The sequence below is a fragment of the Leptodactylus fuscus genome, chromosome 5, assembly GCF_031893055.1.
Source record: "Leptodactylus fuscus isolate aLepFus1 chromosome 5, aLepFus1.hap2, whole genome shotgun sequence".
NCBI classification, from domain to species: domain Eukaryota; kingdom Metazoa; phylum Chordata; class Amphibia; order Anura; family Leptodactylidae; genus Leptodactylus; species Leptodactylus fuscus.
The window spans coordinates 146,865,228-146,930,021 of NC_134269.1; the positions used below are offsets into that span (position 1 = coordinate 146,865,228).

Sequence of the window (64,794 nt, forward strand, 5' to 3'; positions counted from 1 at the left end):
TAAATGAAACGTCTGGAAAGAAAATAAATATATGCACTGATGTAAGAACTATCCACACTATAAACTAAAATAACCACTAGGACAATTTTCCTGACTTCAATGGGAGGCTTTTTTTTCAGCGCTGAAATTCCACACCAAATTCCTCACCATTTTCCTCCGTGTGAATGGACCCTTAGGCTGAGGCCCCACATTGCGGAAAACACAGCTTTTTTGTTGCAGATTTAGCTGCAGTTTTTGAGCCAAAGCCAAGAATGGCTATTAAAGGAATGGGAATTCTATAAAAAGTTCCTTGTACTGAATCCACTCCTGACTTTAGCTCAAAAAACCGCAACAAAATCTTCAACAAAAAAAGCTGCATTTCCGCAATGTGGGGCCTCAGCCTTAAGGCTGGGGACCCAAGCTGCAAAAATGGCCATGGCAGAAACTCTACGGCAAAAAATGCACATTTTACAGTACCAGCAAAGTGGATGAGATTCCGGCTAATCCCATTCACACATTACAGAAAAAAATGCACAGCTGTGACTGTGACCGCAATGGTTTTGGAAATCACATTTGGAAAGCACATATTTTTCTGCAATGTGTGGATGGAATTCGCTAGAATCACATCCACCTTTCAGTCGCTGTAAGACGCTGTGGATTTTTCCACACCATTTTCGCAACAGCCAAACCACAGGATTTACACCACATGGGGCCACAGCCTTGAGATAATGCCCATATTGTCAAAAAGCTGCTTTTTATGTTGCAGATTTTGAAGCCAAACCCAGAAGTGGCTGCAAAAAGAATATTTAGGAAGCTCTTCTACTTCTCCTTTCTGCTCAATCAACTCCTGACCTTGGCTCACAAAAACAGCAAAATCAGCAACCAGATACAGTACCTGCAAACTAGGTGGAATTCTGGCTAATTCCATCCACACATTGTAGAAAAATATCTGTAGCGGAAATGATGCGATTTCAAAAACCGTCACATTTTTGTAAGTTGCAGCATGTCAATTATACATATGGAAACATAAGAATTTTCCATATAGGTAAGAGAGTGACAACATTGCGGACTTTCTGTGAAAAGTGCTGCAGAAAAAACTGCAATATGTTTCCACTGTGGAATTTTCCACAGCACTTTTTGGCTGCAGCTTACTAAGTGGGTCCTTACCCCTCGTTCACATCTGCGTTCGATATTCCATTTGGGGAGTCCACATGGGGACCCCTTGACTGGAATACCGAACACAACTGCAAGCGCTGTGCAGTGAAAGCACACGGACCCCATAGACTATAATGGGGTCCATGTGCTTGCCGCGCACTGCCTGCACGAATCATGCGAGAAGTTAAGTAGATTGTGAACTACATGTCCGCATGATCCCTGCAGAGATCTGGCGTTCAGCACACGTACCCCATTACATAGTCTATGGGGTCCGTGTACTTCCACTGGCACACCGCTTGCAGTTGCGTTCTGTATTCCGTTCGGGGGGGAAAAACCTCATGCGGACTCCCCCGGATGGAATCCAAACGCAGATGTGAACGAGGGCTTAGGGTAAATAATAGTAAATAATTTGTTATAGTAATTTTTATCTAGCATAGTTTTACTGGGGGCAGGGCTACAACCTATGGTGAGAGTATGATGTTGGTGTTTTTCTTTTATATTTTGCTTTAACTTTTATTGTTTAGGTTTTTTTTAACATTGTACTACCCAGAAGGTCATAATAAATCTTTGGGAGGTATTTTAACAGTAATATATATATATATATATATATATATATATATATATATATATATATATATATATATTTCTTTTTTTTTCTTTTTTTTACAGATTTTACCTGTAAATAGGGCTGACACATTACATGAGGAATGTAACCTCCTAACCTCAACTGCACAGTTGAGTCCTCTAGGAGCCACATCATGGCGGCTCCCTTAGGCTATGTCCACATGTGCGATAGAGACTCCATTAGAGACTCCACTGCTGAAACTGCCAGAAACCGTTGGAGAGAAATGTCCTACTGAGAGGACTTTTCTCTCCACCAGTTTCACTATAAAAATATAAAGCAAATGCTGAATTCTAGCCTATCATAGCTTTTAGGGAAATCTAGAATTCTGTGTATACTGTCTTGAAGCAGTATATGATAAAACAATATTTGTGCTAACATGGTGATAGGTGCAGTCGGTTCAGATGTTCAGCTTTGTTACCTGCAAAATAACATCTTGGTGCTTTAAGCAATAAAAAATTCAGTATCTTTATATGTAATAAAATCAGAGTGAAAATGTGGCAAGCAAAATCTGGATAGATCATGGAGTTGTTACTTAGCAGACAGTCACGGCAGACTCTACCTGCTCAGGAGGCTGAGGGCCTTCGGTCTCCAGGGGCCACTTCTTAGGGCCTTTACTCTGTGGTTGCTTCAGCCATCTTTTTTGGTGTGGCCTGCTGGGGGAGCAGTATATCAACCAGGGACAGAAATAGACTTGACAGGCTGATCAGAAGGGCCAGCTCTGTCCTGAGGAGCCCCCTGGACCCAGTACAGATGGTGGGTGACAGAAGGATACTATCCGTTGTGAGCTCCATGCTAGAGAATAAATCCCACCCCATGTATGGGACCTTGATGGGACTTGGCAGCACTGTAATGGCTAGTTCACACGTGGACATGGAAGAGGATTTTGACAGCGGAATCCACGTCATAATCCTCCTCCATACAATGTTAGTCTATGTAGACTGCTAGCTTTTTTTTTCTGCTAGCACAGAAAAAGAAGCGACATGACCTTTCTTCAGACGTTTTCCGAATGGGAAGCGTTTTTACCGCACGGTTTTTGCAAAAAAAACGCGCAGTAAAAACCGTGACACGTTATTTGCGGCCCGTTCTCTTAAAGGATGGAAAAACCACCTGGAAGTGGATTTTACAAAAAAAACGCTCCACAAAAAGCGTGCCATGGTAATAAAAACGCTTCCTATTTTTTTCCGGTGCCAAAACCAGCCACACGTTATTTACGTGTAAACTAAGCCTAAGTGACCGTTTGCTTCACCCCAAGTGTGAGAAGGAGCGCTATTGCAAGTCCTTCCTTCCAACCGCGACCAGGCTGTATAATCTACATCAGACCAAGTGAAGATCACTCCGCACAGAAAACTAAATGAGTATGATCATGAAGTCTTCCTTCCTTCCTTCCTTCCTTCCTTCCTTCCTTCCTTCCTTCCTTCCTTCCTTTCTTCTTCTGTTCTCAGCAAATCTGTGTCTACTTCCGTAATATATTACTGTGTATTATCCTGTATCTGTATTACTCTGCTGCTGTAACATACTGAAATTTACCCACTGTGGGACTACTAAAGGATTATCTTATCTTATATGGGCTGGGTTTCTATCTTTTTATCCTTAATATCTTATTTCTGTAAACAAGTCTAGTTTGTCAGTGCATTTTTCATGAAATCACAACCTCCACTAAATGTTACAGACACATGCTACATATCTTAATACAGCTATGGAAGAAAACGAGGCTGGATGTCCACCTCCAATTTCATGAAGAAAAAAATAGCAAATCAGTCAGAGTAGCAACTAAATAAAACATTCCTTTTTTCTTACATAAACGTTTCAAGGATCAGAGAAATAGTGTTTTTTCTTTCTTTTTTTTTTTTGTTGTATTAATTGTATTTTATTTAGTAAAACTGCATCTATATAGTTGTATTAATAAATCTCTCCATATGCTTTTCTTATACAATGTAGCATTCCTATGATGGAGGCATTATTGACAGATATTTATATTGGATTTTAGACTTACCTAAACCTTTCCATCCTATATCTCCATCAGTGGAGTCCATGAGTTCACAGAAATGTTCCATAATTATAGGTGGAACCTCAAAAAGAGAACTATTTAGGCTGAGAGAAAGCTCTGCCATTGTCAGTATCCTATCCAGAAATCCTGAACTAGGCTGACATCGTATGTGTTTGTGTTCTGCATGATGATGAAATTTAGAAGGGGCAGGAATTTCCCAGTCCACACCCCATAACCAAGTAGTTAGTTAACTAAGGAAATCCTGCAGTTGCTTAAGTTCTATGTGCAGTGCTCATGTTCCAGCTGTGGAAGGATTACTTATGCGTCATGGCTATTCTCACTATTGTGCCATTATTGTATAGAACTGATGGGGACATGCTAACAGGAAATGAAGAAAGCAGTAAAAATAAAATCACAATAGCCGCCTACCTTTAACAGCTATGTGCATTAGAGAAACTTGATCGATTCTACTCTATTCTAGCATGTACTTGGATTTTTTACATCTATACTTTTCATGGGGTTTGCTCACCAAAGCAACTTACTCCTGTTAAGAGCTTGAAACAAATTCACTGAGGGGGAAATTACTCTGCCATAAATTAGTATCACTGAAGGAGTAATAAAATGTAACTTTTAATGATTTATTTTCAAATAACACTTGTGAGATAACTAATCCATTGATACATTAGGGGGTGGTATTACTGGTTGATATATAGTCGGGATATGAGATTCCCCAACCTGCCAAATAACCACATACCCCAACAAAACCACTAGGATATCTTTCCTTAGTTAGAAGATAGGGAAAAAAACACATGAGTGTATCAGCTATGTCTAACATCTAGCATTTCTTCGGTTAAATAGCCACGATTACTTTGGAAGCTCAATTTAATAGAAGCTGTTCCCATAGGTAAGCATATAGAAACTGTATCAAATACAGCTCAGGGCTCGTTCACATCTGCGCTCGGTCTCCGTTCATACAGGTTTCCGTTTCCTGCACAAAACAGAACAGGAGACGGAAAGCTGCAGGACTCTTTCATACCCATTCATTTGAATGGGTGTGAAAGATGTCCGGCCGTGAGCGCCGGTGAGCGCTTTATGCTCTCCACCACGAAAACGTTTTTTTTTAAACCGGACACAGAGTCGGACATGCAGTACTCTGTGTCCAGTTTAAAAAAACAGTTTTGCGGCGGAGAGCATAAAACGCTCACCGACGCTAACGGCCGGACCCGGTCTGACAGGTTTCCGTCTTCTGCATGCAGAAGATGGAAACCTGAAAACAGAGTCCAGTCGCTAGTGTGAACCCAGCATAACTGTCATAGGTAAATATATGTAACCGATTTCCATGGCGGCTAGATGCTCTATAAAGCTTGTCTGCACTCAATAGAACTTCTCAACGTGTTTCACTGTAATTACACAGATCATCAGGAGGTGTTTGATAGAGGAAAGAAGATAAGTGCAGTGATAACTGTATTTCCCATACCCTGGATGGTAAGGCACGGTACTCGATGGTAATGCAGGCGAGCGCGGCATCCTTGCGGACTTTATGTGTAAAGCTCTGCCCCCAAATACGCCCCCTATGACGCAGCGTTTTCCAAAAGGTTACGCCTATTTCTATCGTCAGAGGGCATCATGGAGGGGTGTGTGAGCTATGTATATCCTATCCTAACATGAGTATATCCTATCCTAACATCTCACATGGGTTCATGGCATCCTACAGAAATCACTGAACTGAGACAGCCAGCCATAAAGACACTCTGTGAACTGATAAGAACATTACAAGCTGATGAATTGTTTAGTTGTTTAGTTTGTATAACCAATAACCTTCTTCTACCCTCCCTCCTAGAATTCTATTCCTATGTGTCCCTCTTGTACATAAATATGCATCCTTCAGAAATTGTTTTTAGATATACCTGAAGAAGAAGCCGAGAGCTTCGAAACGTTGTAATCTGTCATCATTATTTGTTTTTTTGTTTTTTTTATATTTCCTATCCTATCCTAACAACACACAAAATAGCTAAGCGCTTATGTAGTTGATGGCAAGTACAATCAGTCACTTTGTATGCATCTCATTTTTACTATTGGGCCCTTTAACTAAAAAGCCCCAATAAATCATCAATGAAGTATTTTGTGTCACTGACTCTGCAAATTATTCAGCCACAAAATCTGGGGCAACATCGAACAGAAGACTTATTTGTTCAGTGTCCTTCTTTAATGTCTGCTTCATATGTAAAACAATGGCAGAAACAATCAAAGTGCTGATTTTAAGGAGGGATTTGCCCCAAAATTAGCATCAAATTGTGCCTCGTGAACATCACATAAGAGTAATGGGAAAACTGGATTTTCCATCTTAAAGGTGTTATTCAAAGATGTAAAGGTATCACCTATCCACACAATAGATGAGAAGTGTCTGATTGTGGAGGGTCCGACTGCTGGGACCCCTACAAATAACAGAAAAAGGGGTCATATGTTCCCCAGAATGAATGAATGAAGGAAGGATCATGCATATGCACTACCTGTCCTTTCATCTCTATGGAGCTGGTGAAGTGGAGTGGATAACAACAGAAGGTTAATATATATTTTACCTTACAGCATGATGCTTGAAATATGGCAGTATTATTTACACTGCTCAAAAAAATAAAGGGAACATGCAAATAACATATTCTATATCTGAATGAATGAAATATTCTCATCGAATACTTTGTTCTGTACAAAGTTGAACGTGATGACAAAAAAATCACACAAAAATCATCAATGGAAATCAAATTGATTAACCAATGGAGGCCTGGATTTGGAGTCACCCTCAAAATTAAAGTGGAAAAACACACTACAGGCTGATCCAACTTTGATGTAATGTCCTTAAAACATGTCAAAATGAGGCCTAGTAGTGTGTGTGGCCTCCACGTGCCTGTATGACCTCCCTACAATGCCTGGGCATGCTCCTGATGAGGTTGAGGATGGTCTCCTGAGGAATATCCTTCCAAAACTGGACTAAAGCATCTGCCAACTCCTGGACAGTCTGTAGTGCAACTTGACGTTGGTGGATGGAGCGAGACTTGATGTCCCAGGAACGGGCGGGCCAGTCCATAGATTCAATGCCTTCATCTTGCAGGAACTACTGACACACTCCAACCACATGAGGTCTGGCATTGTCCTGCATTAGGAGGAACCCAGGGCCAACCACACCAGCATAAAGTCTCACAAGGAGTCTGAGGATTTCATCTTGGTACCTAATGGCAGTCAGGCTACCTCTGGCGAGCACATGGAGGGCTGTGTGGCCCTTTAGTTTAGAAATTCTAAGAAGAAATATAGGCAATTTCAAAGTATTATAAACAAAATTAATCAAGGAGTTTTTCTTTGCCTCATAGACTTCACTGGTGCAAAGCTGCAGTACCGACACATACCACTAGGTATGTGTGGTGACTACTATATAACCAAACTAGCTTCTGCCCGCGACTTCGTCTGCGGGTTGTTGTTGGCGATGAGCCGCTAATAATTAGCCAAATGTGGTTGGTGGTGATCTGCTTGCGTCCACGTGTCAGCTTTGCTACATCGATGCATATGCGCAGCAGTACCAGCTGTATCCACATCCGTATGGAGAGCAGCGCAAGCTGTGGTACTGCGCTGCCTCAGCTCAGCTACATCGGGCAAATCTGTGTTAGACACGGCTGAATGGCTGCTGGTGAAATTTGACACAGTTTGACCTCCACCCCCCCCCCAGCACAGTCCGAAGACCACATGCCCCTGTGTTACGCACACAAACTGCTAGCGCGCCGCCTTGGCCTGCTACATCTGCTGATTTAGAAAACAGACTTGTGTTGTGTAAGAGTGTCTGAGCAGCTTCTGTGTTAGACACGACTGAAGGGATGTTGCTGAAATGTACAACAGTTCTCCCCCCTCCCCCAGCCGAGGCAGAACAACAGATTCTCTGTCCTACTTACTGAAACTCTACAGCCGATATACTCCTCTTGGCCACACATAGCCTGCATGTTCTGTAGTCTCCTGATCTTCTATGAGACTCCATTGTGTTCAGCTTGCACACTATCCAGCTCCCTCCTGTTTAGCTCCGCCCCCAAATTAGTGTGTAGCTCCGCCTACCATATAGTGTGAGCCTATGGGATGGCTGAAAGGCCTGTGATGTCATCAAAGGTCCTCAAACATAGTGTGTGTGTAAATTCGTGCTTAACAATCATGTAGTGGCGTCATTTACCAGGATAAAAAGTTCAGCCGTTTTTGCGTGATTGAGGAATAAACATACAAACTCTCACATTTATAATATTAGTAGGAAGGATAGGATAGGATTCTCTAAAGGATTTAAAATATACAAATATTGTATAAATCATCGAATTCACGGCTGATTCTGAGTAGGATTTTGCCTCTAATTTAACCCCTTAGCGACCCTTGACGTAACTGTACGTCATGGGTCGCATGGGGATGTATGGAGCGAGCTCACACGCTGAGCTCGCTCCATACACGGCAGATGCCGGCTGTATAATACAGCCAGGACCTGCCAATAACAGCAGCGGTCGGTGCCCGAGCCGATCGCTGCTGTTAACCCTTTACACACTGCGGTCAAACGTGACCGCAGTGTGTAAACGGCGCCGGCGGCATGGGCGCCGCCATGTTTCGCCGATCGCCGCCCTCCTGAACGTCACATGAGGGCGGTGATCGGTTGCTATGACAGCCGGAAGCCTATTGAAGACTTCCAGGCTTGTCTCTGCATGAGAGCTATTAGACGATGCCAGAGGCATCGTCTAATAGAAGTGCTGCGATTTTCCTATTCACTGCAATACTGTAGTATTGCAGTGAATAGTATGAGCGATCAGACCCCCTAGGTTTCAAGGTACCTAAGGGGTCTGATCATAAATGTAACAGAAGAAAAAAAAAAGTTTTTAAAAGTATTAAAAAAATAAAAAAAATATAAAAGTTCAAATCACCCCCCTTTCCCTAGATTAGCTATAAAAGTAATTAAAGAACATTAAACATAAACATATTAGGTATCCCCGCGCTCCAAAATGCCCGAACTATTAGAATATTAAAACATTTATCCCGTACTGCGAACGGCGTAGCGGCAAAAAAAATAAAAACAGCCAAAAAGCGTTTTTTTCAACACTTTGCCTCCTATAAAAAATTGAATAAAAAGTGATCAAACCATCAGATCTTTCCCCAAATGGTATCAATAGAAACGTCATCTTGTCCCGCATAAAAAGACACCACAACCAGCTCCATACATGGAAATATGAAAAAGTTACAGGTGTTAGAACATGATGACACAAAATATTTTTTTCTATTTTGCAAAGTTTATCATTTTTTTAAAAGTATCAAAACATTTCAAATACTATACAAATTTGGTATCACCGCGTTCGTACTGACACGTAGAACACAGGTAACATGTCATTTGTACCAAACAGTGAACGCTGTAAAAATTAAACCCATAAGAAAATGGCGCAAATGCATTTTTTCTCTAATTGCACCTCATTCTGAATTTTTTTCCAGCTTCCCAGTACATTGCACAGCATATTGAATGATGCCATTACAAAGTACAATTTGTCCCGCAAACAATAAGCCATCATGTGACTCTGTGAACTGAAAAATGAAAAAGTTATGGCTCTTGAAATGTGAGGAGGGAAAAACGAAAATGCGAAACCAAAAAATGGCCTGGTCCTTAAGGGGTTAATCAAATGCAGATTTTTTTTTACTCTTAGTTTTTCAGCTAGTGGGAAAAATAAGCATCACACTCGATCTTCAGGCAGATTCCACCAGATAACTGCTCTTGAACTAAATAGAAGGTAGAAATATACTGTCTAGCCAATGTGAATTTTGCGCATGACAAGTTGGAATTAGATCAAGCAGAAAAATTCTCAGTTAAATTCCTGAACCTGAATTTTTTAGCTGGTACAAATTCCATAGTGTGAATATACCCTTAATGCTGCATGACGGATATATCCATCATGAACCAGGGTCAGTTAATGCTCTATGATGTCACTGCCATTGTACCTGCATGTTCTTAGATAAGTATGTCACACTGTGTAAAATTGATTCCGCTTGTGAACATACCGCGAGGGTAGTCACAACGGAATGCCGATGCAGTGCACCAGCATCCAGTAGTGGCATTCCACTCCAGATTAAGCCCGAATTAATGGGCCTAATCGGGAGAAAGTCTCGCGCCGCGGCTGAGTCAGCTGCGGAATTCACAGGAAGAAGGGGCATGTTGCTTCTTTTTTCCGCTACTAGTAATCAGAAAAAAAGAAGTGAGCGTCTCTCATTGAAGTCAACGGGAGCCATTTTTGGCAGCGGATTGTGAGGCGGATTCCGCGTCAAAATTCACTGCCAAAAAACTCTGTGTGAACTAGTCTTTAGGAGCCCAGCAGACATATGAAACTAGGTTCCTGACGCAGCTGCTGGGGGCAGATTACTCAGCAGTTTATTCCCTTAGATGTCACTACATATAAGCCATACTAAATCATATCACTGTACAATGATTGTGGTGTTATTTGAAAACATATGTGGTGCACAAAGAGCTCAGATACAAGAAGTTACAATATAAACTGAGTTTTATTGAGGAATACATCATTTCTTATTTACATTGTAAGTCAATAACAATCAAGGTCCAACCCTTGTTGACTCACATACAACCAAAAATTTATTTTATCAAAGTTATTTTATCAAAGTATTATACAGCACTGTACAAATATTCATTACTCAAATAAGTATCTCTCCCTATTAGGGCTCACAATCTAAACTTCTAAATACAGTTTGCCCTTGAGTCCACACCGGGTTGTAGGGCCTGGGAAAATAAAATGTTAAAGAATCCTAATACTTTTTAGCAAGGTTTTCTTAAGTTGAAACTCAATAAGGTAAATACAATTTGCTGATGAGTTTCAACACACATAGTTCATTCTGCAGCACTGTACATTATCATGAGTCACATCAGAACCTGTCCCCATTAAGGCTCACAATCTAAACAAAATACAGTTTGCCCATTAGATGCTAATGCACAGAGTCAACACCGGGTTCTAGGGTTTTGGAAAACACCATTCCTCTAAACCTTCATGTCGTGGCCAAACTGCCATGAGCTAATGTCGAGTCCAAACTGCATCAGCACCTTGGGGGAGCCCATTCTAATGAAGACAATGTCCTCCACCCATTTCCAAAACATTGAGGGGCCACTCAAAGAAAGGGGCAGTCGGACCGAAGCCTCAGACGGTTGTCTTCATCCTGTATTTTTATAATCCATTTTATGTAAGTCTGAAAATAAATAAAATGTTAAAGAATCCTAATACTTTTTAGCAAGGTTTTCTTAAGTTGAAACTCATTAAGGTAAATACAATTTGCTGATGAGTTTCAACATACATAGTTCATTCTGCAGCACTGTACATTATCATGAGTCACATCAGATCCTGTCCCCATTAAGTCTCACAATCTAAACAAAATACAGTTTGCCCATTAGATGCTGATGCACAGAGTCGACACCGGGTTCTAGGGTTTTGGAAAACACCATTCCTCTAAACCTTCATGTCGCGGCCAAACTGCCACGAGCTAATGTTGAGTCCAAACTGCATCAGCAACTTGGGGGAGCCCATTCTAATGAAGACAATGTCCTCCACCCATTTCCAAAACATTGAGGGGCCACTCCAAGAAAGAGGCAGTCGGACCGAAGCCTCAGACGGTTGTCTTCATCCTGTATTTTTATAATGTATTTTATGTAAATCTAAAAATAAATACAATGTTAAAGAATCCTAATACTTTTTAGCAAGGTTTTCTTATGTTGAAACTCATTAAGGTAAATACAATTTGCTGATGAGTTTCAACACACATAGTTCATTCTGCAGCACTGTACATTATCATGAGTCACATCAGATCCTGTCCCCATTAAGGCTCACAATCTAAACAAAATACAGTTTGCCCATTAGATGCTAAAGCACAGAGTCGACACCGGGTTCTAGGGTTTTGGAAAACACCAATCCTCTAAACCTTCATGTCGTGGCCAAACTGCCATGAGCTAATGTCGAGTCCAAACTGCATCAGCACCTCGGGGGGAGCCCATTCTAATGAAGACAATGTCCTCCACCCATTTCCAAAACATTGAGGGGCCACTCAAAGAAAGGGGCAGTCGGACCGAAGCCTCAGACGGTTGTCTTCATCCTGTATTTTTATAATCCATTTTATGTAAGTCTGAAAATAAATAAAATGTTAAAAAATCCTAATACTTTTTAGCAAGGTTTTCTTAAGTTGAAACTCATTAAGGTAAATACAATTTGCTGATGAGTTTCAACACACATAGTTCATTCTGCAGCACTGTACATTATCATGAGTCACATCAGATCCTGTCCCCATTAAGTCTCACAATCTAAACAAAATACAGTTTGCCCATTAGATGCTGATGCACAGAGTCGACACCGGGTTCTAGGGTTTTGGAAAACACCATTCCTCTAAACCTTCATGTCGCGGCCAAACTGCCACGAGCTAATGTTGAGTCCAAACTGCATCAGCAACTTGGGGGAGCCCATTCTAATGAAGACAATGTCCTCCACCCATTTCCAAAACATTGAGGGGCCACTCCAAGAAAGAGGCAGTCGGACCGAAGCCTCAGACGGTTGTCTTCATCCTGTATTTTTATAATGTATTTTATGTAAATCTAAAAATAAATACAATGTTAAAGAATCCTAATACTTTTTAGCAAGGTTTTCTTATGTTGAAACTCATTAAGGTAAATACAATTTGCTGATGAGTTTCAACACACATAGTTCATTCTGCAGCACTGTACATTATCATGAGTCACATCAGATCCTGTCCCCATTAAGGCTCACAATCTAAACAAAATACAGTTTGCCCATTAGATGCTAAAGCACAGAGTCGACACCGGGTTCTAGGGTTTTGGAAAACACCAATCCTCTAAACCTTCATGTCGTGGCCAAACTGCCATGAGCTAATGTCGAGTCCAAACTGCATCAGCACCTCGGGGGAGCCCATTCTAATGAAGACAATGTCCTCCACCCATTTCCAAAACATTGAGGGGCCACTCAAAGAAAGGGGCAGTCGGACCGAAGCCTCAGACGGTTGTCTTCATCCTGTATTTTTATAATCCATTTTATGTAAGTCTGAAAATAAATAAAATGTTAAAAAATCCTAATACTTTTTAGCAAGGTTTTCTTAAGTTGAAACTCATTAAGGTAAATACAATTTGCTGATGAGTTTCAACACACATAGTTCATTCTGCAGCACTGTACATTATCATGAGTCACATCAGATCCTGTCCCCATTAAGTCTCACAATCTAAACAAAATACAGTTTGCCCATTAGATGCTGATGCACAGAGTCGACACCGGGTTCTAGGGTTTTGGAAAACACCATTCCTCTAAACCTTCATGTCGCGGCCAAACTGCCACGAGCTAATATTGAGTCCAAACTGCATCAGCAACTTGGGGGAGCCCATTCTAATGAAGACAATGTCCTCCACCCATTTCCAAAACATTGAGGGGCCACTCCAAGAAAGGGGCAGTCGGACCGAAGCCTCAGACGGTTGTCTTCATCCTGTATTTTTATAATGTATTTTATGTAAATCTAAAAATAAATACAATGTTAAAGAATCCTAATACTTTTTAGCAAGGTTTTCTTATGTTGAAACTCATTAAGGTAAATACAATTTGCTGATGAGTTTCAACACACATAGTTCATTCTGCAGCACTGTACATTATCATGAGTCACATCAGATCCTGTCCCCATTAAGGCTCACAATCTAAACAAAATACAGTTTGCCCATTAGATGCTAAAGCACAGAGTCGACACCGGGTTCTAGGGTTTTGGAAAACACCAATCCTCTAAACCTTCATGTCGTGGCCAAACTGCCATGAGCTAATGTCGAGTCCAAACTGCATCAGCACCTCGGGGGAGCCCATTCTAATGAAGACAATGTCCTCCACCCATTTCCAAAACATTGAGGGGCCACTCAAAGAAAGGGGCAGTCGGACCGAAGCCTCAGACGGTTGTCTTCATACTGTATTTTTATAATATATTTTATGTAAATCTGAAAATAAATAAAATGTTAAAGAATCCTAATACTTTTTAGCAAGGTTTTCTTAAGTTGAAACTCATTAAGGTAAATACAATTTGCTGTTGAGTTTCAACACACATAGTTCATTCTGCAGCACTGTACATTATCATGAGTCACATCAGATCCTGTCCCCATTAAGGCTCACAATCTAAACAAAATACAGTTTGCCCATTAGATGCTAATGCACAGAGTCCACACCGGGTTCTAGGGTCTGGGAAAACACCATTCCTCTAACATTCATGTCGTGGTCAAACTGTTGGCTTTCTAGCGGTATATAAAACCATATGTGTCTGAGGACATGAAAGGTACTCTTTAAGATGTTGTGAAATTCCTTGTCCATCATACCACAATGGACATAGAGTTCTGACACCATGACTGTTTGAGCAGCAGACCCGCCCTATTGACTAGATGGGGAACTTGTATATTGAATAAAAGTGTTTTGTTTCTACAGTAAAATTAATTTTGACATTAACATGAGTAGGAAGCTGTTTTATACTGTATATTAATTTTAGGATATTTGGTATATTTATTTTTTCACATTTCAGGAAATATATATAATAGCTTTTAATCTTTCCCATTGTTGGCCACCCAAGGGAAGCATCGTATGTACTGTGTCAATGCACAACACAGTACTCAGTTGCTATCTCTAGTTGCTATAGGACCTCTGGTGACGCCATGATTAGAGTATAGGATAAGTCCTGCTGTGTGTGCTCATGTCAGGGCTGCATTATAAACACAGCTCAACGACATGTACAACACATACATACCTCAGCTACAGAATCGGTCATCTTCTATGCAAGTGAATGGGGGCAGAGCTGCAGTTCCACTGCAACACTGCCAGTGTACCGACGCTGTAGTGGTGGAGCAGTGGAACTGCAGCTCTGCTCCCATTCACTTGAATAGAAGTAGAGCTGCTCCCACCTGTATACCATATATTCTGCTGATCATTGCGGGGTCTCTGTGTCGGACCTCCACCAATCAGATACTGATGGCCTATCCTGTGGACAGTTCAATACTAGGGTTGAGCCGATCCTGACTTTTCAGGATCGATTTTAAAATCTGATTTCCGATCGTTTTTCATTCGAACCCGATCTCGATCCCAATTCCGATCCCAATGCAAGTCAATGGGATTTTTTTTATTAATCAGAGATCGGATTTTAAAAGCAATCCTATTCGCTATACAGCATGGAATCTAAGAATTGTTAGAATCCACACTGTGTAGTGAATCACTAAGTAACCAGAGGATTTTTTTTTAATCCTCTGGCTACTTAGTCCCCCCTGGTGTCCACTTACCTCCAGAGATGGCTGCTCCGCTCCCCACCCTGTACCCGCACACACGCTCCTAACCCGCCCACACTCTCCTAAACTGGCAGGGAGGAGGCAGCAAAGAGAGAGGAAGACTGCAGCTGGACCGGCAGCAAGGCAAACAGCAGCAGAGCAGCCATCTCTGGAGGTAAGTAGCTACTAGAGATGCTACTTTAGTCTCCCATTAGAATGAATGGAGACAGCCGGCGCACAGGGGGTTAAGGCTGTGTACCGGCTGCTTCCATTCATTCTTATGGAACCGCAGCGGAGCCTTCACACTGAGTATACACTATATACTCAGTGTGAAGGCGTTATGGGAAATACTACCGATCTCGATCCCACCTAAAAAGATCGTGTTCGGAATTCTGATCGCGATCGTGAAATTTTCTCGATCACCGATCGGAATCCGATTTTTTCTGAACACGATCGCTCAACCCTATTCAACACTATTCAATATACATAGCGCCTGAGACAACCCCATTAGCACAGTACATAGATGATGCTCCCTCAAGTGGCAAACCCTGGGAAATATTATAAGATAATGTTATTATTTTTACTATTTCCTGAAAATTGAAAAAAAAAAAACAAAGAAACTAAAATATTCATAAATACATACAAATTAATTTACATTAAGAACTGAAAGGTTTCTTTTGGTGACACATTCCCTTTTAAGAGCACTGTGGGGTGTTGTTGAGCGTATCCAACACATAATGTAGGTGACAGTTTCCCTTTAAATCCATGACAACTATTTCAACCAACAATTAAGTTGCTTAAAAGTGTTGTCAAGTAAGTCATGTGCACATGTACCAATAATCTACAACATAAATTGTCATCTGAAAGTGGAGACTTAACACCAGGAGATGAAAGAGTCCTTTCTGTGGTCTGAGCCCAAGTGTCTTGAGGTTGTGGTCCACTGCTGAGGATCAGGACTTCGGCTGTAGTGAGGTAGAGTTCTTCTCAGTGTAGGATGAGGTCCATGTTTGCAGGTCTGTAGTGTCTGTGGACAGGAGATGAGCAGTTTCCATAGTACGAGCAGCTTTCTTCAACTGGATTCTGATCTTGCTCCTCTCACACTTCACAATCTAGAAATGAAGCAGAAAGACAAACCATCACCAAAACAAAGTCCCAGTCCTCAGTACTAGCACAGGCGGACTACAATACCCAGCGAATACTTCATTGGTACAACGCAAAAGAAACGCCCTCACATAACAGTAACAGGCCTATCCTGAATGCGGACTTCTCATCTGTCCCACACATAAGTCTGTGTAATGTGTTATTTGGAGTAATAAGGGGGTCAAAACATTTATCTCTTTGGAGCAAAAACAAGACTGGAAGAAATGGTGGGAAATGATGAATCATGGGAAGAGTCCGCTATATTAAGCTGTATGGACGGAGCTGTATTGGTTAATATTATTGGCCATTATGGCCAACACTGATACTTTGCATTTACCTAAGCTGACTACAGGGGGCGCATTTTTCAGTTATTTTACTATTTACAGGAGCCATCATGGTCATTGATGTGATATTGAGCTCCTTGTATAACTCTAGAATAAATTCTACATTTTTCCATATTCTGGCCCTTACTTACTCCCTCTAAGTAACTCTCCCACAACGGCTGCTGTTACTATGGCAATCAGCGCAACACTGTCCCCCACGTTTCATATAATACCTAAACTGTCCCTATGACTGTCCTGTTGGCTTCAGTAGTAGCATTAAGTATATTTTATGCTTAGATAGGGGCATAGTATTTGGGATTTGCTGGATATGTACCCCAGGTCCCGGGTAGCTGCAAGTCTTGTCTGTGATTTTGAGAAGCTACCATGCTATTATCATTAACCCCTGGTCTCCCCCTCTTAGCTCCACCCACTGATGCACCACATCATCTTTTAGCCACTCCCCTAACACATATATGTTTATTTAGCCACCCTGAAGGAGCCCCTGACCTTACCTTCATATTGTCAGGCTTTGGGCCCTATTTCTTGCTGGTTCAGGGCAGGATCTGTTGCTCTCCTATTTCCCTTTCTCCAAACAGGTGTTGGCTAGAAGAAATGGCAGTTGGAACAGAACAACAGACAAGACGTGCCATAGATGACCATAGCAACCAATCAGAGCACTGCTTTTAAAACTGTATTGCAATAATGAAAGCTGCAATCTGATTGGCTAAAGGGACAACACCAGTCTGCAAATCTCCGATAGGTTTATACAGACTGGGTAATACTGAGAAAGATAAACAAGAACAACTGCTCTTCCTTTGGATCTTTGAAACAGCAGGGATTCCTCGCCTTGCAAGAGTATATATAACTCTTTTCAGATGTACCGAGTATAGTTGGCAGCGTTAAACTTGAACGACCACAGGTCGGTGAGGATACAGCAGATAAGTATTGGAACTACCAATAGAGGGAGTAAAACGCGCTCACTCGGACAGGATAAAGAAACGATAGGTATTTATAAATAAATACCTATCGTTTCTATATCCTGTCCGAGTGAGCGCGTTTTACTCCCTCTATTGGTAGTTCCAATACTTACCTACAGACTGGGTAATGTGCAGGTTACCGAGTTGGCATTTCTGGGGTCACAAGCAAAGTTATATGTGGGGATGTCCTTACTCATTATGTTTAGGCCACACCTCATGTTTACAGGAACTGCACCCTATTACCAGGTCAATAAATCTGGCCAAAATAGTGTCCCTTTGTTACATACCTCTAAATTTTACTCAAAATTGCCACAAGTTGCCCCCCATGTCTGTATCCCCTGCCCCAGAGCACAGGAATATGTTATTTATGCTGGAGATCCCTGCAACGCTGCCATAAGCAGTCAGGGATTCATGACCAGCATCAAAACCCAGAAAATCTGCCCTGCTATCGACACTGAAAGCATGGTGGCAGCGTGCAGGCGGTGATGGAGAGACAATGCGGATGAAGCCTCCCCCTGGAACAGAGTATATGGTATAGGGTCTTTGGGTTAATGGGCACAATCGGGGCACATTTGGGGATATTACTTGGAACTAGGGACATATGTGGGGGTATTATATTAGTCTTGTAGCACATAAGGGAGCATTAATAGACATTGGGGCACAGGGAGGGCACCTCGGGTGTCCAGTGCTCAGGTATTGGCCCAAAAGAGGTAACGGAAGGTGAGTATAAATGTTTTTTATTTTTGTCCCCTCCTCTGGGCCTCCGGCTGTGATACTCTGGGGTCTGAAGAGACCTGAAACAGGCCCTGAAATTTTTTGTAATAGTGGCCCCATTTTATAGGCAGGCTCACTGCAAGTAGGCAGAGTCAATACAAGTAGGTAGAGGCAGCACAAGTAGCTCTTCCATGTAAAGCAGTCCTGTGTAAGGCCCCACATTGTAAAAACGCGTGTTTTGGCAGCGGCGGAAAAGCTGTGGCAAAAAAACCACTGCGTTTTACAGCACCTGCAATGTGGATGGGACTCTGGCTTATCCAATCCACACATTGCAGAAAAAAAAATCTGCAGTGGAAATGCTGTGATTTCAAAAACCGTTTCTTTAAATTGAAGCATGTTATTTATACCTATGAAATCGCTGGTGTCTTTCTGTGAAATACACTGCAGGAAAAAACACAATATGTTTTTTGCCAGAGATTCGCTGCATGAGACCTTAGTCTAATGTAATTTTTCAAAGGAATGCTTTACATGGAGGGAGAGGTAGCAGTCCTATGTAAGTTACCATGTCAGACTTACAGAGGACTGCTGTCTCTCACTCCATGTAAGAAGATATTTCTGTTCCACAGGGATACATGCTTTATATGTTAAGGCAGAAGTCCTATGTAAGTAACGTTATAGGTAGTGGGGTCAGGGTGGGCATTAAACTTTAGGTGCAGCAGCCGCCGCCACCACGCTCACAATCTAGACACCCTCAGGACCTGGACAAATTCCATAGGTGCCCGGGACAGGTGTAAAATAAAAAAAGAAAAATATATTCCCTGGTGGTCTGGTGTGCCCTTCCGCAGCCCATTTGGTCACACTCTGTGCTTCAGTCCTCAGAACGTATGTACTCCACGTCACCGCTGAGGCTGGATATGTCATGTGTTTTATGTATTTTATTTTCTTACAGCTTCCCCTATCAGACACAGTGCCAGGAGGAGAGAAGGAGTCCTGTCTGCCCACCTCATAAGGTTACTGTGCCCAGAAAGGATTTCCTTATTAACAGCTCTCAGAACCATCTACTTCCTAAGGCTAAGATTCTGAGAGCATTGTTGAAGTGAAGAACATCAGGTCGGGGCATCCTTCATTGCCAAGTCTGGGCATACCAAATGCTTGGGAGACTACTACCCCCATCAGGAGGCTGCACAGGTTTCCAGTTGCCACAGTATAAATTATCCTGTTTCTGCACTGCTGCCTCCTGAGTCATTCCTGCTGTTACCATCATGGCCCATCCAAACAGCATCAAACCAGCTCAGGGTAAGAGAGGACCCCTCTGCAACTGGAAGCGCCCCTGGGGAACTCCTACTAACACTATCCGGTAGCACACAGGCCCCCTCGTCATTGTGTGATTCTCTAGACATCTACTCTACCATATTCTACCTGGTGTACCATGATACTACTGTACCATACATGATGCTGTATCACTGAAATTTCCCCATTGTGGGGAATTATCTTATCTTACTCACTCATGGACAATCATCAAGAAAGTCCATAGGAAGATCCAATGAAAATTGCGAGTGTTGATACCCAATTGGACTATATAAGTGATACATTTTTGCAGAGAGGTTATCATTGCAGTTTGGTGAACTTCAATAGACCTGAGACAGGTGAAAGTAGAAAGGAAGTCAGATAAGAGGCCATTTGTATTAACATTCTGTGGCAGCGGTGAGCACATTGCGTGGATCATTTGCAAACATTTGTGGGTTCCTTCAAAGGATCCTGCTAATATATATCTGAGCTTAGGAATCCTCTTTTTTTCCCTTATAGACGGGCAAAGAGTATAAAGGACAGAACTGTCAGGTCAGATGGAGGTAAATTCAAAGTGAACCTTTCACCACTTCCACCAACTCCAACTCTTTGCATCTTTCAATGGAGGCCGTTGGAATTTTTCTTTAACCCTTTATTTCCAAGCAATAATTTCTGTTAGTCTCCTGTTATGTGAGCGGTCCATGTGTGTCTTCTCCAGCCCAGGACCACCCAGGACCAGTAGAAAGCAGAATTATGCAAAACATAGCAGAAACAATTACTTGGGAATGGTGAAGGCAAGAGAAAATATCTTCTGCTCCAAAACACGTCAGCTAGAATCAGCCGAGCGGCATCTATTGGAGGATACAGGAAAAAAAAATACTGCAGGGGCAACTATGGGGCATAACACTGTGTGCAGGGGCCACAATGGGGCGTAATACTGGGTGCAGGGACCACGAAGGGGCATAATACTGTGTACAGGGGCCACTATGGGTCATAATACTATGTGCAGGGGCCACTATGGGGCATAATACTGTGTGCAGCAATGCGGTTTGCGCACGTGTGTGCGGGGGTGGGGGGTTGTCGGTCAGTCAAGGTCTTTGGGGGGAACCATGTCAAATGTTCGCCTTGGGTCCCCGCCATTCCTAGTTACATCACTGACGTCACACACAATAGTAAAGGAGTAGCAGTGGCCGTGGTACTACTAGTAGTGCATCCTTTGCTAATGTAAAAAAAATAGAATCTCCGTTATATTGGTGTTTGTTAATTTTTGTTTTTTTTTGTGTGTGTATATTTACCCATTGCAAGAGCCCTGTGTGCGCATATGTCATTCTAGATCTACATCATAAACAATAGTAAAGTAGTAGAATTGGCCATGGTAATATGATGTGGTCTATCATATTGGTCCCTGTCGCACTGCCACACATGTTGCCACAGCCCCCTCCATCACCATAACGTTCCATTATAACACACTGTTGGTGCTATTTTTACGATATTGACGCTCCCATAATGATAATTTTTGATGCCATTTTACGCATACGAAGTGACTGATTGTATTTGCCATCAACTACATAAGTGCTTAGCTATATTGTGTGTTGTTAGGATAGGATATACATACAGCTCACACAGCCCTCCATCATGCCCTCTGACAATAGACATGGGCGCGACCTATTGGAAGACGCTGCGTCATAGGGGGCGTATTTGAGGGCGGAGCTTTACACATAAAGTCCACAAAGGCGCCGCGCTTGCTGGCATTACCATTGAGTACCGTGCCTTACCATCCAGGGCATGGGAAATGCAGTTATCACTGAACTTATCTTCTTTCCTCTATCAAACACCTCCTGATGATCTGTGTAATTACAGTGAAACGCGTTGAGAAGTTCTATTGAGTGCAGACAAGCTTTATAGGGCATCTAGCCGGCATGGAAATCGGTTACATATATTTACTTATGACATTTAGCTATATTTGATACCGGTTCTATATACTTACCTATGGGAACAGCTTCTATTAAACTGATCTGCCATAGTAATCGTGGCTATTTAACCGAAGCAATGCTAGATGTTATCCTTAGCTGATGCACTCATATGTTTTTTCCTATCTTCTAACTAAGGAAAGAAATTCTAGTGGTTTTGTTGGGGTATGTGGTTATTTGGCAGGTTAGGGAATATCATATCCCGACTATATATCAACCAGTAATAGCACTCCCTAATGTATCAATGGACTAATTATCTCACAAGTGTTATTTTAAAATAAATCATTAAAAGTTACATTTTATTACTCCTTCAGTGAGGTTAAGGTCCGGTTCACAACAGCAAACGCAAACCTTTACGCATTAAAAAGTGATTACCTTCAGGAAACCCACGGACCCCATAGACTACAATAGGATCTGTGTGGTTTTAACATGAAACAAGTGGAGAGAAAAGTTCTGCTTGCAAGACTTTTCTCTCCACCTGTTTCGTGCGGAAACCATATGGACCCCATTATAGTCTATGGGGTCCACAGGTTTCCCATGTAGCTGCTTTTTAATGCGTATAGGTTTGCGTTCGCAGATGTGAACCGGACCTCAACCTCTTAACAGGTAGCTTCCTTTTAATGTGTATAACGGACTCCCCGAATGGAAACCCGAACACAGATGTGAATAGAGCTTTAGTTAGGTTATGATGATCACACCTGTGTCCAAGGTTTTCCCTAAGAAGGGGATTTCCAGTCTCAAAAATAATTTTCATGTCGATGGCCAAACAGCAGTATAGGTCATCAGTATGTGAACCATGGGAGTCCGACAGCTAGACCCATCACTGTTCAATTGCTTCAGAAGCCTCCAAGTGCTGGAAGCTGCACCAGTAGATGGGGAGGGAGTGCAGGCCCTCAGCTCTCCTATTCAAGTAATAGAAGCAGTGGTGCAGTTCCCTAGAACCACCGCTATGCAGTACAGAGGGCTGCAGCACCACTGCATGAGCTTCCCATTCACTTTAGCTTCCATTGCTTGGAAGCTACTAGAAGAGCTGATTTGTGTGGTGTCCCGGAGTCAGACCCCCTCAAATCACATTCTGATGATCTATCATATGGTAGATTTATGGCAGATATCTCTAAACAACAGACACTTTGGTGGAACACAATAGACTAGCAGAAAAAGGAACCCATTGAAGTCAATGGGAGTTATTTTTTAAGCGCTGAATCTGACACGGATTCCACACCAAGTTCAGCGCCGTTTTCCTCCGTGTGATTGCACCCTAAGTCTAAGGCCCCATGTGGTTAAAAGCAGTTAAAACCCCCCGTGTAAAATAAACGCAGCGAAAACACATAGCTTTTTTCGCAGTGTTTCAGCAGCTAAAACTGACTTGCTATTTTTTTCACAAACTAATATGTTTTGAAATTGCAGTTTTTCTGCAACTGTTTTTTTGTTTTTCGCAATGTATGGATATTATAAGCCAGAATCTCATTCACTATGATGGTCCACTGTGTTTCCTTAGTCTTAATTAAGTCAGTGGGGTCCATTGAGTGTTGTTTGTGATATGACATGTCCAGCGGTGGATTGTGGCCTTCATTATAAATAGAAGTCACAATGCAGATATAAACAAAGACATATACAATGTTTGGAAGAAATTTCGTGTAAACACTTTTACATTTTTATGTCACATTGTGCAGAAATAAAAACCATCCAAATATTATGAATGTGAAATTGCAGTAAAACCATATACAACTGTGAAATGTAACTACCATTTCCCTTTTTTTGTAATATACAATACTTTGACAACTTATTGTACTAGGTTTTTCTTTTTTTTTTTTTTTTTACCAGAAACAAGTTCTAAAATTCTCCCTAGCATTGCTAGGAATGTCCAGCCTCAGTGTATGCCAGTGTATGTTAAAGGTTAAAGGTGGTCCGGGATAAAATGATCTTTCTTCTCTAAGTCCCCCCTCCCCACCTTCTAAATTACTTAGGCTACCAAAAATATGGATTTATCTACACCGACCACTGATTTTCTGTGACGATCCAATTCTCTGTTTACGAAAATGGAACGTCACCAATACTAACCCCCCCACCTCCATACTTATGCTTTGCATTGCACTGCAGCTCTATTGTGCAGGCGTTGCCGACCAGCAGACATCAAGAAGCAGAGGTGCCAGGTGCCCAGAACAAGTGAAGTCCTGTGCTGAGAAGATCCGAACAGGAAGTCAGTTAAGTATGATGGAGTGAAGGGAGTTGAGATAGTTAGTAGGAGTTGATAGGTAGTTGTAGGAAAACAGAACAGGAAGCCAGCCATGCAAACAAATGCAGAAGATGCCAGGAGCTCTCAGACAAACCCAGAAATCACTCAAATCACTACTAAAGGCATTTGGGTGCACTTATTAACCTATTAAAAGAACAAACCTTTTTGAAAGATTATTTTTTGCCTGGAAAACCCCTTTAATGTACATTTACTGATCATGTGACCTGGCCTATGGCACATACATGGCCAGGGTATTTAAATGTCAGGTGGCAGTTGATAGTGGAAATTTAAGGAGACTGTCGATAGAGAAGGGTATGTTTATTATACAGATGTTTGTATATGTGTGCATAAGTGTATATTTAGATGTTTTGTGTGTATGACATACATATATGTGTGTGTGTGTGTGTGTGTGCTTTATGTGAGTAATGTGTGTGTAATGTGTATATTGTATGTATGCATGTGAAATTTTTTCATTCTAATCACACAGCACAGCTTCCTTATCCCTTTCCAAAGTGTCTATGTGAGCTAAATTGAGAGCTGGTAAAAGATGTGCCATTAAGGGAGAGGGTAGTAAAGTTAGCAGTTAGCACCAAAACACAGGCAGGCACAAATTAATTAACATTAAATAGAAGTAATAATCACACTACATACACTTACACTCTGAATATAGAGTATCCTTACCAAAGTTAAACAGAATCTTTAGAAAGATGCTTTTTATTTTAATAAAATGAGCCAACACTTATTCATAAAATTGCAAACAAAAAAGTTTATATTGCATTTCCTTATTTATTTACCAAAGAAAATTAAAATGACAGTTACAAACTAAAGGCAAGAGAGTATGGAGACAAGTCCAGAGTAATAATAGTCACATACTAATAGTTAGTTTAGACCAGGGGTGCCCAATACGTCGATCGCGATCTACCGGTCGATCGCAATGGACGTATGGGTCGATCGCGGGATGCAGCCAGGGATCCCCAGTTTCTGCTTGTTTACAGTGCAGGCTGAGAGTCGACGCTCAGCCTGCGCTGTGAACAAGCACTCCGGACACTTGCAGGCCGGGCAGCAGCAGCTCCGGGGGATGATGCGCTCCCTGCTCTTAGGGATGGAGGGGGCCGGGGTGCTGCTTGTTCACAGCACAGCCTGAGAGTCATCTATGGACACTGGCAGGTGGCGCTGCTGCAGCCCCAGCCTGCCAGTGTCCAGAGATAACTCTCAGCCTGCGCTGTGAACAAGCAGACAGCGGGGATCCCTGGGCGGCCACAGAACGCCGCTGTCTCCTGCTCTCACACTCTGCCCGGCCCCGCCCACAGACACAACCCGCCCCCAGGCCTGCCCTGGCCACGCCCACAGGCCCCGCCCCGCCCACAAGAAGTGGGTAGTAGATCTTTGGACTTGGTCATGTTATAAAGTAACTCACATGATGAAAAAGTGTGAGCACCCCTGGTTTAGACAGATAATACACTGAATCTGTCAGTACTATTTTGTCCTTAAGGCTCAGTTCACACAGAGTTTTTTGGTCTGGAATTTGGTCAGGAATCCGCCTCAAAATCAGGCTCCATAAAAGCCTCCCAATAGAGTTCTATTGGGAGGCTTTTTTTGGAGGCTGATTTTGAGGCGGATTCCTGACCAAAAAACTTTGTGTGAACTTAGCCTTACGTATGACTAAACATGTTGCTTCAATGTTTTTAGATTTTTTTTTCTCATGTTTCTATGGTATATTGACGTTATTATTTTCTAAAGAGAACCTCTTACCGTCTCCATCAACTACAACTCTGCATATTTCAATATATACATCCCAGGACCGCCCACCTTGCTTAGAGAGCATGATTTTGATGAAGTAGCAGAGACAATAATTTGTTTTGTTTTTTGGTGTAAAGCCCCGATTCCTTTCAGAACACATAAGTGGCAATTTTAGCATAAACAAGGGGAAAATTGTAATTCTATGTCTGTGGACCAAAAATTGCTACTTTTACCATGCCTTGTGTGTATCAGCCCCCATATTCTTCAATATATTCTTCAATATATTTACACTAGACAAATGGTATTTATAAAAAAAAAACAAAAAAAAACCCAAAACATTTTTTTTTTTCCCCTATACAGCTCTAGTTTACTGTCAGGGAGAGAAGAAGAGAGCATTATAGCGTGTAGGCCACAATGAGGGGTTATTAGACTGTGTGTGTGAGGGGTCACAAGTAGGGCCACTGGGAGGATGGTATACTGTGTGGGTCCACATTAGGGCTTGATACTGTATGGGGGTGAAACTAGGGAGGCATAATACCCTGTTGGGGTCACTAAAGGGCTATTATACTGTGTGTGTGTAAGGGGGGGGCAACAAGGGACTGGAAGGACCAAAGGGAGCGCGGGCCAGTTTAAGGGGGCATATTATACATAAATTTGCCATAGAGCAACCCAGGTTTTGATCGCCTGAAAATTGGGAGTTATGATGAACAATAGGAAACTGTAGTCCTAGTGTTATGTATAGTAAATATCAGCTGCTCCAAGCATTAAACCAGTAATATTAATGTTGATTCTATCTCTCTATCTATCTGTCTCCTATCTATCTATCTATCTATCTATCTATCTATCTATCTATCTATCTATCTATCTATCTATCTATCTATCTATCTATCTATCTATCTATCTATCTATCTATCTATCATTCTGGCAACGAGCTAGTGAAGTACTTGTGCTCTAAGTGACTAGGACTGTAATGTCTCTATCCTGCCATGAACATCGTAGTTTCCAGACACTATGAACACCACAGCCGGAGAACGAGGTGAAGCAGCCGCTCTGTGGAGTTACCTCTACATTACAATGACTTTGGCTGCCCCATTCCCACAACAAAGATGTCTGCCGTGAATCGTCTGCGCAGGCTGCTAGTCCTGGTCGCATAGTCTGAGAACACGTGACTGCATGACACGGAAGCTCTGCAGCCTCCGGACTGGATACAGCTAGTGAGTGAGGGGCGCAGGTAAGAAGCTGTGGCGGGGGTGGCGCAGTCACCACAGGGGTGTCTGGTGAATGTAAGGCTGCCCCTGTGCTGCCAGGCGGCGGTGATGTGTGGCGGGCTCGCCTTCACCTGTCTGTGGCCTGTACGTCAATTACTTTTCGTACAACTCTGACTGTGTTTAGTCCTATGGAGGATTATTACAGAATGAGTCACAGCCATGTACAGAGTATCGCTAGTTGTCTCATGTTATTGGCCCTCAGAAAGCTATGGGGCTGGAGCCCATTCCCTAATACCGAGTATTGTCCCACCATGTTTGTGGCTGTACATAATGGCTTGTATCATTTGTAGTCCACCTCTATTATTGTCTACGGAAAAGTGAGGAAACACTTTTAATATTCAGGATCACCTCCCCTGGGTCAGGTTTAATATATTCTACCATTGGTTTATAATAGGCTACTGTCCAGTGATTGCCTGAGATAAACTACAAATCTGTCTGGAAACTAACCCCTCTCCCCCTGCCTAACTTCTAAATTTACTCGTATTGGGGTACAATTTATTGGTACGGTTGGCAAGGGGGAAGTTCAAACGACCATTACTAAAGTCTGTTTGCCGTCTTTCTCCATAGGATTACAGAAACGGACTTTAGTAATGGTCATGTGAATTCCCCCTAATGGGATATGTTAAAACCTGATCTCTCTTAAAGGGATTCTACCATTAAAACCTCTTTTTTTTTTTTTTTTTTTTTTGTGTATGGATAAGACGTCGGAATAGCCTTTAGAAAGGTTATTCGTCTCTTACCTTTAGACGTGGTCTCCACTGCGCCGTTCCTTAGAAATACCGTTTTTTACCGGTATGTAAATGAGTACTCCCGCAGCGATGGGGGCGGGCCCCAGCGCTCAAACAGTGATGGGGGCGTTTCCACCGCTGGCAGAGAAGTGTCTCCAAGTGCCGCCTACAACTTTTTATTTTATTTTAAGTTCAAATACAGAAGGATAACAATCAGATTTTTTTTTTTTTTGTGGTATAATTTGAGTCACATGATACAGATCAACAGCAAACTGAAGTGCACATCAAAGTAAGACTGGGTTCACAACCCCACCACACCATAGTGCCTATGTCTTCTCCACATGTCCATCACTTGCCAGAGACTTTGTCTAAAGCCATTTAAGGTGACACACAGCATGTACTCCAGTATATTGGTACATTTTGTTTAGTACATCTGTGCTTTAACAGAGCAGCTACCAGCATCATAACAAATCCATATATGCTTGGTGTCTGCAGAGGGTTTTTCTGAGATGTACTGGTATGGTGACAATAGGGCCCCATAGACATAACATTGCTGATGAATTCTGTTGCAATATTATGAATATGGCCAATCTTATATTCGAGATATAATAGGAATCAGTTTGGCATAGTAAATGCAGGGTTAGCGTGTTCATTTTATATCATTGTGAAGGAAATTAAATTTGCACTTGTAATGTGAAAGTGAAAGCTTGTTCATCACGCTTTCTCTGTAAGCATACAACCCGCGATACCACTGTACTGCAAGAATAATCATATCAATAAGACAAGAAAACATAAAGGCCCACATTTACTAATATGTGGAGAGATCACAGTGAAACCCACTGCACAGATACACTGGGGGACGCGCTCCTCAAAGCCACAAGTCCGATGATATGGTAAAACATAATTGCTTTATTTATAACGCGTTTCAGAGTTATTCGTGTTTTGCAAAAAATGCAAATCCTTCCTCTGATCCTTTTTCTTTTGATAGTAGGCTTAAAATCTAATTCTAATTCACTGTGATTCCTCTACATATCTTCTATACGACTCAGTCATTACTGAAGGTTGTAGAACCAAGGGACTGGCGACCCAGGTCCTAAAGACCAGTAATATCTCACTATTTGTGGAAAAAGACCACGAGTGGAACCTGAACAGTTTGAGGATCTAATGGGGATCCACCACAGAGACTAATCTCACAAGTGGTTTCATTGTTGGGAAGTGCATCTCCTGTGGTTACATCCTCAAAACACAGCCCACATTTACTAATAGTTAGACAGTGTAATCTTAATGGGGTTGTCTGAGATAAATGGAAATCCCTACACTAATCTAGAAACTTTGTAAATAACATATTTAATAAAAAAAAAAAATGTATAGCTACCCATATCCCTGAAGCGGTCACGTGACCGCCCCAGGGACTGTTTCTGATTATCCGGTGACGATCCATTTCCCCTTCCCAATCCACCCAATCATACTTGCCTTCCAGGCTTCTTCCTGCGGACAGCCCCTCCTTCTTTATTGATTCTGCAGCTGCATTCTCTTCTCCAAGCACTGCTCTTGGCACTGCTGCTGATAATCCAACTATACTGCGAGGCAGAAGTGGATCATTGCTGCAGAGAAAGAATGGGTAGTATTACCGAAAAGTGGATGCATTTAGGAGCCACAGCAACTCGACCATGAAGTGACAAACCATGTAAAGATACAGAGCGAGGTCACCATGTGCTGCGACACATAATGCATAGCTGCATTGAAAGTTTTCTATATTCAAGCACAATTCTAAGAGTGTAATGAAGTGGTGTAAAGCATGTTGTCATTGGACTCTGGAACAGTGGACAATCACTTTTCTGTATGAGGAAGCCTGATGAGTCTGGATATGATGACTGCCAGGAGAATGTTAAAGGGGTTTTCCCATATTTGTGTTTCAGCAGCTTTATCTGCTGTCTCCCCTTCTCACTTCCTGTATTCCTTATCAAATAGTCAAATCCGCCCCCCAGCTTGCTGAACAGGACACTGAAGTATCACAATACTTATGATTATTAATTGTGAACGCCTCCTAAGTTTTACTTTGTGCTTGTCTTTTCCAGGATTAAGAAGGAACCTTCTGACCAGGCAAGATGCAGAGCACTGCAAATTATCTGTGGCTGCTCTCTGATATACTTGGGCAAGGAGCCACTGCCAATGTGTTTCGTGGTCGCAATAAGGTAGATTTTGTTAATGATGTGTGTAAATAATTGTTCTTTTAAACACACACACACTGCTGTACTGGCAATACATAAGCAGAGTCCAGTATATGTAAGATTTGCATCTGTATGGCCGTACATGCTATTACTCCGCTACTTGCTATTTGGCTGTTATGCAGTTAGTTTTTAAAACTACATGTAACAATTTCTTTGAGACAATATAGAAAGAAATTTACTTTATTTTACTTTAATCACCTTAAGCTGTTAGTAAGTAATCCTGAATCCCCAGTTGGTCTCTGCTTCCTATCAAAACACAAGAAATGACCATTCAGCCTGTTTATGGCTTCTTTTACATTTTTAACCTTTGAGAAATTTGTAAAGGCTTTTTATCTGCATGAAACCTCTTGTTATTATTACTAATAATATTTTTATTTTATAATTGTCAACCTCTGTATAATACGTTTAGCGTACACCAAATAAAGAGCAAGTTATTTCTGCTTTCTGAGAAGTAATTTTGGTATGGAAAGCCTTTGTATTGTGAAAGCCTTCATGATGAAATTAAATCTGCTTTGTTGCTGTGTTTGTTTCACAGAAAACGGGTGACTTGTATGCTGTGAAAGTGTTCAACAATTTAAGCTTCCTTCGTCCTGCTGATGTTCAGACAAGGGAGTTTGAGGTGCTGAAAAAGCTCAACCACAAGAATATTGTCAAACTCTTTGCAATTGAGGAAGAGGTAATCTATTGTTTGCTTTGGTGTGACGCCTGACCCGCTAGAGTTGCCAATGTTATTAATAATTTATGCTGTGTACATTCTATTTGTTATTACGTTATTACTAGAGATGAGCGAGTAGTGAAATATTCGAGATTCAATATTCGTTTTGAGTAGAGCCTCAATATTCGACTACTCAATCGAGTATCGAATCCCATTATAGTCTATGGGGAAAAAAAATGCTCGTTTCAGGGGAAACCACTATTCAACTAAAGGAGAGTCACCAAGTCCACGAGTAGCAGGAGAAGAGTGTTTAGGAGAAGCGCTGTGCAGTTAAAGCGCACGGACCCCATTATAGTCTATGGGGTCCGTGCGCTTTAACTGCACAGCGCTTGCAGTTGCGCAGATATTCCGTTCGGGGGGAGTCCTCCTGCGGACTCCTTCCAGACGAGAGGCAAGCGCTAATGTGAACCGGCCCTTACTCGTCCTGCAGAACCAGCATTGATTGGCCAATTGCTATACACTGGTTCTGCAGCAGGCTCATCCTTGCTAGTCGGGAGAGCTGGCAGCTTGCGTTTATGCGGAGGCTGACTTTTTCTCATAGGAATGCATTTACCAGCGTTGATTGGCCGAATGCTATACAGTGTACAGCATTCGGCCAATCAATGCTGGTTCTGAATCGAATTTTTACTGAGAATAGTGATAGTATTCGAACGAGTACAAGTATTTCGAATACCTACTCGACCGAATACTAATCACTCATCTCTAGTTATTACATTTCATTATCTGTAGTGCTATACTATAATAGTGAGTACTGAACTCTCATTTTCTAGCTTTCTCTGTGCATACAAATTGTGCTGAGATTATCAACATGGTGCATGTGACATGATGAACCGGGCACAATTTATGTTACCTTCCATATGCAACATCAAGGCTAGGGTAATTTACCTCCATATTTTGTGAAAAATTATTGTATCATGATGTTCAAAAGTTTGGTGCAGTTTTCACGTGTCAGTATAGTTCCCTTAAAACCGAGACATATACATTAACTATAGCTAAATTACATGATAATAACAACTTTATTTATATAGCGTTAAACTTTTTCTGCAGCACTTTACACATCAGAGGACACATGAACAGACCATATTAGATATTATAATGTGACAAAATAATTAACATATCAAACAGTAAGAGCCAGGGCCCTGCTCGTGAGAGCTTACAATCTATGATGAAATAGGGAGACACAAGAGGTAAGAACTACTTCAGTACTATTGATGTAGATGAAAAACTTATCTAGAACACATAAATTTGGTCTACACCATTTCCTTGTGTCAGAATGTATGCCAGAATTCTGATGGTTTTTTTGCATTCTAGATGTCAAGTCGACATAAAGTGCTGGTTATGGAGTTTTGCCCATGTGCAAGCTTGTATTCTGTGCTTGAGGAACCTTCAAATGCATATGGATTACCAGAGTCAGAGTTTCTTATTGTTTCCCGGGATGTTGGTATGTCACTTGTTTTTATTCTCTTTTAGAATACGCAAGAACCAGCATGGAATGAGTGTTACGTCTCATTAGGGCTAATCATTAATTTGCTGTTACCCACATTGATTAAGGTTGAAAGAGAGTTGAAAAAAAGCTGATGTATTAGATGAATATTCGAATATGCAACTGGCATTAGTATATTGTTCAAAAGAATTTGTCCCAAATTTATATATTACTCTGGTCCTTGTCTGTTTAACTCCTTAGGTGCCTTGGTCAATAGCAGCTGTGGCATTTAAGAAGTTTGAAAGGGTGGTTGACACCCTATCAGATCAGCTAATGCCTAACCCAGCATGATCTAGTGTTGCCACTGCTATGGCAGTTAAGGTGCTGACAGTGTTCTGTATGGCTATGAGGTCCTGCCAGAACCATGGCCTAATAAAATACATGTCAGAGTTATGCAATACATATGTAATTACATCCATAAATGATCCAAATGGTAAAATTATCATATAACCAGCATGGTCTATTGTTTAAAAAAAACAAAAACTGTCAGCAATGAAAAAGTAATCTTCCAAAAACACATTTTCTGACATAAATCTGACAACAAAAAAGTAGTCATGGCTGTCAGAATATGGTCAGACAAAAACAAGTGTTTTTATGCAAAACAATAAATAAGACTATGCATATTTGGTATCATCATTATTACAAAATTACAGAATTTTTAACACAAAAACAATGGCTGAATTGCTAATAAACGTTATTTATAAGTTTATAGGATTTAATGCCCCTTAATTGTGCCATTAAAATTTCACATCATCCATCAAAAAACAAACTCACATACAGCAGCTACCATGACATGAAAGTAAAATCTTTATCATTTATGGAATGCGATGATCAAAAAGGTCTGGCCACTGAGGGCTAAAATAATTTTTAATGAGAAATGTCCTCTACATGATATTTTTTTTAATTACCAAATAAAACTTTGTGAATATAATTTAACAAACTGATTTATGCACAGCTTGCACATTCATTATTTACATCCATTTTAATAGACTTGCTGTTATTGAAATATAATTGTTTTACTCTCCAATAAAAACTGGAAAAAGAAATATAATTGTTAAAGTATGAAGCCAAGGTCGAAAATTTATTTTTTATTATATTTTTCTTCCACACATTTTTCTTCTTGTCTTTTTATTTCTTTAGTGGCAGGAATGAATCACCTTAGAGAAAATGGAATAATACACAGAGATATCAAGCCTGGAAATATTATGCGAGTCATCGGTGAAGACGGGCAGTCCGTCTATAAATTGACTGACTTTGGTGCAGCCAGGGAATTGGAGGACGATGAGCAGTTTGTCTCTCTCTATGGCACTGAGGAATATTTGGTAATTCTGACACTTTGTTTTAATTATCAGTCTATTGATCTAACAAATTTTATTGACTTTTTTTTCTTTTTCTTCCCCCTCAAAAAAAAAAATCTGTATTGAATATATAATATGTAAATAACGTCCAAGATCTCTGCTTGGAATTTAATATGAATTTGTAATCTGGTTATGTGAAGATTAAACAAAATTCTTAACTTGGTAACAATAAAGTTACCTCTGTCAAGTGGAATCCTCACATAACCAGGAAAGATTTTCATCCTCTGTAAGCCAAAGTATTCTATTAACTGGCAGCGAACAGAGCTTGTAAACTGTGAAGCATTGACCTCTCAAGGGGAAGCAGTTGGCTCAAGTGTCAGTGGTGAATTTCATGACTAATGAGTGTCTTTCAGTAGAGATGAGGGGGCGGTGATCACAGGATAAAGAGGGACAGTTTGTGTTCATTGATGGATATGCTGGCAGTACCACTGCTCCTGCTTGAGCTGCGCCTGGAGCCCAGCTGACCCACACAGTTGGGTTCCTGGTGCAACTTGACAGTTTAACCCCTTAGATGTTGTGGGCAATAACAACCACAGCATCTAAGTGGTTAGAGCAGGGGTAGGCAACCTTTTTTTTTCGGCGTGCTGATTTTAATTAAAAAAAATCAAAGATGAGGTCCTCTGAGTGCTGGTCAATAATAACTCTGACGACCCTAAACTAAAGTCATATACCACAAACAATAACACAGAAGTGCTGCCACCAGATGCTTTAGGACACGTGTGAGGTTTGCCGAATGCTTGACCCTGCGGTGCCTGAAGACAGCTGATAAGGTGAATACGCAGCAACTCCTCTAACCCCCTCCCCCACAGGGCCCCCTGAGCTTCTGAGTGCCTCTCCCATAGCATCCTTTTTTTTTTTTTTTTTTTTCTGCATTTCTCACTGGGGCCCCTGGAGCTGGGCCCATCATTTTAGATAAGCCCTTTTTTCTTGTGCGTTTTTAGCCCTTCCTTATTGCCCTTACTGAGCGCCCCTTTTGGGGAGCGCGTGGTTTCCATCCCCCTTGGTGTGGAGGTACCCTTTCCTGGCTCCCAGTACCTTTTTCAGCCCTCTGTCGGGCCTTCCACAGCACCCGGCTGTGCCTCCCTACTGAGGATGCCTCACTGCAGTCTGCAATTCAATTTTAGGCCGCAACTAGCCGGCGCTCCCCCCAGACTTCCAGCTTCCCTTAGCCAAGGGGAGGTGCCATCCTTTTCTTCCAATCCCCTGGTTACATGTCCTGGTGGGAATTCCTATGAGACTTACTTCCTTTTTTCCTCAGAAGTGTTTTTCTTTCTGAGGTTGTTTTTCTGGGTTAGCTGGCTTTCTGCAGCCCTGCTGTGGCTACTGCGGCACCTCAGGATCATTTTCTTTAGCTTCTTGCTGGACATAGCACATGGGAATCCTTTTTGTGCAGCCTTCTGCAGCAGTTGGTGATCGCACTTCCTCCGGTGATCTGGTAGGCTATCTTACCTCATTTACCCCTTAGGGTCACCCCATCGCTGCTGCATTTTACATGTGAGCCCGCTGTAATAAAAAGCTGTGATGCAGTCACCTGAGCCCATCTGCTCTCTCAGCCCTCCAACTAAGCCAGCTCAAGACCCTCCCAGTCTCCCTAAGGCAGACCCTACCCCCGATTTTTCATCTGCCCTTACCTGGGCTATATGTGACTTTTCCAGACTTAATCAGTCTGTGGTTGAAACTCTGTAGCAGTCGCTTTTGGTCCTTCCTTATTGCTCCTACCGAGTGCGCCTGCTATGCAGGCGCTCATATGTACGGTGAAAGATACTCTACGCATTTCATAGAACCTCACTTCTAAAGAGGACATCTCCTTTTGCCACAGCCGCCGCCCTCTTCTGTTCTTCACCAACCACGGGGCTTTTGATCATGTCTTGAAGGAACAATGGCTTCACCGAGTCCATCCCCTGCCTTCCTCTAGGAAGTTGAATGTCCTTTTCAGTCTGATCTGGATCAAGGACTTGGTCTTCTTTTTTTTTTTTTTTTTTTGCAATTTTTATTAAGAAAGTTTTAAATAATAAAATGGATGGACAAAACCCCTGGTCTGGTGGCAGGGGTGTTGGCGGATCACTGGGTCGATCCCCCTGTGGGCGCCGTGTTGTGATTGTGGCGGTCGCTGTGCACTGCCACATCCATAGAGTAGGGACCTACTATAAAGAGGTCGCCGTGAAGTGGCTAGTGGACTTATACATCTTGATCAATATGTATACTAAGAACCTCATGTTCAGTATTGTAGAATTTGCTGAGACGCACTAGATCAATGTATAAGATTGGGATGTGCGGGTCGTCTTTTTCTTTTTTTGGATACACATGGTAAGTTTCTTCCTTCACCATTTTTTTTTTTTCCTTGGTACCATCACTCCACCATTTTGCACAGATATTTTTAATTAACAGGAGGCTGCAAAAAGCGACCCACCTACTAGCTCTCAGTCCTCTGACTGGGGCAATATGGTAATGTGAATTTTTGAGATCTGTTCACATGATGCGGTGCTGCATGTTGTCTGCTGTGCCTGTGGGGCGGTGCGACCCAGAACCTAGGAGTTTGGTCTGGTGGCAGGGGTGTTGCCGGACCACTGCGTCGCTCCCCCTGCGGGCCCCGTGTTGCGGCGGTCACTGTGCAGCACCACACCCAGTAGAGTAGGGACCTACTATAAAGAGGTCACGTGGGAAGTGGCTAGTGGACTTATACACCTTGATCAATGTTTATGCTAAGAACCTCATGTTCAGTATTGTAGAATTTGCTGAGACGCACTAGATCAATGTATAAGATTGGGATGTGCGGGCCATGTCTTTTTCTCTTTTTGGATACCCATCATAAGAAATAATCAGTAAGATGAACAAAGATATTTTTGGCATACAACTTTTTCTTTCTTTTATTGTAAATGTGCTTTTGGCATGACCAGGATGCATCCTTCTTGTTACTTAATGGTGCGTGCTTGAACATTATTTATTTTCCTACAGGGAGTGGCACACTCTACCATCTTCCCTTAAAAATTTGGGATCTTAAGCTCATTCTTGAGGTGTTTCAGGCTCCCCCTTTCGAGCCCTTGTGTGAAATCTCTCTTTGGTTTCTGTAATGGAAGGTTGCCTTCTTGGTGACTATTACTTCCATCCACATGGTCTATGAACAGGTTGTCGTGTCCGGGAAGCCTCCTTTTCTTGTTCTCAACAAGGCCAAGGTTGTCTTTTGTCCACCACCTTCATTTTTGCTTAAGGTGGTTTCTTCCTTCCACATCAATGAGGACATAGTTTACCATTTTTCTCTCCAGATGCCACGCACCCACATGAGCACTTTCTTCTCTGTCTGGATGTGGTCTGGGCTGCCTGCTTCAGTCGTCTGGACAACTTGTTTGTTCTCACTGAGAGCTCTTCCAAGAACCTTCCTGCTTCAAAATCTTCCATCTCTAGCCTCCAGCCTCTCTGTGTGACTGCTCATTCCACAAGACCAGTCAGCATTAGGCTTCCACCGCCCAGGTCTGCAAAGCTGCCACCTGGGCCTCTGTCCTCACTTTCACGAAGTTCTACTAGATCCACTTTGTTGCCTCTACTAATGTCAGCTTGGGTCGTAAGGTTCTGCAAGTGGCTGGGTGCTAGGTTACTCACATGGCTGTGTAATTCCCAACCTCTGGGGCTGCTTTAGGACATTCCATGGTGCTGTGTCTTCCAATGAAATAAGTGAGAATACTATTTTTGTACTCATCGTAGAATCCTTTTCATGTACTCATTGGGGGACACAGATCCCATCCTTGTTTCTTGTTGTTCCTTCCCAGGACTGTTTTGGTTTGTTTTCGGGTTCAGGACATTGAGCTGATGTTGGTTCTGTGTTCTTTTTTTGTTTTTGTGTCTTTCTCCAACTGCTGTGGTACAAACTTTCTAGCATAGTGTCTCTGGAGAGAGTATAGCCTAGATACAGAATAGCTTTTGCTATTCCTAGTCTCAGCCTTCTAGTGGCCAGGTCTATATCCTTGGTGCCATGTCCACCAATGAATACAATGTGATAAGTAATTAAACAGTCAATACCAAAATAAAAGTTTTGCTTGCTAATAGAAGTTTATTTTGTAGCATCCAGACATGTACGAGCGTGCTGTGCTAAGAAAAGAACACCAGAAGAAGTATGGTGCCACTGTGGATTTATGGAGTATTGGAGTGACATTCTACCATGCAGCAACTGGCAGCCTTCCCTTCCGACCCTTTGAGGGTCCTCGACGTAACAAAGAAGTCATGTATGTCTTAAACGTTGGCACAGTTAGTGGTTTTGTGGTACTGACTGTTTTAGATTTGTTAGAGTTTACTGCACCATAATATATAGTCTGTACTTTTCCTGTACTAGCACTTTTCAACTTTTCAGTTTGAGTTACATAGAACAGGTTGCCGGTAAACAGCATAGGATTTTGTGTAGAAAATAGATACAACAGTCTTTCCAGATCGGTCAATCCTCATCCATCTACAGCAAATCCAAAAAAAAGAGATGAATGGTTTTTTTTCCCCCTTCCTACAGGTATAAAATTATTACTGGAAAGCCATCTGGTGCAATATCTGGTGTCCAGAGATCTGAAAATGGTCCAATAGAGTGGAGTCGGGATTTGCCGCTTAGCTGTAATTTGTCCTTGTAAGTATAGAATGCATATAACACATATTTGCTAAACTGCATTACATACTTTTGTAGCATTTTCCTTAAGCTGAGTATAATAAATTATTTGTATTATAATTAGTTCAATCTCTGGCTTATTTCCTGAATCAGAGGAGCTTAGCAACATCTGTATGACCATGGCTTTCAGTTATTTATTAAGGAGTTTGGCTGTGGAAGAATTGAAGTCGGAGTTAAAGATAAGATAAGATAATCCTTTAATAGTCCCACCTTGGGGAAATTTCAGCGTGTTACAGCAGCATAGTAATACAGATACAGGATAATACAGAGTAATATGTTACAGACGTAGACACAGATAAGCTGAGAAGAGAAGATATACTAGGAGTCCATGGCAGCTAAGGAAAAACAGAAGAGAAAGAGGAAGACCTCATGATCATCCTCATAATCATTAGTTCTCTGTGCGGAGAGCTCTTCGTTTGGTCTGATGTAGATTATACAGCCTGGTCGCGGTTGGAAGGAAGGACCTGCGATAGCGCTCCTTCTCACACTTGGGGTGAAGCAGACGGTCGCTTACAGTGCTGCCAAGTCCCATCAGGGTCCCATACATGGGGTGGGATTTGTTCCCCCGCATGGAGGTCACCACAGACAGTATCCTTCTGTCACCCACCACCTGTACTGGGTCCAAGGGGCTCCCCAGGACAGAGCTGGCCCTCCTGATCAGCCTGTCAAGTCTATTTCTGTCCCTGGTTGATATACTGCTTCCCCAGCAGGCCACACCGAAAAAGATGGCTGAGGCAACCACAGAGTTGAAGAAGGCCCTAAGAAGTGTCCCCTGGACTCCGAAGGCCCTCAGCCTCCTGAGCAGGTAGAGTCTGCTGTGGCCCTTTCTGTGCAGTGCCTCCAGGTGATCAGCCCAGTCTAGTTTATTATTGAGGAGCACGCCCAGGTACTTATAGGTCCTGACTATCTCAATACATGTTCCTTGGATCTCCATCGGGGTCGGAGCACCTCTCCGTTTACTAAAGTCCACCACCATCTCCTTGGTCTTCCCAGCATTAATCCTGAGCTGGTTCTGCTGGCACCATTCAACAAAATCCCGGTTTAAGTCTCTGTATTCCCTATCATCGCCATCAGTGATAAGGCCGACTATAGCAGAGTCATCGGAGTACTTCTGTAAGTAACAGCTGGATGAGTTGTGCCTGAAGTCAGCAGTGTACAGTGTGAAGAGGAATGGGGCAAGAACTGTACCTTGAGGTGCCCCCGTACTACAGATCACAGTGTCAGACACACAGTCCTGGGCTCTCACATACTGAGGGCGGTTTGTCAGGTAGTCTAGGATCCAGTTGGACAGGTGATGGTCCGCACCACCAAGGTTCAGCTTCTCCCTCAGTAGCCCTGGCTGAATGGTGTTGAACGCACTGGAGAAATCAAAGAACATTATTCTCACAGTGTTCCCGGGTTTCTCCAGGTGAGAGAGAGCTCTGTGAAGAAGGTGGATGATGGCGTCATCTACCCCAATGCCTGGCCGGTAGGCAAACTGGAGGGGGTCCAGAGCGGAGCTCACTAGGGGGCGTAGGTGTGTCAGGACCAGTCTCTCTAGGACCTTCATTAGGTGTGATGTCAGTGCTACAGGTCGGTAGTCATTGTAGCCCATCGGGTTGGGTTTCTTTGGGACTGGTACCACGCAAGATGTTTTCCACAGTTGAGGTACCACCCCCAGCTTCAGGCTCATATTGTACATGTGCGTTATAATACCACACAGCTGGTCACTGCACATTTTAAGAACTCTTGCGCTTATACCATCAGGTCCCCCCGCTTTGTTCGCTCTAATATTCTTCATTTCCTTACACACCTGAGACTCCTGCAGGATCAGATAGTCAGATTGCAGTTGACCGCAGGTCGGTGGGGGTTGGGTCTTGATGTGTGAGGGGAGGGCGGTTAGCTGACATGCTGGTGGGGGGAGCATTTGCTTGGAGTCCAATCTATTGAAGAATAGATTAAGCTCGTTAAGCCACTTCCTGTCCCCTACTGTTCGGTGCCTTGTCTTTTCCTTGTGTCCTGAAATTGCCTTAAGGCTGTCCCACACCTCAGAGATTCTACCCTCCCCCATCTGTAGCTCCATCTTCCGTCTGTAGTTGGCTTTCCCTTCCCTGATCAATTGTCTCAGCTGTTTCTGAACCGCCCCCAGGCCATCTTTGTCCCCAGACCTAAAAATTCTCTTTTTTTTGCTTGAGGAGAGTTTTAATCTCAGAGTTAATCCATGGTTTGTTATTGGAGAAACACCTCACCTTCCTAGTTGGTACCGTGCTGTCCACACAGAAATTAATGTAGTCCGTTATGCAATGTGTGAGTCCCTCAATGTCCTCTGGAAATGAGTCTTGAAACACTTCCCATAAAGTTATATCAAAGCAGTCCCTTAGAGACTCGACACTTCCCTCTGACCAAATCTTCACGGTACGGGTAACCGCCGGTTCTCTGCGCACCAGTGGAATGTATGTGGGTCGCAGATGTACCAGGTTGTGATCTGATCTGCCTAGGGGTGGTAGGGCAGATGAGTTATATGCATCCCTTACATTGGCAAAGAGCAAGTCCAGCGTCTTGTTGTCTCTTGTATGGCAGGTTACATACTGTGTGAAGCCTGGTAGAGTGGATGCTGAGACATGGTTGAAGTCTCCAGACACTAGGAGCAGGGCATGGGGGTGAGATGATTGCAGCTCACTCACAACAGCATGGAGGACTTCACAGGCAGCGTCAGCTTTAGCAGAGGGGGGGACATAGGCAGCTAGTACAATAACATGTGATAGTTCCCTTGGCAGGTAAAAAGGTCTCATGCCCACGGCTAGCAGTTCAATATCCTTTCCACACAATTGTTTCTTAACCACAATATGTCCTGGATTACACCATCTCTCATTGACAAATATTGCAATTCCTCCGCCTATTCGCTTACCGCTCTCCAGTGTTCTGTCCGCCCGAAGAAGTTTGAAGCCCTCCAGGGAGGCAAGTATGTCCGGAGTGATTTCAGTAAGCCAAGTCTCTGTAAACAGCATCATACTGCACTCACGAAACTCCTGTTGATGTCTGGTCAGTGCTGTCAGTTCATCCATCTTATTCACAATTGATCTCACATTCCCCATAATGATGGACGGGATCACATGCTTTTTGCGTTTTCTTCCTTCGCGTCTCAGTATGCCGGCTCGTTTTCCGCGTTTTCTGCGTTTTCTAAGTCTCCTTATTAGTTCGTGGGGGATGGTAAGAGCATGCTTGTCCAGCTTGCCCTGCAGCATGCTTCTAAGGTGTAATAGTGTCTCCTTAGTGTAAACCAGTCTTCCTTGTCTGTGTGGAGGCATGCTTCAGACAAAAAGGCTTAGGTGCTTAGGCCTGCCAATACCACAGCCCTGATAATATAGAGGCCTTGCTAATTATTGATTTGCATATGACAAAGTTGTTACATTTAGTTTAATAAAATAATACAATGGCCACACTCGGTTCTGGGAATATAGAAGCTTGTGTTCCTGCCTCCTTATCCTCATTACCAAAGGATATACTTTATTCATGTCATCAGGGTATCATGGAGAATGGTAGAGTAGTATTTCAGATAGAGTTCCTCTTCTAGCTGGTTGCAGCAGAACAGTGTGATATTAAGAAGCTCAGCTCACATTGAATTTATTAATGATACTGTGTAATTATGCACAAGTATAATGTTTTGTCTTCATTCCACATTTTTAGAACTCACACACAAGTAAGTACTTTATGAAGACTATTTATTTTTTGTTTTGAATTTGTGAATCGCATAGTCAGTCAGATTAATAAAATGTTATGGGTTTTACTGGTAAAAAGGTATTCCCATCACGGGACCTGCAACTGTGAACCATTTAAGGCATGCCCTAACTTTGGGGCCTTTGTTGTCTGTTCTCCAAGTAGAGCCCTTTTCTTATTACAGTGGTCTCTTCTTCTTGCCTATCTCTATGACAGGCTCATGATAGCTGAAGTCTCATGACTCCAGGCCCATTACATCAGGCCTCTCTCCCATATTTAGCCTGCTGCCTCCTCTCGGCCCATTTAGTTACTTTCCCTTGACCCTGGACTTAGCAATAGAATGACCATCTCCTCAATGGTGCCTAGAACTGAGGAGCAGTCCCCTGGAAAAAGCACCTCACTGTAATCCAGAGGCTGTGAGCCCTTCACCGCCCTGGCGTCTGAATCCTCACCAGGCCCTTCCGGGTCCGGAACAGGATTCCTCTTCGGCTGAGCTTTAGTTCTCTGGAAATGGTTTAGGACATCAATTGTACTGTGTCCCCAATGATATTAGAAAATTGGATTTTTGTACTTACCGTAAAATCCCTTTCTCGTTGTACTCATTGGGGGACACAGATCCTGCCCTCTGCTTTTTCTGTTCTTGATTGTTGTCCTTGGGTTCTCTTATTGGGGTCAGGACATTTTGGTGCTTGCTCCACGCTTTGTCTTCTCCTACTGCTGTTGGTACAAAGCCGATTCATTTACTGTCTGTGAAGAGGTATAGCCCACTTGGGCGGAGCCAACACTTTCCTATAAGTATCAGCCTCCTAGTGGCCGGACCTATACCCACAGTACTGTGTCCCCCAATGAATACAACGAGAAAACATTTGTTTTTGTACCGTGCTAGCCAGTGGATTTACCTGAGGAAGAAGCCGAGAGCTTTGAAAGCTTGTAATCTGTCATCATTATTAGTTAGCCATTAAAAAGGTATCAACTACTGAAGACTATCAAGTTTTTTGTTTTTTATATTACAACGAGAAAGGGATTTTACGGTAAGTACAAAAATCTAATTTTTATGTTATGCATATGGGTAGCTCTAAGATTTTTTTGATATTTTTTTTTCTGTCTTTTGATTTGTATATATCTTTTATTAATATATCTTTCCTGTTTTCCTTATAGTGGTCTACAGTCGCTTTTTACTCCAGTGCTGGCGAATATTTTAGAAGCTGATCAGGAGAAATGTTGGGGTTTTGACCAGTTCTTTGCTGTAACGAATGATGTTTTCCACCGAATCGTTATCCATGTCTTTTCTCTTCAGCAAATGACACTCCACAAGATATACGTTCATATTTATAATATGTAAGTTTACAGTAATATTAAAGATAACAATGTTACTGGGATTTTAAGTGACTTCTAATTTTTGGTACTAAATATAAATTACTTATATTAGTCATAGCTGTTTATCTCAAATGCTCTGAGCGGCCTTTTACGTTTAATTTTTAATTTTTATTTTTTTGCATCCACAAAAAAAGCAAATTACACAGGAATCAAAAATGGAAATGCACTAGGCAGTACAAAAGTGTGAATATGTGGGGATTTTATATCTAAACATATTTTGTTGGGCAAGTGTCTGGACACCACCATACATGTTAGATGGCTGGCTCAACCATTGTTTATGTAAGGTGTATGGGCAACTTGAGACGGAAACCTTCAGGACTCTTTCTCACCCATTCATTTGAATCGGTGAGAAAGCTGTCCGGCCGTGAGCGGCGGTGAGCGTTTTATGCTCTCTGCCGCGAAACCGTTTTTTTAAATCCGGACACAGAGTCGGACATGCAGTACTCTGTGTCCGGATTAAAAAAAAACGGTTTTGCGGCGGAGAGCATAAAACGCTCACCGTCGTTCACGGGCGGACCTGGTCTGTGGTTTCCATCTTCTTGCATGCAGAAGACGGAAACCACAGAACGGAGTGCCGAACGCTAGTGTGAACCTAGCGTAACTGTGACACATCAAAATTTTGACTGGATTTTCCCTGTAAGCAGATCCTGCTAGGATATAGCCAGAAATGGAGCAATGTATTCTGATTCATGCTACTCCACCTTTTTAGTTCATTATATGTAATGTCCACTGGGTTAGTTCCCACATTCACACTGATTATTTTAGATCTACGTTGCTCAGTGTTTAAGCGTGATTTTTTTCATGAGCTTTGGGTATATATAATAGTAATATTTATTTTGAGTGACCATTTACTCCACGGCACTGTACATACAAAAATGTATATAAAATGCTTAGAAACACCAGGTAGAGTTTTTGTGTTGTTCTTTTCAGACCTTCTGAATTTCATGACTGGGTGTATAAGCAGACAAAAATCCCATCTCAGAACCAAGAGCTTCTCTACGAAGGCAGAAGACTAGTTTTAGAGCCTAACAGACAAGCACAGCATTTCCCTGTAACTACAGAAGAAAATCCTATATATGTGGTAACGAGAGAGATGATGACAATTATTGGTCTACGGTATGAGGAAAGTAAGTACACTAATCCTGGGTAAAACATTGACTTCAGTACCTTACAGCAGTACAAACCATATCACCTATTTGTCTAAGCCATAGGATGTAGGCAGTGAAGAGGTTTTATGAGTAGAAAGGCTTTTTATCCATTTACTTGTTCTAAAGTTTAGTTACTTTTTCAGCTTTCAGAATGACTTACAGTTCATCCCCTACTTGCATCAAATGTTAAAGGAACTCTAATCTTATAAATGAATGATAAAACTAAAAAATATATGTTATTACCCTCACTGTTTGTCAGTTCATGGCATTTTCTGTTTGATTCTTGTACAAAATTGCTTGGAGAGCGCAGGGGTCAATCTACTGATAGCATGCTAGAAGGGGGTGGGGTTTTACAAAGGGGAAGGGCTTAAAACATGTTCTGCAAACAGGAAAGATGGCGGGGGCTGCTGATCCAGCCAGTTGTCTTTCTGTAGGACAATGTGAAGGAGCAGGTTTTACATACCTGAGCAGCTAGGTCACAGAATGAGAATATATTTTTCAGTTTTATTTCTGGTATGACAAAAAAAGAAGAAGAAAGTAAATAAAAGAATGTTTTTGGACATATGTTATATTTTTTGCAGAATTTGCTATAATCGCCTGTAATACTCATGTAGGCAAAGCTTGATAAAACAGTTCTTATTTAAGTCCCAGAAAATCCCTTTAAGCTTTAATGGGGATGTGCTATCAAATCCTGTCCTAAAGAGTTATTACCTCAGTCCTAATACGATGAATTAATGACTACGCTTTGCTCAAGCTATTCATTTTATTTGTTACATATAATGATTCTAAACAACGTAAAAAAAAGCTGGAATTAATTAAATCTGTTTTCCCCCAGTACTGATCCCTAAACCTCACTCACATTATGACTTGGACATTGATGCAAACATGGCCAAGGTTTGTGTTTTACTCATATTAATAATGATGTAAAGATTTCATTTTCTCATACTAAATACAAATATGTCTTCATTTGTTCACCAGGCAGTAACTGGGGTTGTATGCTACTACTGTCGAATTGCCTCATCGTTGCTACTTACACAGGAACTTACACGGAAAGGAATATCTTGGCTCATGTAAGTTTTTGTTTTTTTCCCCTCACAGTTTGAAGTGGCAGACTCATCTTACCACTCGGTATATTACAGGCAATGTCATAAGTATATGATGCAACTACCCTTGTAGCTTTTAAGTTGTAAAGTCCCTTTTTCCATTTACTACAGTATGTAATCGTGGTGTATGGAAAATATGAGTTCATGAAAGAATTAATATAACAAACACAACAAAATGGTTAAGAAAATTATTTTCTTTAGTCATGATTATAATGATGAAATGAAAATATGTAGTATTTATATGTATAATATTGCATTGTAAACTGAATAAGGGCTCGTTCACATCTGCGCCCCGGACTCTGTTCTGCAGGTTTCTGTTTCCTGCACAAAACAGGGCAGGGGACGGAAACCTGCCGGCATCTTTCAAACCCATTCATTTAAATGAGTTTGAAAAGTGTCTGGCCGTGAGCATCAGTGAGCGTTTTATGCTCTCCGTGGCGAAACAGTTTTTTTAACCCCTTCCCGACATGCGCCGTAATAGTACGGCGCTGCTGGGAAGGGCTTCCCGCAAACCGCCGTACTATTACTGCGGCTGCATGGTGCGCACACAGGACCTGTGTGCGCACCATGCACAGCAGGTGTCAGCTGTAATACACGGCTGACAATGCCCCGTTACACCCGCGGTCGGAACCGGGTCCGATCGCGGGTGTTAACCCATGAGATGCCGCTGGTCAACATGACCGCCGGCACCTCCGGGGTTTCAGTGTAACATGGCGGCGATCGGCACCCCCCGCGCCGGTTTCGGGGGTGCCGGTGTTCGTAGGGGGCAGCCCGGGGTCTGATCAGTGACCCCGGGTCTGCCCCTTCACTTACCTCCTCCTCGCGTCTGGCCGATCCTGCCGTAAATGAAGCTGTCAGCCTGTGCGTCCACACAGGCTGACAGCTTCCTCTACACTGCAATACACGTGTAACACGTGTATTGCAGTGTATATGTATTGAGGCGGTGATCAGCGGATCACTGCTTCAATCCCCCATGGGGACAGAAAAAAAAAGTGAAAAAAAAGTAAAAATAAAAAAGTTTAAAATAAATTAGAAATAAATAAAGCCCCAAAAATCCCTTTTTCCCCATATAAAATGTTTTACTATGTAAAATAAAGAAAAATAGAAAAAAACATTACATATTTGGTATCGCCGCGTCCGTAATAACCTGAACAATAAAATTAAAACATTATTTAACCCGAACGGCGTAAAAAAAAAATGTAGAAAACTGCTCAAAATAATGATTATTCACCACCTTTCCTTTACAAAATGTTCAATAAAAAATAATCAAATGGTCAGATGAAAACCAAAATGGTACCAATAAAAATCAGAGGTCATCCCGCAAAAAATAAGCCCTCAACCAGCTCTGTCTACCAAAAAATAAAAATGTTACGCCTTTCAGAAGATGGCGATGTAAAAATAATAGATTTTTTTCCCTAAATTGAATTTTATTCTGCACAAACGCATTAAAAAATCATATAAATGAGGTATCGCCATAACCGTACCGACCCGCAGAATAAAGGTAACATGTTACTTATGCTGTACGTTGCACGGGAAAAAAAATAAATGCTAAAAAGCAATGCTAGAATTGATGTTTCCTTTTACATCCCACCCAGAAAGAGTTAATAAAATGTAGTCAATAATTTACAGGCCCCAAAATGGTGGTATTGAAAAGTACATCTAATACCCCAAACACCAAGCCCTCATATGGCCACATTGCCAGAAGATAAAAATAAAAATCTAGCTTGTACAATGTGAACACAAAAACCCCAAAAGTCGCCAAATCATTAGGACATAAGTGGCTGCGCCTAGAAGGAAATGTATAAGCTGTGCGAGCGTTTTCAGGGGACCCCCCATATTTAGAGCTTATGAGAGATAATACACCAGCGCTGATCCCCTAGAATGCCCCTCTTCCCCGTCCGTGTCATAGGAGCTAGTGGTAAAATAGAATGGGATTTGGTTTACCCAATTTACTCCGCACAGCTTACATATTTACTTCGGGGTTACTAATGCTACTACATCACTTGATAAATTCTTTGAGGGGTGCGGTTTTCAAGTTGGGGTCACTTTCTAGAGGTTTCCACTGTTTGACACCTCAAGGGCTTTGTAAATGCGACATGGTTCCTGAAACTGTTCACAGCCAGATCTGCCTTCTAAAAGCTCTTTGGCGCGCCTTCCCTTCTGCGTCTCGCGGTGCGTCCATATATTAGTTTACACCCACAAGTGGGGTACTATGGTAGTCGGGAGAACTTGCCTAACAAATTGTGGGATGCGTTTTCTCCTTTAACCCCTTGTAAATGTGCAAATTCTAGGGCTAAACAAAAATATTAGTAAAATAAAATCAAATTTGAAAATTTCACCTCCATTTTGTATTAATTCCTGTTAAGCACTTATAGGGTTAAAATACTTGGTATATGTTGCTTTGGCTTATTTAAGGGGTGCAGTTTTGAAAATGGGGTGATTTATGGGGGTTTCTAATACAGGGGTCCTTTAAAACCCCTTCATAACTGGATTAGTCCCTTAAAAAATGGGTTTTGGAAATTTCTTGAAAATTTTGAATATTGTTGTTTCACTTGTAAACCTTATAATGTCCGTAAAAAATAAAAGGGTGACTAAAGTTTGATGCCGACATAAAGCAGAGATCTGGGACATGAGATTTATTATATAATTTTGGCGGTCTGACTATCTGTATGCAATGCACATCATTTCTTACTTTATAAAGTGCATATTTTTCAAAATTTCCACCAAATTTCCTATTTTTTCATAATTAAACACAAAACATATCAACCAAAATTTACTACTAACATGAAGTACAATGTGTTACGAGAAAACAATCTCAAAATCACTTTGGTAAGTTAAAGCGTTCTAAAGTTATTGCCACATAAAGTGACACATGTCCGTTTTGAAAAATTGAGCTTGGTCAGGAAGTCAAAAAGTGCCATCGGCGGGAAGGGGTTAAAACCGGACACAGAGTTGGACATGCAGTACTCTGTGTCCGGTTTAAAAAAAAAACGGTTTCGCCGCGGAGAGCATAAATCGCTCACCGGTGCTCACGACCGGACTCGGCATGACAGGTTTCCGTCTTCTGCATGCAGAAGACGGAAACCTGATAACAGAGTCTAGACCCTGGTGTGAACCCAGCGTAAACGTGAAATCACTGTTGGAGACGGAAGAGCTTTTCTTGTGAAATAAATTGCAAAGCTGTATTATTTTCACGACTCACGTTTTTTTTACTTTCATTTTTTAACAATCTCAGTGCAGCAGTTCCGAATAAGACTAGGTTTACATCTGCGCTGAAGTATCCAACGGATATGGATTTGGGCAGACAAATTTTTCTTCTTCCAGTTTGTTTAAAAAACGACGGACATCCAATGAGCCCCATTGTAGTCAACAAGGCTCCATGTGTAAACGCTGTTTTGCACTAGGTTCACACTGGCTCTGCCTTTCTGTTGTTCTGGTCCGTTGGAGGCAGACTTCTAAGTATAGCAGTTTCACACAGAGCTCAGTTGATTCCATTGACAATAATGCGAGTCAACTGGTGTTTGTTGCTATAAGCTTGAAACTGCCGATCCTGAACCTCTCATGCTTTGTTTGTTTCAGTAAATACTGCCATTTCCATAAAATACAATTCTGGAGCATCTTTTCCCATAACTCTATGTTGTCTGGAACTTTGCAATGACTGGAACTATATGAATAAATTGCCAATGGGGTGTTGCCATTCCCCTTGTTAAAGGGGTGTGCCCTTATACAGTCTGGCAGCACTTACTGGATAGTGTTACTGTGTAGGGACAGTAATGTATTCATACTTTTTGTAATAATAATAATAACGGGATCAGTACAACACAGAGTTATAAGTGAAGATAATTGTCATATTATTCACTAAAATGCTCATGTCAGGAGAGGACTCTTTAACTCGTTCCTGACAGGTTTTAATTTAAGAGTACAAGATTTCTTTGCTTGGTTTCTTTGTGATTTCCTTCAGTTTAAGATTCCATGTTCATAGATATTTTCTTTGGCAAAGATAGCTTGAAATCAGTGTGGGAGATTTTAAATTGGATTTGTATAGTATTAGGTGAAAAGGCATGTATTTTATGGTGCACATTTCCAAAATACCTTGGAATGAATTGACTTGCTGGTTTAAAAAGAGAAAGTATGGGACATAAAGAACAATAGTAAGGATACTTCCGGCTTCTTTACTGTCCTCACACATTCTAGACATTTCAGTATTGCCGGTGTTTTTTCTAATTATGCTTTCATTGTTGCCAAGAGATCACTTACAAGCAGTGTCATTTCTTTTTTAGTGAAGTAATGAAGGATGAGTATAATGAGACTGTTCACAAGAATACAGAAGTTACTCTGAAATTTAACTTCTGCAACAGAACCATTGAAAAAGACCTTAAAACGTAAGTGCTTAAGAGTGCAGCTAATAGTCCATAACCTTTAAAAAGGACCTGTCAGGTCGATTTGGGACATTAAACCATTCACGGATCCTTATAGACGAGGGGTTTAGTTTCCCAAATTGCTCTGTTAAAAAGCAATTTGTGTCCACAATTAAAATAACTTTTTATACTTGCCTAGAGGTTACAGATCACAGAAGAGGAATCCTTCAAAAAATACATAAAAAAAATAAATAAAAATAAATTAAACATAACCTTTATTATTAGAACATTAAAAAAGGGACAAACTGCGTGAATACAAAGATAAAGGGGTGTAATTATGAGAGGATCTATATATCAGAGTATCTCAAAGATAGTATAAGTTGAAAAGCTGGTATATTGATCAAAAGACAGAACCTGTGGATGTACAAGCCACCAAAGTAGCTCATGACCAGCCAATCAATCTACAAAGACCAGTGACTACAATGATGTAAAATAACCAGGTCCAATTTACTGATATGAACACCCTTGTGTGTGTGTGTGTGTGTGTGTGTGTATATTATATATATATATATATATATATATATATATATATATATATATATATATATATTTCAAGTATGGTACTCCAAGTGTGGATGTGGTATCTCCCTCTGCATACCTCCCATTGTTAAACTAAGGATCTCAGTTTCACTCTCTTAGTGCCAGAGCCTTCAATTCCTGGCAGGCTCCTATGGACACAATGCAAATAGATCTAGGCAGTGCTCAGACACAGGGCAGCCGGAAGCACTAGATCTCCCAGGTATATCTACCCAAGCAAATAGAACACCCTGGTGTCAGAGCAAATGGCAAATAGAATTATATTCAGCAGCAAAAATATGTGAAACACCAGCTCTCAACCACTGCAACGCTCGGGTGCCTAAGTAAGCCATACACATGAGCTCCAATCAATGGTTATGTCTCAGCAAATATAACACCTAAGTCTCTCAGCTTGCTGTATGTATTGAGCTTATAATAAATACCCGGTTTCCTTGAAAATATGACCTAGTGCAATTTTTTTCAAGCCTAGAAATATAAGGCTTCCCCTGAAAATAAGACCTAGCGGCAGTCATTGCTACATCTCCACCCACACCATACATTAGTGTTAGTAAATCATTTAGATAGTTCTTACCTTGTGTGGGAGGCATCTGCTGCCCATAGAACATGAAGAGGAGAGCTCTGAGGACCATTGTGTATGGGTGAGCCGGAAGAGGTCTCTATCCTATCCTGGCAGCGGTATGTACAGGTGAGCTAGGAGAGGCCCGCTGCCACTGCCTCCGATGTCCCTGTGTGCACAGGTGAGCTGGGACAAGCTGCTGTTGCAAACTTTAACCTAAATTGGTTAGCATATAGAGGGGGACAGCATGTTCCAGCAATTGTAGTGGGTAGCGCCCCATGGTGATTGGAAACAGCAATGGCTGATATACACTTGATGTGTGATTGACAGTGTCAAGCTGTGAGAGATCCTGACAGTTTTCAGACCTTTTTGTTTTCGGATGTGAATATGAATTCTTGTTCATAGGAAAATTAGACATCCCCTGAAAATGATATCTAATGCATCTTTAGCATAAGTTAAATTAGCAACAAAATAAAATATAACTTTTTTTTTTTTTTTTTTTTTTTTTTTTTAATGTAGATTGTGAGCCCCACATAGAGCTCACAATGTACATTTTTCCCTATCAGTATGTCTTTTTTTTGGAATATGGGATGGAAATCCATGCAAACATGGGGAGAACATACAAACTCCTTGCAGATGGTTTTTTGCCCTTGGCGGGATTTGAACACCAGGACTCCAGCGCTGCAAGGCTGCAGTGCTAACCACTGAGCCACCGTGTGGCCCCTTAAAATAAAATATAACTTTTAATAGAATTTGTTAAAAACGGCAATCTACTAGAAAACAGCCCTTTATGACACAGGTAATTACCACTGGAAATAGGTTGTCAGCAGCAAAAGGTAAGTGAGCAGATAAGTGTTACCACACCTAGGGAGTAAATGGATTGGGTATATTCACACCCATCTACTAGTATAGTGTACTAACACCCCCCCCCCCAGGGAGTGAAAACAATGAGGTGTCAGATAATGCCCCGTCCGGGATGGTGTCGGGCAAAAATAGGTTGTCTTTGGCCGTACAATTGATAATGGATCACCTCTCTAGAAAAATCCTGGGTCTCCCTCAAAATACAAAGAAAGGGGGGAAAAGAGGGGCAAATAAATAAGATGATTACAACTCTGGTAGAAGAGCTGTTCCCAGAGTCCAGTCAGGCAGTCAGTAGTGGAACCCTGAAAAGTGTATAAATCTCTCAACACGGCGTTTCTCTATTCATCAGGAGAGCAAGGTAAGTATGATGAGAGTTTGCAAGCCTAGATACCCTAGCTTGCGGTTAAAACCCGCAGTTCCTGGCGCCCTGATGGTGGACGCCAGTACTGTGAATGTGACGGTCCGTATGTGTAGCAATTTATAACCAATTTTGAGTTCTAGCGCATCTTTAGGAGCAAAAACTAATATAAGACAGTGCCTTATTTTCACGGGTAGTAATAGCTCAGGTAACAATGGCTCATAACTCTGAGGCAGGTGCTTCTCACATGTTGAGTGCTGCAGTGACACCATAAACACTGTAACTACAAGACTTCCCACAAATCTCATTAGTATCAATTTTGTTAAAATATTAAGCCAAAGATTTAGTCTTTTATACAACTGAAAGGTTTGTCATGTATTTGCAGATATGAACATGTGATGCAGATGAGCGTGGAGTCCGATATATTCGAAATACATTCCAAATTGCTGCGGGTGAGTATCCCCCACCAGACCCTGATAACAAGACGCTGCAAACAATGCTGTTCCTTTTAATGCATTACCTCCAGTTGTTCATGTAATAGTAAGGAAAGGGAGGTGTCTCCCCCCCAAAAAAATTAAAGTTTAACTTTTCTTAGGATCTTTAAAAACTTGTGTCCCTCAAAAACATCAGCCACACTGACATTACTTTGTGACCCCTTCAGTAGATATCGGGGAAACAACAAATAAATATTAAGGAATCAATATCCTAATGCAGTGCGGTCCACCTATAACAAAGTCTCAAAGGTTGTGGAATTCACTCTGATGTGTGTTTAAATCTCCCCATACACTACATTACACCCATAAGTAAAAAAAAGTAGGCCCACTGTTCAAACAATTCCACAGGTAAGTATTAGGGCTAGTTCACACGTGTTAGGGTGGTTGAGGAATTTGGTCAGGAAAAAAATCTGCTTCAGGAATTGGGAAGCGTTTTTTGACATGAGGCGGTTTTTGGAGCGTTTTTTAGGCATTTTTTGTTTCAGGTTTTTCCTCCAGCACAGTGAATAGACCTTGAAAAAACCGCCTGGTGCTTTTTGAGGCGTTTTTTTGCCAAAAAAACCACTAGTGGTTTTTCCACCTCCCATTGACTTGTATTGATTTCCTGAGGCGGAATCCGCCTGAAGAAAGGTCATGTCGCTTCTTCTTTCCGCTAGCAGAAAAAAAACGCTAGCAGAACAAAGAACGCTAGTGGTCTACATTAGACCTCTAATGTGAGAGGCGTATTTTGAGGTGGATTCCACATCACAATCCGCCCCCTCTTGCCCCATGTGAACGAGCCCTTAGGGGCCAAGTAGCTGCTTTACAGGAATTGAATAAACAATGCCTGACCTCCCTGTCCCATCAATAAGTCTGGGTCGACTGGACAATCATTTCTAGTGAGGCCATATATAAAATACACCTTTCCTAAGTGATACTTACATTCCCTGTATTAAAGCCATTGGCCCTTAAAGTATCCAAAGCCTAATAATGTTATATTGGGTGTTCGTTTTCTACGCGTTTCGTCTCCTAACTTCTAGAGCAGGGGTAGGCAACCTTTTTTGTTCCGTGTGCCGATTTCAATTTTAAAAATCAAAGATGAGGTACTCAAGTGCCGCGCAATAATTTTTAGGCTGATGACACCTACATTAAGTCATATAGGACAAACCGTAACAAAGGGGTGCTGTCATACTGTGCTCCCAGTCACATATGTTTATTGTTATTTGCTTTGATACACCTGTACTTTTTCATTAGAAGCAATGTAAGTACATATGTAACCTACAATTAGTGATAACATATGTGACAGGTAGCAGAGTGAGGTAACACCTGTAGAGGGGTGACACACTATGTACCTGGGTGCTACATACCCAGTTGCCAGTACCTGCACTTATCTGTAAGTGAAATGTGGATTAATTTCAGCCACATTTAATAGGTGTCACACTTACACCAAAATGATAGTGCTGGTGTCCAGGAACTGGATTTGACTTTAGGAACACCTGGGTACATAGTGTGACTACCCAAAAAGAAACACCCTAAGGCTAAGGTCCCGCGTTGTGGAAACACAGTGTTTTTTGTTGCAGATTCTGCTGCGGTTTTTTGATCCAAAGCCATGAATGGCTACAAAAGGAATGGGAATATACAAGAAGTTCTTATACTTCTCTCTTCTGCTCAATTGACTCCTATCTTTGGCTCATTAAACCACAGCAAAATCTGCAACAACAAAAAAAAAGCTGTATTTCCGCAACATGGGGCCTGAGGCACTGTGTTGCAAAAATGCAGCTATTTTTGTTGCATAATTTGCTGTGTTTTTCTGAGCTCAAGTGTATTGAGAACAAGGGAGACATATAAGAAGCTTCCTAAATATTTCCCATTTCTTTTGTAGCTATTCTTGACTTTGGCTCAAAAACCCGCAGCAAAATTTGCAACAAAAACGCAGTGTTTCTGCAACATGGGGTTTCAGCCTTAGGCCTCCTGCACACAAATGGCACGTATATGGTTTTCGCTAACCTATAGATTAAAAATAAATTGATAGGGCTGCAAATGCGGACAGGTGTTATGCCTCAGCTCTAGCAGAGCACTGAAGGGTCGCTCCCACTTTATGTAATTCTTGCAGGTCCTGCCGTGCCAGAGAAATATGCCAGGAGTGCCACTCTTGGCATGGGTGTGCCAGGGGTTGTCGACCCCTGTTCTAGAGGCTCATCAGGAACAAAAATCTACTCTCTGGATTAGATGTGGTAAAGACCACAGATGGTAGCCTCCAATACTTCAGTATGGTCGACCATGGCTATCAGACATGCAAAATGTGGCACACGGAGGGCCCATAGACTATAATGGGCTCCGTGTGCTTGCCGCGCACTGCCCGCACGAATGGATTGTGCGGGCAGTGCGCGGCAAGCACACGGAGCCCATTATAGTCTATGGGCCCTCCGTGTGCTTAACTGCACAGTGCTTGCATTAGCGTTGGTATTCCGTTCGAGGGGGTCTTCATGCGGACGGAATACAAGCGCTAGTGTGAACCAACCCTAAGACTGCACAAGTTTTATTCCTCATGCGTTGCTGTAAAAACTACAAGATGCACTTACTAAGAATACCTGTGTTTTTGGAACCAGTCTTTTGAAGCAGGTTGTTTGTACTGTGTGTTGTGATCCCATTCTCCCTCCCATTTTTAAAGCAGAATATAATTTAAAAATGAATTTATGTTTTTTTTTTTATATAGTGAAAACATGTTGTAGTTTGTCATTTTTCTTTATTGCCAATTTTTTTTCTCTATTCAGCTTTCTAGTTCTCAACAAAATCTGGAAACTTCTCTGCGGGAAATAAAGAATGAGCTTTCTCCTGGGGGTGGTCTCTCTGACTCTTGGACCAATATTGAAGGCACATGCCCCAGTGACAGAAAGTAAGTACAACAGGAACATTTTGTTATGTTTAAGACTGCTATGTTGTTTATTGCTTTTTTAGAAAATGTCTATTCAATAAGTTTAGAAATAGATGGACAGCCGTTCCTTATGTGTGTAATTGCTTACAGACTAGAAAGAATGGAAGCAGTAATGTCTGTACATTGTTCTTTGTAGTGTGGAGAAGATGCAAGTGTTGCTAAGCTTAATAACTGAAATCAGCTGTCAGTTCAAGAAGGATAAAGCACAACGCAGTGAGTCTGCCCTTCTGAGTGTTCATTTGCCTTTCTTTTTCTGAAAACATTGGACAATTTTTTTACTTTTTCCATCGTGTAAGGATGTGTGTTGCATAATGGAAATATACCACAAAAGGATTGGTAGAAAACATTGTAAAATATAGAACACTATGTTTGTGAAATTAAAGAGGACCTTTCACCGTCTGTGCTACTTGCGGTTTAATACACCACTTTCTGTGCCCCTGGTGAAGAGCTATCTGTGTCGGTACTGTAGCTCTTCACCGTCAGAAGGGCGTTTCTGACAGTCAGTCAGGTACACTCCTCCTCACAGCAGCGTCTATTGTGCTGTACTGTGAGAGCAGGGAGTAACACCTCCCCAGTACTCGTCCATAGACAAGCACTATCAGGAGGAGAGGGGGCGTTCCTCCTCGCTCTCACAGTACAGCGCTATAGATGCTGCGGTGAGGAGGGGTGTTCCTAACTGACTGTCAGAAACGCCCTTCTGATGATGAAGAGCTACGGCTCTTCACTGGGGACACAGAACATGAAAGCCTATAGTGCGCTGAATTCACCACACTGTTGGCTTTCTAGCAGTCGCTTAAAGGGGTTGTCCCGTCACAAGGATCCTATCTATAATGCTTATTAATGTGAATGTAAGACTTTTCCTAAATACACTGCTTCAGCAAAACTGCTTTGTTTGGCCACTATATTACTTTATTCATTTTTTTTGTGGCGACAGCCCTGACCTAGCTGCTCCTGAGTCAAGTGATGTGTCTGCCTGCTCTCAGGGGGAGGGAGGAGGGGCTAAGTGCAGGGGAGCGAGCCTGGAGGGGGGGGTAGTTTACCCTTTGGGGGAAGGGGCCACCAATACAGGGTTAGACGCCGGCACAGGTGAAGCCAGCAACATCGCTATGCTTCTGCCCTGCATGAGGCCAGCAGCGGCAGAAGCGATGCTGTTATTCCGGGGGGGGGGGGGGGGGGGGGAGGAACGAAGACGGGTAAGTATGCGATGTGGGAGTACCCCTTTAAACCGATACTGGTGATCTATTTTTAGTATAGGATCAAAAAACTTTTGCCTGGAAAACTCATTTAGGCTTATTGCATAAAAACTTGAAAAATTGTGAAACCATATTCTCTAATATGATAAGATTTCCAAGATCTCTTTAAGTGATGTCATGAAAACCAAAATGCATTGAAATACAAGCTACACTTTCAGAATACTTTTGTGCATACAATGTTAAAGTGATTGTTCATTTTTTTTATTTCTATATGATTTAATTATCCTGTTTATTTGTAGGACTTTCATATAATGAAGAACAAATACATAAGTTTGACAAGTAAGCCATAAGACTTTCGATTGTTGTCATTTACTACATTTGAATGTGTTTTTAAAGCAAACCGCCGGTGTCCATATGCAGCCTCTCTGCGGGGAAACAACTTTGTGTCCGGACAAAAAAAAACAAAAAAAAACGTTCTCCCTGTGCAGAGGCTGCATACGGACACCGGCGGCTTGATTTTAAAACACATTATTTCTATATCTATAATATAAATATGCTTTATTGGTAACAGTGCCAGTCTTGTCTCAACCAGTATCAATTTTGTGCAGGCAGAAACTGTGTATTCATGCAACAAAGGCCTACTCACTGTTCAAAGATGAATGTGTGAACAAATATGAAGGGTTCCGCAGCAAAGCCCAGGAATGGATGAGGTAGGTGTAAAATGTCTTCATGCTATTTATGTACTGGAGCATGTCTGTGGTTTTATCATTCTTATATATTTCCCTACAGAAAGATGATGCTCTTAAGGAAACAGCTGATCACCCTCAAAAGTCAGTGTTTTGACATAGCAGAAGAAGTGTCCAAATGCCAGCATTACATTAATGAGGTATGGCTACACACAATTGTGAAATCATCCTAAACATTTATGTCATTTTAGTGCATTTTTTATTTTTCTACATTCAGTTCAGTGTTATTTTTCTTCTTATGAAATCTGAAAAATGTAATTTCAGTATCAAGAAAACATGCCTCAAAAAATGTTTGCTAATGCTGGAGGAATGAAGCCAACAGTGAATCCAATTTACACAAATCCTAACACCCTAGTGGAAATGACCCTTGGGTGAGTGTTTGTCAGAATATGCATTATGAATTCTAAAATGATGCAAAAATGTTTTCATTCTTGCAAAGACTTGTTTATCTAAAAGCATTATTTATATGTTTATTAATGGGAGCCTGTCATGTCCAAAATGTTTCCAAAACTAGTAGTAGTCTGAACAATTGTACAGGGGACTTTACCAGGTGCAGAAATATAGCTCAGTGGCCAGAAACTGATGGAGCAATGCAGCGATAATCCTCTTTATGCAATCATGCATATCTGCCTGGAAGTTCGGGAGTCAGCTGCATCTACTTACATATAGCTCTCATGCAGGCAAAGTCTGAAAGTGTCACTCATGACTAAAGGGGTGATATTCTAGAGGGGAGATGGAGTACTCTCATCTGTAGACAAATTAGGCCCTGCCCCAAGTGCACTTGCATACTGATTTGCATATCAATAAACTCTGTTGGGGGCCATATCATTACTTTCAGGACCCTTGTTTTTCTTCACAGTGAGAATAATTCTTACTGACATTGGTTGTACTTTGGGATCATTTTCCTGCTGCAGAATAAGTTAGAAGTCAGCCGTCATACAGCCTTTTATACATATAAAAAGTTATGGCTTTTGGAAAGCAGCGAGTTAAAAACGAAAATGGCTGTGGTGGGAAAGGGCTAAAGGGTATTTTTTTTCTTTATAGTATACAGCTACTTTTATTCATTTTCCACTATTAATTCCACTTAGTCAAGTCAGTTTTTAATTTTTGACCTTTTTAACCTTATACACAGAAAAAAAAAACAGTATGTATTTATTTTCACCAGAATGCGGAAATTAAAAGAAGAGATGGAGGGAGTTGTTAAAGAGTTGGCAGAAAATAACCACATCTTGGAGAGGTAAGAAAGACAAGTCCTAATTCTGAGAGAATACATTTTTCTATGGTTTTCTATGTTTAATTTTTAAAGAGATCCTCTCACAATGTACACACAGTCTTGTCTGTTTGTGACATACTATAGAGCAGGAGGATGTGAGGAAATTGATCTATCTCTTGTGGGTAAAAGATTCAGCATAAGTTTTATTCTATTCATTTAGTCATCAATCAGAACATAGGAGTCCAATGGACAAACCTAAGCAAAGAAATAGAAGAGGTCTATCTATGCATTCTTATCATGACAGGTTCCCTTTCGGGCTAGTTCACACAGAGTTTTTTTGACGCGGAATCCACCTCAAAATCCACTGCCAAAAACGGCTCCCATTGACTTCAATGGGAGTCGCTTACGTTTTTTTCCCCCACTAGCTAGTAGCCTATCACCACGGTTTCCGCGGCTGAATCAGCTGTGGCGTCCGTGGCTCAAGACACGCTCCAGTGTAGGCCCATTCATTCTGGCCTACTAAGGAACAGAATGCCGATGCTGTATTGGCAATCAATCGCGGTGGAATGTTCACAAGGTTTCCGCAACCTTTTCCTCCATGTGAACATACCGTTAGGGTACTGACAGAGTAAACATTTTATTAAACATAGTCAGATTTTGTCAAGTTAACAGTCCTGTCTATGATTGCTTGCAGTCTTTCATATATATGTTATATAGATTCCCCTATGTTGCCTAGAAATGCATTCTATTGATGGCAGCAATAAATTGAAATTTTGTGATACAGAGAAGATATCTGCCAGTGGTTTGGATTTACTATCACAGTGCCCCTGGTGGTTGTCATTAGTAGCACACCATTAATATCACCTTTACACAGGATTACTGATAACTGTATGATTGTTGGAGCCCTCAAAGAGCAATAGAACAGGGGTCCTTGGTTTATATAGCATTTTATTTATTGCCTTTGAGGATTAGCTTGCATTTTTCTTTCTCATAGATTCGGGGCTCTTACAATGGATGGTGGCTTTCGAAATGTGGATTGTATATAGTCCTGCTATTTCAAAGGCGTCCTCCAACTCGCCTCATGTGGAATTCCATTGGACCTTAACCCTTGCCTGCTCCCTTATCTGTAATTTCAGTGCCAGAGATGTATGTATATATGTAATATAATGTGAATATATGGCAATGTTTGAGTTTTTTCTTTTGATTCATTAGAATTGCTGTTGTTCAGTTTTAGTACTGTAATTTTCAGTTCAGAAAATGCATCAATAATACATCTAATGTTATTGATTGTTTTAATTAAAACATTTAGTATAATTCTTTTATGCTTCATAATATCATTGTCTCTATCTATATGTTATGCTGTATGGGGCCAATAGACAATGCTTGTTGAAAAGAAAAACTATGAACCTTCATTGGTTGTATTAAAGAATCTCAGTAAGCAAAACTGAATTTTCATTTTTGCAGAATAAGGGGTGCTTACTCCATTTACTCTTACAAGTCCTAAATGTTCCCTTAAAGGTGTTTCCCAGACAGTATGACTGTAGCATCATGTTCGGACATAGCAAGTGACTGGTTACAGTGGTGAGATGTGTATATTAAGATATCGTTGCTGCAGAAAGTGAAGAAAAAGATAGTAGGGTTGGATTGGTGAGGTCAGTTGTAATTCATTTAAAATTCTTCTCTTTCTAGAAATTGCTCGTCACAGGAATATTTTCTAGGAAATTTTTCCAATTCAAACATTATGTAATTGTATAATCCTTTGAAAACCCTGTTCAGAAATTTGTCACTGAAATCTGACACAATATTCTAAGTAATGGTTTCCTTTTGCTTTAATGACAAAAGTATAAGGCCACATGCACACCACCAATTCAGCCTTGGATCCAGTGTCCCTTTCGGTGATGCATCGGCGATGATTTTGGCTGATCACATCTTTTTAAGTATGTCTCTTGTGAATGGATCAGTGAAACAACAAATGACATCCGAGTGGTGTCCATTGTTTTTTGTTTTGTTTTTTCACTAATCCATAGACTTCAATGGGCAGCTCAGGTCAGCTTTCTAGTTAGTGCCCAATATGTAAGTTAAACACTATGTAGAGAAAAAAATGTATCTCTCAAGTGGGCATCTGTCTGTAATCTGCCTGTAAGCTCAAATGCAGTTTTCTGATTAAAGGTAGACTGGTTCTAGTGCTTCTGAACAGCTGTGAAGTGCCTAGTCAGTCATGACTTGAATCACATTGAAAAGCTGTGGCAGGACATTGAACAAAAGTACTGTCTAGGAAAGACCTGTAGTGTGACTGAAGTAAAACAGTGAGAAGTGGACCCTAATTTCTCCACACTTAGGCCCCGTCCACACTTGTGCGACGCCTCCTGTTTGTTGATATGCCAGTTATTGCCACTTATTGGAGATTGAGAGGGATAGAAATCTTTAGCTTCGAGACCTTGGTTTTTCACTCCAGATCTGTGTGTGACTAGGCCAAGATGTCAACATGGTTCAACATTGCATTTAATAGAGCAGAGGTCCCCAAACACTAGGCCACAGCCCAGCAACGGGTCATGGATCACCTGGTACTGGGTTGCAGGCTCCCTCAGACAAAGATGCGCACAGGCTGCCTGCAAGAGGAGGTCCCACCAACCCATCACTGCTCTGTAAGTACAATATAATTATACAGAGCAGCAGAATATTGAATGGTATCTGGGGGAGGGGGACTGTTACCTAGGGTGCTATTGGTTCACTGTTATCTGTTGGGGGGACTATTAGGCCACTATTACTGGATTAGTGCACTCCCACAGGTAATAGCATGATTTATATGAGGAGGCTATTACTCATGTAGAGGGCAGTATTACATGTGGGGTGCCCCTGCAACACGAATCTTGTCTCCAACCAGCACCACCCTCCACCACGCACATACCCCTCCCTTCCCTTCCGAAATTGGAATGACAGCAAGAGTTGTGTGGAGGCAAACTTCTACAGAGAGGGTTTGTGTAATTGGAAGAATCACACATACTGATCCATTTTGTACTAAAAGTGAAATTTGACGTCACATTCCGGGCCAAGGGTGGGAACACGAACAGTTTGCAAAACACTGTGCTACTAGCCAGGCATCCAGCTACAGGTGTTCCTCATGCCACTGCTTCCAAAGACTATGAGGGTATACAGCAGGACAGTAATAACTGCTTGAATGGGAGTCTGTTCTTTACAGTGATGAGTCTGACTTTTGCATCTGACACAATGATTACAAGACATTGGTCTATAGACCATGTGGGCAACACCATAAATAGGGTTTCACAAGCGGTAGCCAGAACACTCTACACTTCATTTCATATTTGCTAACAACTTGGTGTTACATTGATTTGATTATGGAACCAGTAGTAGGCCCATTTCTCTAAAGTATCCTGGAGCCATTTTTAAACAGCACTAAGCAAGCCAAATATTGCTTTTGCTATTGTGAGCAGCCTGCGTAGCCTAAACTTGCCACCATGACTTACAGTATCTCTGGACTTCCCATAAGCACATCTGGTCATTGCTTGGTAATAGCAAAGGGACCTACCAATAGCCAATCTTGATTTACTTTCATGCCGAAGTGCATTCAGTCCATGCCCCAGGAGTGTATTTCTGCACATGGCACTTATACTTGATACTAAATAAATCAAGATGTTTTCTACATTTTGTACCAATTTTCTTATGTGCGTATCATTAACATGTCTATTGATACTGTGATTCCATAATTCCAAGAGTTTTCCATTTTGGTGATGCAATTTATATGTTGAAGAGTGTAGTTCTACCTGGATCCCAATGCTTTCTGCTGGTTCTGAGCTGGTGACACTGCTGGACATCTTCTGACTTTGAAGGAAAGAAAGCTTGATGAGTTGTCATCTTCTGCACAAGATTGGTTAGAAGGCCGCTGTATCTACTGTCCTCCATGTTAATTGCTTCTTGGTGCTCTTTCAAATTTGGCTGTAACAGAAGGCAGTTTGAGGACCCTGAAGCTTTGTTAGAATGGGAAATTTCAGGGATGTGAGCGACTTTGAACATGGCATGGTCATCAGTGCTGACTAGACAGGGCCAGTGTTATAAAATTTGCCAAGCAATGGTGTTAGGAGAATAGTGAGATGGAGGAAAAACCTCTGTATGCAGTTGTGAACGCCAAAGGCCAACATGCTATTAGGTGGGTGTTTCTAATAAAGTGGCCATTCACTATATACTTAAGTTTGCTCAAAAACACATGAATCTTGATGATTGCTCTGTATAAATTGTCCATAATACACGATAAGGAATCACCGCCCCTGACTACATTTCCAGTTATATTTTAAAGTGGTTTTCCAGGAGTAAAAAAATGTGACTAAAGTCAGGAAATACCTGTTATATGAATAAACCAACATAACCCGAGTACCTCCATGTATGTTTAGATCATTTTACCATATACTTCCTGGTTACATTTCTCGGTTGTGGGAGTATCAGATATCAATATCCTAGTTGTGGACAGCGCAGTTTCGATCTGGTTGGATCTTTTCAGCACAGCGTAGGGAAAATTGATTTGGGAGAGATGAGAGAGGATCTCTGAATGATCTAATGTTGTCCTAAATGACGGATGATGGTAAATAGAATCCACCTGTGTGTAACCAAGTCTCTGTATAAATTCCCCTGCTCTGTGATAGTCTCAGGGTTCTGTTTAAAGCGCAGAGAGCATCATGAAGACCAAGGAACACACAAGGCAGGTCTGAGATACTGTTGTGTAGAAGTTTAAAGCTGGCTTTAGATACAAAAAGATTTCCCAAGCTTTAAAGGGGCTCTATCAGCAAAATTATGCTGATAGAGCCCCACATATGCGTGAATAGCCTTTAAAAAGGCTATTCAGGCACCGCTACAGTTATATTAAACTACCCCCCCTCATTTTAAAATAACTCCCTAAAAAAGAATGTGATCAACTTACCCATCGTGCACGGTGGGCAGGCATTCAGGGTCCGCCGTCTTCTTCATCCACGCCTCCTCTTCCTGCGATGTCCTCGGGTCCTGTCTTCCTCCGGCACTCGCGAACTGACATTGCTATATAAAAATGGCCTGGGCGCATGCGCAGTAGCATGCTGCTTCTACTACGGCTACTGCACATGCGCCCAGGCCATTTTTTTTTTAGCAATGTCAGTTCGCGAGCGCAGGAGGAAGACGGGACCCGAGGACATCGCAGGAAGAGGAGGCGTGGATGAAGAAGACGGCGGACCCTGAATGCCCGCCCACCGCGCACGATGGGTAAGTTGATCACATTCTTTTTTAGGGAATTATTTTAAAACGAGGGGGGGTAGTTTAATATAACTTTAACAGTGCTTGAATAGCCTTTTTAAAGGCTATATCAGCAAGATTTTGCTGATAGAACCCCTTTAAACATCCCAAGGAGCATTGTGCAAGCAATCGCATTGAAATGGAAGGAGTATCAGACCACTGCAAACCTACCAAGACCCGGCCGTCCCTCTAAACTTTCATCTCAAACAAGGAGAAGCCTGATCAGAGATGCAGCCAAGAGGCCCATGATCACTTTGTATGAGCTACAGAGATCTACAGCTGAGGTGGGAGAGTCTGTCCATAGGACAACAATCACTGCACAAATCTGGCCTTTATGGAAGAGTGGCATGAAGAACATGCATGAGCATGCATAAATAAATATATATATGTGTATATATATATATATATATATATATATATATATATATATATATATATACAGAGAATCTTTGTAAGGCACACGAACTGGTCCCATGCTAGAACACTTTTCCATAAGGCTGTAGCTTGTCCATCACATCACTACGGAATGATTTGAATGACAGAAGGCAGAGATCTAGAACACTGAGGGATTTATACAGAAAGTATATTGGAAAATTGGACAACTTTTCATTATACAAATCTCTCATTATTGGTTGAAACTAGACACCCCTTAAAGAATTTCTTCCTCCATTTTAAGTGACATGCTTGGGACATTGGCTTTATAAATGAATGCTTTCTAACTAGAGGCAAAAAAAAATCCTCCTGAGTACCCTTCCTAGCATGGGCTGCCAATATTGTGGGGGGTTTTTTTGTACAAATTTCTTATCTGATTGTTATCTGTGGCCTCATTGTACTGCTCAGCTCTTAGTAGATCTTGAGTATTAGTTACAGCAAGACTTATTTGTGTGTCAAATGCAGATTTCACAGTGGAGCTCCGTATGGTTTATAATAAGTGACTTATTAAGCCATTATTGTCATAGTCAGTATACAGTGGGGGAATTTACTATTGTCGGCTGCAATTGAATTAAACACATCTAGATTAA

The 64,794-nt window shown here is 41.6% G+C and overlaps 2 protein-coding genes across 3 annotated transcripts in view; one reads left to right on the forward strand and one right to left on the reverse strand.

Annotated features, from left to right (window-relative positions):
* The window catches only part of IRAK3 (interleukin 1 receptor associated kinase 3), a 34,473-nt gene extending 30,603 nt beyond the window's left edge, over positions 1 to 3,870 (reverse strand). Inside the window, exon 1 of the mRNA XM_075274399.1 lies at positions 3,753 to 3,870. Within this exon, the coding sequence (XP_075130500.1) occupies positions 3,753 to 3,870 (118 nt within the window). The remainder of the gene's footprint in view (positions 1 to 3,752) is intronic.
* A 22,696-nt stretch (positions 3,871 to 26,566) lies between these two features.
* Positions 26,567 to 59,942, forward strand: TBK1 (TANK binding kinase 1). Of its 2 annotated transcripts, none has more exons than XM_075274417.1 (21): positions 26,567 to 26,673; positions 29,534 to 29,650; positions 30,222 to 30,362; positions 31,713 to 31,842; positions 33,025 to 33,206; positions 37,299 to 37,459; positions 37,735 to 37,845; positions 42,739 to 42,918; positions 43,888 to 44,084; positions 44,941 to 44,999; positions 45,084 to 45,175; positions 49,489 to 49,590; positions 52,324 to 52,390; positions 55,186 to 55,307; positions 55,483 to 55,559; positions 56,839 to 56,878; positions 57,148 to 57,249; positions 57,329 to 57,425; positions 57,550 to 57,656; positions 58,451 to 58,522; positions 59,493 to 59,942. In XM_075274417.1, exons 2-21 carry the CDS (start codon positions 29,564 to 29,566, stop codon positions 59,542 to 59,544), a joined length of 2,178 nt encoding a protein of 725 aa, XP_075130518.1. In that variant the 5' UTR covers positions 26,567 to 26,673; positions 29,534 to 29,563; the 3' UTR covers positions 59,545 to 59,942. The 2 variants fall into 2 exon arrangements, with proteins under 2 accessions (XP_075130518.1, XP_075130517.1); XM_075274416.1 differs by having other exon boundaries at positions 26,585 to 26,690.
* The last annotated feature ends 4,852 nt before the right edge of the window (positions 59,943 to 64,794 follow it).

Bases quoted from the DNA above. Each gene is read 5' to 3' on its own strand.
- TBK1 (XM_075274417.1), top strand. From the start codon at position 29,564: ATGCAGAGCACTGCAAATTATCTGTGGCTGCTCTCTGATATACTTGGG. The intron at 29,651-30,221 runs GTAGATTTTGTT...TTTGTTTCACAG, and splicing joins TGTTTCGTGGTCGCAATAAG to AAAACGGGTGACTTGTATGC. The intron at 49,591-52,323 runs GTAAGTGCTTAA...ATGTATTTGCAG, and splicing joins ATTGAAAAAGACCTTAAAAC to ATATGAACATGTGATGCAGA.